Source organism: Cheilinus undulatus, linkage group 3 (genome assembly GCF_018320785.1).
Source record: "Cheilinus undulatus linkage group 3, ASM1832078v1, whole genome shotgun sequence".
Lineage (NCBI taxonomy): Eukaryota > Metazoa > Chordata > Actinopteri > Labriformes > Labridae > Cheilinus > Cheilinus undulatus.
In genome coordinates this window covers 54,066,876-54,122,078 of record NC_054867.1, presented here as the reverse complement: position 1 = coordinate 54,122,078, position 55,203 = coordinate 54,066,876, and the positions used below count along the sequence as shown (strand labels likewise).

Genomic DNA, 55,203 nt, shown 5'->3' with positions numbered 1-55,203 from the left:
TACTCAAAAACAACAAGCTTGATCCATCAATAGTTAGCAACTACAGGCCCATCTCCAACCTTCCCTTTGTTGGTAAAATCATAGAAAAAGTTGTCTGCAATAAACTACACAGTTACCTCACCGATAACAATCTGTATGATGTCTACCAATCAGGATTCAGAACCAATCACAGCACAGAAACAGCACTGGTCAAGGTTATCATTGATTTTAAACTCAACAATGATTCAAACAAACTCTCCATCTTAGTATTATTAGATTATAGCTCCGCCTTTGATACAGTTGACCATAACATCATACTTCATACACTAGAAGAAAATTCCATAGGCCTCTCAGGATCCGTCATTCACTGGTTTAAATCATATTTAAAGGAAAGAACGTTCTCAGTTTCACGCTGCAATTTCACATCAGTAAATTTCAGTCTGGACTGTGGGGTGCCACAAGGATCAGTTCTTGGTCCACTGTTGTTCAGCCTTTACATGCTCCCACTTGGTTCAGTCATTCAGAAACACAATGTCTCCTACCATTCATATTTCGATGATACACAGCTTTATGTCTCACTCTCCCCTGGCATTCCCAATCCCATAAATCACTTGGTCAAATGCATCGATGAAATACACCACTGGATGTCACAAAACTTTCTTCAGCTTAACGTAGATCAAACAGAAATCCTGATAGTCGGTCCACAAAAACAGAGACAAGAATTCATTTCGGTTTCATCTTCATTTCCTTTTCAGTACAGTGAGCACTTCCGAAATCTTGGAGTTACCACTGATACAAACTTAAACTTTCAACACCATATCCCCCTGAGACCTGATTGTAATTCAGTTTTAGTTTATCCCACTTACTTGGGATGATTAGGACCTGACAAGTTTGAAAAGCTCAGTCTTGTATTTTAACAGGAATTACTTTAGACAAAAACTGCTGTCCAGTATCAACACAAATGCCCTGAAATTACAAAGAAAATACCAACACTTCTGTGTAAAGTTCTTCATCATGTTTTTAAAATTTCTCATAACAAGTACCCCAAATGTTTTCAAGTATTCCTCAAATGTTTCAACTAAACTTTACTTGAAAGCCTAAATTTTAATTACAAAATTCCATTTAATTTCCTGAAAAATTTCCCCAAATTACTGAAGCAAATTCCCCAAAACAAATATATTCCCAAGGTTCCATGACAATGGAAAAATCCCCCAAACATGCCAACAAATTATTTTGTAAATTCCATTTTATTCTAGCAATTTCAAAGGATACCCTGACTCTCACTGGCTTCCTGTCCAATGGAATCGATTTTAAAGTGCTTCTTCTTGTTTATAAATCACTGAATGGTATGGCACCCCAGTACATTTCTGATATGCTCACTCACTATCACCCAACCAGGTCGCTCAGATCTTCAGTTATGGGCCTTCTAAATGTGCCTAAAGTAAAATGCAAATCAGGTGAAGGTGCATTTAGCCACTATGGTGCTGTTCTGTGAATAAGCTGCCAATTTTTCTGATTATTTTTAATCTTCTGTAAAGCACATTCAGTTTACACCTGTACTAAATGTGCAATACAAATAAAGTTGAATTGAACTGAATAATCCTTCTCCAGGTTGTCTTTATCAGACTTCAGTCTGGCTTGAAGGTGTGTGTAGAAGTTGAGTTTTCCTTGGTTTGAAAAGGGACAATATACATTAAACAACATTGAAAAAACAGTAAATTCAGTTAGCCTAGAGGCTAATTTTCATCTGCAGTCCCTTTGCCATTATTATAAGGCATCGTAGAATAAAATATAACATGCAGCAGTAAAACAAGTAATAATGATAATATGAACATTTACAGCATGATTCACAAAAACTATAATTACGTCACAATAGCAATGTACAGTTAATGTTAGCATGGTTAGCCACAGCATCAGTGTTGACATTGTTGGTTCTCAGTCGACCATTTCTTAACATTATGTTTAAATGAATGACAGGATGGTGACTCTATGGCTGTGTTCATTGCATGTTGTTATCATGTGAATTTATTTTAAAGCAGGTCTTTAGACCGGAGGTTCACTGAGTCCAGAGAGGATCTGGTCCTGGTCCTCTGTGGGTTTAGACAAGCTGGAAATCTGTAAAACCACAAATACAAAGACAAGAATATGTTAATGATGATTTAACTAGAGTCAGCACCACAGAGACTGATCATGTGACCATTTTGGTCTACTCTTATAGTAAAGGGGGGGGGGGGCTACCTGTTGCGCCGGTGCAGCCGTGGTGGCAGGTCCAGTATGTGGTGGAGCCTGGGCAGGCGTGAAGTGGACATATGGATGTTGCTACACAACGATACACAACATCAACAAACATCAAACAACCACACACAGAACAACCATCAGGTTTCATTTTCAGTGTTTTTTTCATGAATAAATATTCACAGCTACAGGTAGACCTACCAGGTACCTGTCAGTATGAACTCACCTGGTTGTCACAGCAGTTACAGGTAGCTCTACAGGCAAAGATAGAGACAGTGAGGGAAACAGCAAACTCCAAGACATGGAACACCAACAGGACTCCTAAAGAACCCAGATCCAGAATCTGTAACAGACAGACGGACACATCAATCAAATTAATCAGTCAGTTTTCATTTGTAAAGCAGACCTATCAGAGCCTTTCCAAAGGGGGCAGGTCTAGACCATGCCCTCTGTTCTAACCCATCAGAGATCTGTTGCTGGGCTTTTCCATTACAAGGAGCAGCTTGGCTCAACTTGGTTTGACTTGGCAGGGTAGCCCAGCATGGCAGGGGATTTGCTGTCCACCACAACTGAGCTACCCATTTGAGGACGCGTCTAGAGCTGATGACGGGGCAGTGAGCCCTCCCTAATCTCATCAACAGTCGGATCTCTACACTGTTTGATCTGATTGGTTTTACATCGTTTTAAAGCAAAAATCAAACTGAGGACTGACACCGCCGCATGCCAAACTGTTACCGTTCCCTCCCTCTCTCTCTCTCTTCTCACGATCAATACAGAAATAATAATTCACACTCATCATCAAAAAGAAAGAATTTTCCTACATGATGTTCAAGAAAATCTTCTGATAATGATGGATCTCCAGATAACATACAATGACCACAATCATAGTTTTGCAGTGGCCAATAGGAACAGCATGCTGTACTAGCACCAGTTAGTAAATAAAGACTGTTTTTATTGTGTGCTCAATGTTTCAATCATCTCCAGTATTTTTTTTATAAAAAGTCCAGCATTTATTTGTATATAAGAAGGGTTAAAGGTCAAACTTATACATGAGGAGGTACTGTATGCTCCTGACCACAGACCAACGGATCATGACCATCAACCTAACGCTGATAACCACAGGCTGAGATCTCGACCATAGTCCCTGTGATTTTGATCTTAAACCTAAAGCTCCTGACTAAAGACTCAGATATCCTGACAAAACACCCAGAGATCTTGACCATACATGTAACAATTCTGATCATAGACTTAAATTTCCTGATCATCAGTGAGACATGTCACTGCTGATGCTAAACCAATCCTCCTGATAATCTCATGTTTTATTTTAGCCTTTCATTGAACAAACTTAACCCTAACATCCAGATACTTTACCTCCTTCACAGGTTCTGACTCACTCCTCACCAGGGGGACTAATCCACTACAGACAGCAGAAAACCAGGACCTCAGACTTGGAGATGCTGATCCTGATTCACCTGTAATGATCAATATATTTTCTGACAGATCCATTTCCTGGTTGAAACCAGACTCACAAAATGGGAGAGACTCTTGTTACTCTGTTTTGTCGTTTTTTACCAAAAATGGAAAAAATAAAATAAACGAGCCATAATTCAGTTTTGTCGATTTTGACCACAAATGAGAAAATTGGAAAAACAGGTTGTTTTTCCGTTTGTTTAGTTTTGGTGAGGGGGGGGGGGGGGTCTGTTTTTTTTCCTTTGTTGGTAAAAAACTAAAGATTAGAATAACCTGTAATCCACCTCATTACCTGATGGAGGTCTAGGAAAGATTTAACAAAACCAGTTTGACCTGCAGAATCTGTTTAGATAATCAAGAGGCTGACAACAAAGCTCTGCTGAACACCTAAATGAGACTGATTAAAATGACGATGATGATGATGATGATGATGATGATAAAGTTAAATGTAGTGATGATTATGCTGTTGAAGATGAAGATGGTATAAATGTTGATATGGTTGCAGCAGCTGTTGATCTTGATGATAATTCTGGATCTTCTTGTCCTCCTCTGGTCCTCTTCCCTGCTCTCTGTCTGACTCTTCTGTTGTGTCATTGATGTTATTCCACCTTCATTTTTCTTTGTGTTGTTGTTTTATGTTAAACATCACTTTGATCAGAGGTGTGTGTGAAATTTAGAGGAACCATGCAGAGATGATAGCTGTCTTTAAAATTTTCACATTTTTTAGGTATTTCAGCTCTGATTATCCTGCAGATGTAATAAATATCATTTATATAAATTACCATGAGGTGATGTCCCCGAATTAAAATGGACCCTAATATGACATTGTGACTGTACAGGACAAGGGCGGAAACTGCTGATACCGAGGAAACCACGTTGAAACTCAAAGCAGTGTTGACCTGGGAGAGAAGAGACACATGAGAGGAAAGACAGAGCCAGACAGGTACAACAATAATATCTATATTAGAGGTCACAGACGGCTAAATGAAGGTCAGACAGCACAGGACAGGATGAGAATATCTGATTAAGAAACAGACAGAGAGACATGCCAAATACAGGCCAGAAATCAATGAAAAAAAAAAAAGTGTGTTCATATAGATGACATGAAATGAAGCTGGGAAACCTACACTGATTCTCATGATTTTAACAATCACATGACAGCAACACACACAGGAAGTAACAGGATTCTGGACAACAGGAAGTCACTCACCAGACGGTGACTGAGAGATTTCCCAGCAGCCACTGTGAGCGCACCGGAGGTGATGTACTGAGAACGGGACACAAAACAACACTGAATAAACGATGAACTTTAACACAGAATTAGTTTGACTGTTGAAAAGATGATTATTTAGACAGAATATTCCTCTGAAATATATGAATGTCAGATATGTCAGAATATAAACAAACCTCATTTTAGGTTGACAGATTTTTTTTTTTTTTTCAGAAAAATACTCTCAAACTCTTTATTGAACATTAGAAAAAGCTAAATATCAATACCTGAATTAATTTACTGCTCCCAAATTTCTGGAAAATTAAAAAAAATTAAAGAAATAAAAATGGTAATTGATTAAAATGTTTAATTATTTTTCTTGAAAAAAAAAGAAATATCTCTCTGCATCTAAATAATTATAAAATATATTTCAACATTATTTTAACTGCGTATTATCCAAAAGCTTAACCTAAACATTTTTTTTGTTAAATCATGGATAATTCGTTAACGTTTCATTAAAGATGATTTATTGTTTTATTCTTTTAATTAAAAAATATTTAATTAAATGTTTTTTATTTGCAACATATTTAAAAATCAGTTTACTTCATTTATCACATTCTCAAAAGATGTTGTTTGTAATTTAATCGAACTTTTAGTGAATGACATGTTTGAGTGATTTTTCAACTTAAGGATATTGTGTGATGCTTTTAATATTTAAACAATTTTAAAAGACAAATATTTAGTCCTGTTGTATTGAATTAGTCTGTTATATAAAAATATGATTGTTAAAGAAAAAATTATGAATACTCACAAAGCCGGCACCACACACAAAGAAACCGCTGTACACTCCAAAAGTGACCCCTTAACCAACCATGGTGATACCAGACAAGAGGACAAAGATGCCGATCATGATCTGAACCGTCTGCAGACACCACAGAAGAAGAACAAATAAACAATTCATGCTGTTTTTAAAATGTGTACCTCATAGCACAGCTGAAAACAGAAATGCTGTAAGTTATAATCTATACACTGTATACTCTATCATGTAAACTAAATACTGTATACTCTATCATGTAAACTAAATACTGTCTACTCTATCATGTAAACTAAATACTGTCTACTCTATCATGTAAACTAAATACTGTCTACTCTATCATGTAAACTAAATACTGTCTACTCTATCATGTAAACTAAATACTGTCTACTCTATCATGTAAACTAAATACTGGATCCTCTATCATGTAAACTAAATACTGGATACTATTTCTTGTGAACTAAGTACTGTTAGAAGATTTTGTTTTTCATGTTTTCACAGTTATTTGGTTTTATTTTTTGACCTCTGACTCTTGGTGCTTTGCATTCTGGGAACTTTTCCACAAGGGAGAATGTTCCAGTGTTTCTTCTTCCTGAATCAGTAGGACACACAGATAAATTGACTCCTGTTCTCACACAGCTCAGATGGCAGAGAACAAAAAAAAAAATTTCTCTCTAGAATTATTTCTTGTACATTCACGTTTTAAAGTTTTTCCAAGTTTAGACTTGCTAGAATGAGACAGTTCAAACAAATTTTCTACAGTGTTAAACATCTGATCAGACATGTCAGGTGTGTAATATCCTCCTGACTACCAGGAGAAAAAAAAATGTCCAAACACCTGTTTTCTAAAATTCCCCAGTCTTTGTACAGTAATTAGAACATTTTTTTGTAACAAAAAAGTTTTTCTTTTAAAGATATGATGTGTCCACTACAGTAGACATAAAACAGCATACATAAGTAACCGAACCTTGATGGTAGTCAGTTATTCCCAAAGAAAATACTAAACAGTCAACATAAGAATGAGTTTAACTTCCACATTACTATCCATCATCACTTTTGTTCTGTTTTGTTTTGCTTTGTTGTGCTTATTTGGTGTGATTCTTCAAAAGCAATTCCCTGAGCCTGTGATGAGGCCCTCTAAGCCTGTGATGAGGCCCTCTAAGCCTGTGATGAGGCCCTCAGAGCCTGTGATGAGGCCCTCTAAGCCTGTGATGAGGCCCTCTAAGCCTGTGATGAGGCCCTCTAAGCCTGTGATGAGGCCCTCTAAGCCTGTGATGAGGCCCTCAGAGCCTGTGATGAGGCCCTCTAAGCCTGTGATGAGGCCCTCTAAGCCTGTGATGAGGCCCTCTAAGCCTGTGATGAGGCCCTCAGAGCCTGTGATGAGGCCCTCTAAGCCTGTGATGAGGCCCTCAGAGCCTGTGATGAGGCCCTCTAAGCCTGTGATGAGGCCCTCAGAGCCTGTGATGAGGCCCTCTAAGCCTGTGATGAGGCCCTCTAAGCCTCATAAGGGTAAATCAGGTGACTTTCAAATGATCTTTGATGATGATTTTAATTAGACTTCCTGCTCCAATCAGCTGATATGACTCTAGTTATGGACATATCCATCATGTGATCGTCTACCGTAGACTCTGATCATTTCATTTTTAATGTCTCTAATGTCTAACAGAAAAATTCAAACCAAAATCAAATCAAATATAAGCAAACTCCTGAATGTCAGTTGTCACAAAAACATTAAATCTTGACAAAAACAAACAAACAAAACAAACACACACACACACACACACAAAAAAAAACAAAAAAAACACTTTTTTACAGTAAATTAACTCACCCCAACAGCCAGCGGGTATGCCAGGATGAACCTCTGCATCCTCGGACTCGCCTGTTGAACATCCTGGGGTTGGGGTTGATTAGATGGTAACACCTGGGTGACCACCACCAGGCCACCTGATGTGGTTTCAACTGCCGATGACATCGTCCAGGTGAGATCGTTGGTGACTGAGGCTCTCTGTCTCTCAGCTATGGTCTCTATCAGTATTGCTGACAGAGGAAATTGTTCTTTTCTAAGCTGGAGGTGAGGAGACTTGCCTTACTCCCTGACCGCCCCCTTCCTGTTGTCTACCCTACTTCTAGTAATGCAGCACTCAATCCAGCAGTCTTGGGCTGAATACCAACATTAAACGCATCAGTTAACAGCAGCTCTCCTCTATGAACCTTTGCTCTTGGTGAATGTGTTAGGAAATGAGTTTAGAGATTTATACAAAAAAAAAAATCCCAAGGGTCTGTTATATTTGTTGGCTAGAATAAACTATAGGAACCTTGGATGTAAACTACACTAAACTTGTGGGATCAGAGAACTTAAAGATAAAGTCAAATGTCAAAATCTTGTACAAAATCCTTAGAAATAATCCTAGCCCTCTGTGGCTGGAGAGTAAAAACAACTCTGTCCCAAACAAAAATCCACAGTTGGGAAGAATGCTTATCCACCCCAAGATGGCAGTCGTCAGGGAAACAATCCACCAGTGGTGAAAAGAGTCCTTTTCCTGCAGCACTCTCCAAACTCAGTCCCAGAAGAAAGCAGAACAGGAAAACTGTAGAGAAGTGATGCTGTACTTCACCTCGCAGTCTTGATCCTTTTCTTCTACCCCAAATGAGGCTGGGGTAGAAGAAAAATGATTTGCTCTGGTCCTCTGTCTTTGTACCATTGTTTTCTCACATAAACTTATTCAGCCTGTCAGATGTTGACGACACTCGTGGTCTGATTTGGAAAATCATGAATTCCCTGAAAAAGTCTCTAAGCTGTAACCTCCCCTTTTTCCACTCCAGTATCCTCTCTTGGCTCACAGTTGAGGGTGACTCATGTTAGGGCAGAACATCTGTTGTGGGCATGTCTCAACCAGCGATGGGTGGTGAGGTTTGTGGAGATTTTTCTGTCATTTCCTGTATCAAGTTTGTAAACAAACACATGAGGACAAAATCATTAGCCCCCCATGACAATTTCATTGATTTAAATGTATTTCTCAAGCGCTGTCAAAAAAAGCAAAGACGTTTTAACACAACTTTCCCAAACATCCTAGTTTTATTTTGGATGCTGAAATTATTTTACTTTGCACACAGAAATTAAAACATTTCACAAAAACCAAGAACTACCAGGGTCGAAATTATTAGCCCCCCTGGTGCTAACAGTCAAAAGCATCTTTTTTTTCTGGGTAACTGTTACAGCCTCTTAAAAATTATTAATTTTAACCAGGAAAAAATAAGGCTTGCATCAAAAGAGACCATAACATGTAAAAGGACACAGACAAAAGATTTGAGTTTCAAAACATCATCAAAAGGGCTGCAGCCGCCGGCCAAAAAGAACAAAAGAGGGGTGGTGGACTGGCTAACCACGCAATGGGCCATTGGACCAGCCACCACCCCTAACTAAAACTACCTAACCCAAAAGAACAAACTATTTAATCAAGAAAAGAAAACACAGGAAAACAGGACTACCGACGACTACAGCCAAACTAAAATAACAAAACCCAACAATCTAAACATGTATGGGGGAAAAGAAAGAACGGGATAACCAAAACACTAGGATAAACTGAATTAACTAATACTCAACGAAAAGAGAAGGTTAATGAAATCAAATCAAACCTCCTCACTCGCTTGTCCATGAGTGTCACGGTGCCTGGCTCAGCTCTGCTCTGCCATGTTCCTCTCCCCCTCCTCCACCCTGAGTGCTAACAGCACACAGGTGTGCTGAAGCCACACAGGTAGGGGGAGGAGGGAGATCAGAGAGAGCAGGGAGAGAGGAAACATGCAGAGCCAGGCGCACGTAACACCCCCACCCTAACATCGGAAAAACCATGCTAATGTAAAAGTTCTGATAGATGATATTGAAATAGAACGGGTTTATGAGAATAAATTCTTAGGAGTTGTCATAGACCACAAACTGTGTTGGAAACCTCAGGTTAATTGCATTAATACTGAAATATCAAAGTTAGTCGCTATATTGTATAACACCAAAGATGTTCTTAATTGAAATTCATTGCATATGTTGTATTGTTCTTTCATACTTCCATACCTTACTTACTCTGTGGAAGTTTGGGGAAGAACATATAAAACGATCACAAATCCAATTTTTTTGCTTCAAAAGAAAGCGATCAGGCTCATAAACCGAGCAGATTATCGAGAACCAACACACAAATTATTTATAAATCTGCAGGTTCTAAAATTTTGTGAAATTGTTGATTTGAGAATAGCCTCACTGATGTACAAGGCATACAATAAGATGTTACCAGATTGTATCCAGAGGCTGTTTCAGATTAGAGAGTGGGAGTATGAACTGAGGGGGAGTTGTGTGTTCACAAAAACAAAGAGCAGATCTGATGTTAAACTGAGATGTGTTTCAGTGTATGGAGTTAGTCTGTGGAATGGATTAGACACAGAAAGGACAGACTGTCGAACAGGTAGGTTTAAAAAATGATTTAAACAAAAGATGATTGTGAAGTACAGAACTGTGGTGTGAACACATAATATGCTTTGATAGACAAAGGGTCTATGTATGATGAATAAGTATTTAGTTATGTTTATCTTATTGTGTTATATAAATATAAAGGAAAGCTGAGTAAAAGATGAATTTGAAAAGGGTAGGTGAAATAAGTGAGGGCTTCAGCCTACACCTTTTCAGTCCCGTTGTCTTATTTGTTTTGTTGGTTTTATTTTTGTTGTTGTTGATTGTTTGGTGTCAGTGCAGAAATAGCAGTAACCCAACGTTAATTTTCACTTTATGTAGTGCAACTGAGTCTTCTTGACCGAACTAAACTAAACTAAACTAAACTAAAGATGGATTATGTTTGCCCAAACATACATTCCACATAAACGACACAGCGCGTCTGCCAATACGTTTTTAATGCCTTTAATGTGCTTGATCTCTAAATTAAATGACTGTAACAGAAGGGACCAGCGCATTATTCTTTGGTTAGAGTTTCTCATTTGATTTCTGAAAACAAGAGGATTGTGCTCTGTGTTCACAATAACGGGACAATTTGATGAACCGACGTATACTTCAAAGTGGTTTAAAGCCAAAACTAGGGCGAATGCCTCTCTCTCGATTGTGGAGTAAACACGCTGCTGACGGTTGAACTTTTTTGGAAAAATAGGAGACTGGGTGCTCAAATCCGTTTTCGTCATCCTGCAGGAGGACAGCACCAGCTCCTGCCTCACTTGCGTCAACAGCAAGCTTAAAAGGGCGATCACATGCAGGTGCAGCTAAGACTGGGCCATTGGATATCAGTGCTTTCACGCAGTCAAACGCACGCTGACAATCATCCGACCAGTGGAAGCGCCGTTTAGGGCTGAGGAGGTTGGTGAGCGGGGCGGCGATAGCAGAGAAGTTTTTACAGAAGCTGCGGTAGTACCCCGCCATCCCCAAAAAGCGACGAAGCTGACGCCGAGACACTTGCCCACCAAATTCACATTTCACCATGTTAAGCGTGAGATTAGCGTCACGTAGCCGTGCAAGCGCTGCCCCAAGCTGCTCAACATGATCTTCCCACGAGCTTGAATACACCACGATATCATCGAGATAAGCCTCGCAATCAGGTAACCCACGCAAAACAGCATTAACCAAACGCTGAAAGGTCGCCAGGGCGTTTCGCACGCCAAATGGCATAACTGTGTACTGTAAAAAAGGCGTCTGGAGTCACAAATGCAGAGATTTCCTTCGCTCGTGGAGTCAAAGGCACCTGCCAATAACCTTGTAGAAGATCTAGTTTGGTCACATAATTAGCACTACCGACATAATCTACATAATCTTCAATTCGAGGAAGAGGATAACAGTCAGGTTTAGTGACATTTCCTTTGTGAGATGGTTATAGTAGATCCTTTAGTTTGTGAATTTATGGTAAAACTCCGTAAAGCTCCCGCGCTGGTTCTGATTGACGTCGGAGAACTTCCTTGAGCTGATCAGCTGTTTTAAAATCAGATCACGGGTGAAAACAAATAAAGAAAACGTAGGTATATTTTAAGGTGATATAATAAAATAAAGCCTACTGATAATGACACAGAAACAGAAACATAGTGAGGAAAATACAGAAGCAAAACGGATAAGCTGCTGTGTGAGGGAAGGGGAGGGGTGCAGGGGTGTATTTGAGGGGGGCAAGATCGCTGGTTTATGCTAGTTTAATTCTGAGGGAAAAACCCCAATAAAACAGAGCTAAAAATGTGGGATTAATGTTATGATGAAAATAAGTCTTGAAAAAGTCAGAGATTAAAAATATATATTTTTTATTATTGCAAAAAGTAAACTTTAGCATTAAAGTCCTCAGCCGCAGAGGAACTAACAACGGGGCTGCAGGAGCAACCACGGGATGAGAAGGAGCAGGAGAGGCTACTGATGAACAGGTCACATTTTTATCATTAGCCATGAAGCTGTCAGCTCAATCTATGTCACTATTGTTAAGCAAGTCCTGTTTTTGTTTTTCGGACATGGCGCGGGCGACAGGACAGACAGAAAACACATCAGGAAATTTCTGCGCCAACTCGTCTGGGTGCTCTGAAATGGGAACAGCAGTGACTTCAGGATTTAGAAGGACTTTACCCCCGGCCAAATCATTGCCCAAGATAAGGGACACCCCGTCTATGAGAAACTGAGATTTAACACCCACTACTACCTTCCCCTAAACCAGATCTGACACCAGATGGATGGTCTGAAGCAGAAGCGCCACAAACCCTAAATCCCTAAACTAACGCACTGGGATTAGTCGAGGATTTTTCTGACAGCGGTAAAACTCCTTGTAAAAGGACTGACTGTGAAGCAGCGCTGTCTCTCAGGATGTTTATAGGAACTTTTGGACCCCCATCAGTCAGTGAGACCAAACCTTTCATCATGAAGGGAGCATACATTTCAAGGTCAGTTTTAACATCATTGGGGTCGATAAGAGCTGCTACATTATTCATAATTTCCATATTTGCATACTCTTCTCTATCCTTATATGGGGCTACATGTTTCCTGTTCCCCCCCCATATTCACTGTTCCATAATCCCCCCCCTGCCATGACTCAACACTATTGTCCCTACGTAATGCTGCTACTTGATTACAAACGAACACTCTGTACCTTTCCACCTCAACTGCCGTTAGGTTACTTCCACTTTTTCAGGGCAAAAATTTCCACTTTCTCCTAACAGCTTCCCCTTTTCAAACTGGCCTTACCTGCAAAGCCACAATCCTCTCGCTGAACTTCCCCTTTTTGTTACATGCAAGCACTTTTTACTACAACTTGTCACTTAAACTATATGATTTGATTGAAACGTAATACTTATGCCCTGGTTAGTAAATGCTGTGCTGCTTAAGCTGTTTTTGATTATACTTAAGGTAAGCAAGTGCTCCTCTGTTACTGCTCTGGCCTGTTATCATCCTTCCTCCGGCCTCCCTTTCTGTTACCCTGATTACCTTCAGCTCTGCCCTGCCGTCCTCTCTCCCCTCTGTGAGGCCTAAAACCCTGTCGACCCCTCCCCCTCTTTTGAGGCCCATTCTGATAACCCAATGGGGGCCCAAATCTTCTCTCTGTAAACGGTCTTGCCTGATAGAAGGGGTCTAGGGGGCTGAACTTATACCTCAAATCTGGATCCACTTGACACAGGGTAAAGTTTTCATTAAGTTAACTGCTTTTGCTGTCTTGGTTTTTTTATTCAGAGCAAAACACTGATTAATTGTGTGACCACGCTTCGTACAATAAAAGCACAGTCTTATCTTTAGCATCTGCAGCCTCCCTGTTACCGTTTTTAATCTCTGCCTGAGAGTTTTGTTTAGCTGCAAACATGAAAGGTTTAGCTGTACTAGCGCTGCGCCCAAACGAAGAAGAAAACCTTTAAAGCTGTCCCTGTGAGGTAGAATTTTCTCGTCTGCGAGCACAGCTGCGTCAGAAATGGTTGTTACTTTTCGTTCGTTTATGTAGGTGGCAATCCTGTCGGGAAGACAATTTTTGAATTCTTCTAAAAGAATCAGATTTCTCAGTTTTTCAAAATCATCTACATGCTTTGACTGACAGCAACGATCAAACAGGGATTCTTTTACACGACCAAATTCACAGCAAGTTTGATTTTCAGCTTTCTTAAACCTATGGAATTTTTGTCTATAAGCTTCCGGTACTAGTTCATAAGCGCGCAGCACAGCACATTTTACTTTTTCGTAATCAAGACAGCTGTCAGGAGACATGGAAGCGTAAGCATCTTGAGCTTTACCAGTAAATACTGACTACAATAGCAAGGTCCACACATTTTTAGGCCATTTAAGTGTTAGCAACACGGTCAAACATGACAAAAATAACGATCAACATCTTTGTCGTTAAATTGCGCGACTAAACGAATATATTTATTTAAATCAAAGTCACCACTATGAGGGTGAAGTCTTAAAAGATTGCTTTAAATCAAACTCCATTTTTCGAAACTCAAATTCAAAGTTTAATTGTTTTTCTTTAAGTTCTTTTTCATTATCTAGTTCTTTTTCTTTTAGAGCTAAGCGGCACATGTCGAGCTCTAGCTCTTTAATCCGGAGCAAATCACCAGAATCAGGCTGCAGAGCAGGTGTGCTGAAGGCTGAGACAGCCGGATCAATATTCAGCGCTCCCTTTTTAGACAAAGCGGCAATTATCTCAGATTTTAACACTTGCTTCTTACTTTGTTTTGAAATATTAACACCAAAATGATTAGCAAGAGTAAATAACTGTTCTTTTTTAAAACGGTTTTATATATCAAGGCTCAGATGAGCCACAAACTCATCAATATTAAACTCCATTTTAAGTTTAACAAGTTTTTGCAAATGAGAACAAGTTTACAACTTTCTCTACAGCCAGAGAAAATTTAGCCGCTACACAAAAAAAATCTAATGAGAGCAGAGATGGCAGAGCACACACTCAAAAATTCTGAGACAAACACGGAAGCTGTGTCCAACGATACGCGTCCAAAAAATGACTAAAAAAATACACGGAAACAAAGTTACAAAAAAGTAGGCGAAACGTGCTTAACACAAAGGTAAACAATCGAAGTATCAAAGTAACGGTTACATTAAATCTCCAGTTAAATAAAACACAAATTAACATGGAGCAAAAACTGCAACTACAAATGATACAGTTTACCAAAAAAACACGCAAAGCAACTAACAAATACTGATACTGATGATACTTAGGTGCTTAAACAAAGCCTACAAAAACGTCACAAAAATATGAAAAACACACATTTTTGGCGAGCCTTCATATATGTTACAGCCTCTTAAAAATGAATTTTAACCAGGAAAAAATACGGCTCGCACCAAAAGAGACACAGACAAAAGATTTGAGTTTCAAAACAACAATCCAAACTTTATTTAATTGGGCAACAATTAATTAATTAACTAAACATTAACTAAATCAATGAAATCAAAAGGGCTGCAGCCAAAAAGAACAAAAGAGGGGTGGTGGACTGGCTAACCACGCAATGGGCCATTGGACCAGCCACCACCCCTAACTTAAACTACCTAACCCAAAAGAACAAACTATTTAATCAAGAAAAGAAAACACAGGAAAACAGGACTACCAACGACTACAGCCAAACTAAAATAACAAAACCCAACAATCTAAACATGTATGGGGGAAAAGAAAGAACGGGATAACCAAAACACTAGGATAAACTGAATTAACTAATACTCAACGAAAAGAGAAGGTTAATGAAATCAAATCAAACCTCCTCACTCGCTTGTCCATGAGTGTCACGGTGCCTGGCTCAGCTCTGCTCTGCCATGTTCCTCTCCCCCTCCTCCACCCTGAGTGCTAACAGCACACAGGTGTGCTGAAGCCACACAGGTAGGGGGAGGAGGGAGATCAGAGAGAGCAGGGAGAGAGGAAACATGCAGAGCCAGGCGTTTCATCACGTTTTTTGTAGTTTTAGTCTCTGACAGTCTCCTGAGGAATCCCAGCACATTCTTCTTTGACCAATCTCTCCAGCTCCTCCAGATCTGATGGTCTTCTGGCATGGACTTTGGTCTTCGGTTCACCCCACAGGTTTTCAGTTGGCTTTGTGCAGGCCGTTCAGTAACGCTCACTTTGGTATTCCGAAGGTAGTTCTTCACCAGAAGTGACAAATGTTTTGTGTTGTTGTCATGTTGGAAGAAAAAGCGACAACCCAGGTTCCTTATTTCTTCATGGTTCCTTACATCTTGACAAGGTTTCCAGTTCCAGACTCACTGAAGCATCCCCACAGCAAAATCCTCCCACCACCACGTTTCACTGTGGGGACGCTGTTCTCTGGGTGATACGCCTCTCCCTTCTTTCTCCAAACATCTCCAACATCTCTGTGGTCAAAGAGCTCTAGTTTAGTTTCACCTGACTAAAGGACACACTTTCAGTCTTCATAATCCTTCTCCAGGTTGTCCCTACTAGACTTCAGCCTGAGTTGAAGGCTGTGTTTCTGTATAACCGTTAAAAATGTCCAGCAGAAAACATGCAAATTACCAGACAAGTTAATACTGAATACCTGCATATCATATGTTGTGTAACCTTGAAGATATGTTGCGAGAATGTATTAATATAAACTAAAAGTTACCTAATCTTACTACAACTACTGTCCTGGTTGTTTATCTCCTCAGAAGGTGAGCACATGGCTAATTATGTATTCACAATGACATCAAGCAAAGCTATCTCTCTGCGCGTGCTCAGTACTGCTGGAGACTATGCAGGGAAAGTGGGAAAGTTTGACCAGAGCTTTCTCTTACAGCAGAATTTTAATCTAAGTGAGGTTTTCCTGTTTAACCAAAGGTTTAATATCATCAGCAGAATGGAGGGAATTTTGTGTCATCGCTGTGAGTAATGGAGAGGCTGCTGTTAATGCTGCTGTTAATGCAGCAAAATAATGTTAAGGCAAAATTCTGGTAGTTGTTCTAAATGGCTGGAGGACTGCTGGTCTGGACTGTGGGGTGCCACAAGGATCAGTTCTTGGTCCACTGTTGTTTAGCCTGCAATAATAATGTATAATTATGTAACATTACGACACATGAAGCAAATACTCGGAACTATTTCTTGAGTAAACCACTGGGCGAAGTGACACAGTGCAGCAGCCATGTCTGGAATGTAGTTCCGGCTTTGCATTTAGCTTTAAAACATCTCCGTCTCATAATGTTCCATGATTATTTCATAGCGTGGTGAATGCACAGGTCACAACTTGTCCATGAGAGCATTTTGGAGTTGTTGGATTGTGTATTTGATGAGTTTGATGAGGGAAAGCCGGAACACCGTCTGCTTACATTGAGTTGGTACAGCAGGTCCAAACTCTGCAGCGCCGATCTAAAAATAGCTTGTACCGACAACTGAAGGTAACAACCCTATTACTAAGACGATAGGAATTATGGCAATGGACGAATTTGCCAAAATGTTGAAGTGTCCCTTTAAAGGACTCTATTTAAATTTTCACTGGTTTCATTTCTGAATTCTGTAGATCAGTTTTGTCCTCACAACGCAGAGCTTCACATTTTTTATTTTCATTTTGTTTTATTTCATTTTAATCAATTCTATTTTTTATTTTATTCTATTTTACTTCATTTTATTTCATTTTTTCACCCAGTCATTTGTTGATGGTAGCAGTTTGTGTTTCTTCTCATTTAAAAAGTGAATTAAAATAATGAAAGTTAATATAATTCATGTTATTATTTTAAATGCTGTAATAGAATGAATAATGACCTGTTCAGTATATATTTATCTGTCTATATTTATGCTGATGTTTAAATCTGTTGATATAAAACTATAAAAGTCTTTTTTACTGTCTGTTTTCCACCCTCAGATCTGCTCACTGTTGGAAAATTAATTTTTAAAAAAATGAAAACTTTATGTTTCTAGTTTGATTCATCATTTTTTGTTGGGATTCGATGTTTAAATTTAAAAACCCAATCTCTGTGACATCAGTAACAGACCAGCGTGGATTATCCTTAGATTGATAACAGAATATAAAAGTGTTGATATTCTTTCGAACCAGTAACAGGTTTTTAGTAGTCATTAAAAAAACATAAACTTCTTAAAATGTGATCACATTACAATAATCTTTATTATCATCAAAGCAGGACTGCTTAATACAAGAGGTTGGATTTTAAAATATAGAAGGATTTTAATAAGGTTTTACATTTTTATTAAAACAATAATTACTGTCATCACATAGACTGAATACCAAAGGTTTTATATTTTACTCACACACTTTAATGATCTTTAATGTCCACATTCAGTTATTGAATCTCTACATTTAACCCTTAGAGCTCAGGCACACCCCTTTGTTAATTGCTTGGTGACGTTTTAACTGTAATGCTGTGTTCCTTTTTCATCGTAACCCATATTCTGACTTGTTTTACCAACTTCCGACCCTAAGTGTCAAATTACGGTGGCATATTGCATTCACTTGAGAACAAAACAAATCCTCCTATTTTTACGACATAACTATCTAACAGAAACAGGATTTTTTTCACTTATTTTTGATTTTCCTGTTTTTATGAGATATTATCCCGTAAAAACAGGATTCGGGCAGACCTAGGGACAGAGAACTGTTACTCGGAGCATGTGCAGGGAAAGCAAAAATTCCGTCTGCTAACATAGCGTTAGCGGTGCAGCTGGTTTAACGGTCCCCCCAGATCTAGAACAGCTAGCACTGACAACAAAAGGAAACAAATCTACTACTAAGACTATAGGAATTCTGACAATGGGCTAATTTGCCAAAATGTTGAAGTATCCCTTTAACAATATGTTTAAACAAATGATAGGATGGTGACTCTCTATGGCTGTGTTCATTGCACGTTGTCATCATGTGATTTTATTTTAAAGCAGGTCTTTAGGCCGGAGGTTCATTGAGTCCAGGGAGGACCTGGTCCTTGTCCTCTGCTGGTTTAGAGGAGCTGGGAATCTGTAAAACCACAAATACAAAGAGAAGAATACATTAATGATGATTTAACTACAATCAGAACCACAGAGACTGATCATGTGACCATTGTGGTCCACTCTTATAATTATGGGGGGGTGCTACCTGTTGTGGAGGTACAGCCATGGTGGCAGGTCCAGTATGTGGTGGGGCCTGGGCAGGTGTGAAGTAGACATATGGATGTTGCTACACAACGACACACATCATCATCATCAACAAACTTTAAACAGCCACACACAGAACAACCATCAGTTTTCATTTTCAGTGTTTTCATGAATAAATATTCACAGCTACAGGTAGACCTACCAGGTACCTGTCAGTATGAACTCACCTGGTTGTCACAGCAGTTACAGGTAGCTCTACAGGCATAGATAGAGACGGTGATGGAAACAGCAAACTCCAAGACATGGAACACCAACAGGACCCCTGAAGAACCCGAAATCAGAATCTGTAACGGACAGACCAACACGGCAATTAAATTAATCAGTCAGTTTTCATTTTTAAGCAGACCTATCAGAGCCTGTCCAAAGGGGGCAGGTCTAGACCATGCCCTCTGTTCTAACCCATCAGAGATCTGTTGCTGGGCTTTTCGATTTTGCTGGGATTTGCTGTCCACCACAACTGAGCTACCCGTTTGAGGACGCATCTAGAGCTGATGACGGGGCAGTGAGCCCTCCCTAATCTCATCAACAGTCGGATCTCTACATGGATTGATCTGTCAGACCCCAGTATGGCCACATGAATCTCCAGTTTTGGTGTCGTGTCATAAACGTTTCAGTTGCACAGAGAACTCTGACATTAGACCAGCACTGTTACAGAGTGGTAGTCAGTCTGTGCAGAGGCAGGGCATAGTACCAGTGCTCATTTAATCAAGTACAACTATGAGTAAGAATGTTCAGCCACAGCCTTTATTCCCATGAGAAAGACTGGACTAACCCAAAAAAAGATATTTGATGACTAAAACTGACTAAAATTCAGTTTAATTTTCATCAAGATGACCAAAGCAAGACTAAAATGTAATTCAGTTTTTTTTATGTCTCTACCCTGAGGTCTCCTCCCTGTTTGATGTACCCTGAAGACCTCACAAGGGTGGACACCAGGAGGACCCTGATAAAACACCAGAACCACCTCAGCTGACCACTTAACATGTACAGGAGCAGATCACTAAGCTCCACTCTCTCAGAGTCTGAACCAAAACCCTCCCGAATGTAATTTCATTGACTTGTAACTATGACCTCAGTCTTTAAGTCAGGACCCTAAAATCATGACAACAGACATAAAAGCTTATGAGTACAGCCCTAATGCTCCTGACCACGGACCCAGAGATAATAACCACAAACATAATGTTCCTGACCACACACCCAAAGATCATGACCATCAACCTAATGCTGATAACCATGGACTGAGATCTTGACCATAGTCCCTAAGATTTTGAGCTTTAATCTAAAGCTCCTGACTAAAGACTCAGATATCCTGACAAAACACCCAGAGATCTTGACCATAGATGTAACAATTCTCACCATAGACTTAAATTTCCTGAGCATCAGTGAGACATGTCACTACTGATGTTTAATCAGTCCTCCAGATAATCTCGTGTTTTTTTTAGCCTTTCAGTGAACAAACTTAACCCTAACATCCAGATGCTTTACCTCCTTCACATGAGGTTCTGACTCACTCCTCACCAGGGGGACTAATCCACTACAGACAGCAGAAAACCAGGACCTCAGACTTTGAGATGCTGAACCTGATTCACCTGTAATGATCAATATATTTTCTGGTAGATCCATTTCCTGGTTGAAACCAGACTCACAAAATGGGAGAAACTCTTGTTACTCTGTTTTGTCTATTTTTTTTTTTTTTTTACCAAAAATGGAAAAAAAATAAAATAAACGAGCCATAATTCAGTTTTGTCGTTTCTCACCACAAATAAGAAAAATGGAAAAACAATTTTATTAGTTTTGGTCACAAAAATGGAAAAACAAATCACAATGTTTTAATAAACAGGGTGCAGTTTTGGTTTGTTTCAATTCCATTACTTTGTTTTCTTCATTTAATGGAATTCTGGAGGAAAATGACAACATGTAACCTCTGGGAAAGTTGAGCATTTCAAAGTAAAAGCCTCCATGTTGAAACAAGAGCCATCTATATATATATATATATATATATATATATATATATATATATATATATGTATAATGAGAAAAAAATATTTTATAAAAGGTAATAACATTACAGTCCATGAAATGGCCAAAACATTAACAATTTACAATATTAATATTGTATATAGAGCATGTTTACCTGTTTTCATACTGTAAAATTTAATGAAAGGCTCTTGTTTTGACATGGAGGCTTTTACTTTGAAAAGCTCACCTTTTACAATGGGTCACATGATTTCCTTTTCCTCAAGTATTTCATTAAATGAAGCAAACAAAATTTTTAAATGGTGATTGTTTTCTGTTTGTGATAAAAATGAAAAAATGGAAAAATGACTTGTTTTTCAGTTTTTTTTCCAGTCATGGTCAAAAACATAAAAAAAAAAAAACAAACAAAACAAACAAACAAAAAAAAGCAACAAAGGGTAATTTTTGTGTTATTTCCATTAATGGTCAAAAACAAAAAATCAGCATAACGAGACTCTCTCCAATTTTGAGTCTGGTTTCAACCAGGAAATGGATCTGCCAGAAAATATACTGACCTGTAATCCACCTCATTACCTGATGGAGGTCTAGGAAAGATTTAACAAAACCAGTTTGACCTGCAGAATCTGTTTAGATAATCAAGAAGCTGACAACAAAGCTCTGCTGAACACCTAAATGAGACTGATTAAAATGATGAAGATGATGAAGAAGATGATGATGATAAAGTTAAATGTAGTGATGATTATGCTGTTGAAGATGAAGATGGTATAAATGTTGATATGGTTGCAGCAGCTGTTGATCTTGATGATAATTCTGGATCTTCTTGTCCTCCTCTGGTCCTCTTCCCTGCTCTCTGTCTGACTCTTCTGTTGTTTCATTGATGTTATTCCTCCTCCAGTTTTCTTTGTGTTGTTGTTTTATGTTAAACATCACTTTGATCAGAGGTGTGTGTGAAATTTAGAGGAACCATGCAGAGATGATAGCTGTGTTTTACTTGTTCATGTTTTTTAGGCATTTCAGCTCAGATTATCCTGCAGATGTAATAAATATCATTTATAGAAATTACCTTGGTGTCATAACCCCGACTGAAAAGGTCCACTAATAAAACATCAGAAGTGTACAGTAAGATGGCGGAAACTGCTGCTACGGAGGAAATCACGTTGAAACCCAAAGCAGTGTTGATCTGGGAGAGAAGAGACACATGAGAGGAAAGACAGAGCCAGACAGGTACAACAATAATATCTATATTAGAGGTCACAGACGGCTAAATGAAGGTCAGACAGCACAGGACAGGATGAGAATATCTGATTAAGAATCAGACAGAGAGACATGCCAAATACAGGCCAGAAATAAATGAAAGAAGTTTGTTTATATAGATGACATGAAATAAAGCATGCTGGGAAACCTACACTGATTCTCATGATTTTAACAATAACATGACAGCAACACACACAGGAAGTAACAGGATTCTGGACAACAGGAAGTCACTCACCAGACAGGGACGGAGAGATTTCCCAGCAGCCACTGTGAGCGCGCCGGAGGTGATGTACTGAGAACGAGACACAAAACAACATTGAATAAATGATGAACTTTAACACAGAATTAGTTTGATTGTTGAAAAGATGATTATTTAGACAGAATATTCCTCTGAAATATACAAATGTCAGATATGTCAGAATATAAACAAACCTCTTTTTAGTTTAATAGATAGATGTTCAATCAGAAAAATACTCTAAAGCATGTTATTAAACATTTGAAAAAGCTAAGTATCAATATCTGAATCAATTTACTGCTCCTAAATTTATGGAACATTAAAAAAAAAAAAAAAAAAAATTTAAATAAAAATAGCACATGAATAAAATGTTTAAGAGATAGCTCCCAACATTCTCAATAATTATGAAATATCTTTTAACATTTTTTATGTTAAATATTTATCATCAACAACCTTAACCTAATTTTTGTTGTTAAAACGTGTAATTTGTGGCATTTTTTAAATCAAGACTTATTTACTATTTCAGTATATTGAACACATTAACAAATAGATTTTTTTGCAACATTTCAAAATATCAGTTAACTTCATTTATCACATTCTCAGAGAAAGTCATTTGTAATTTAATAGAACTTTTAATGACATGTTTAAATAATGATGTGTTTAGTTAACGATATTTGGTAATGTTTTTTATATTGAAAGAATTTTACAGGGCAAATATTTTGTCATCTTTTTTTGATTTATTAAGTCAATTATTATGACTTTATGATTAGTCAAGAAAAAATAAAGAATACTCACAAAGCCAGCACCCCACACAAAGAAACCGCTGAACGCTCCAAGACTGATGGCTCCCATCGCCATGACGATACCAGACAAGAGGACCAAGACACCGATCATGATCTGAACTGTCTGCAGACACCATAGAGGATGAAAAATACACAATTAATGCTGTTGTTCAAATGTGTACATCATAGCACAGCTGAAAACAGAATATACTAAATATGAAATGCTGTTACTTATAATTAATACTGTAGACTCTATCATGTAAACTAAATGCTGTATACTCTATCATGTAAACTAAATACTGTCTACTCTATCATGTAAACTAAATACTGTCTACTCTATCATGTAAACTAAATGCTGTATACTCTATCATGTAAACTAAATACTGTATACTCTATCATGTAAACTAAATGCTGTAGACTCTATCATGTAAACTAAATACTGTCTACTCTATCATGTAAACTAAATACTGTCTACTCTATCATGTAAAGTAAATACTGTCTACTCTATCATGTAAACTAAATACTGTATACTCTATCATGTAAACTAAATACTGTATACTCTATCATGTAAACTAAATGCTGTCTACTCTATCATGTAAACTAAATACTGTATACTCTGTCATGTAAACTAAATACTGTGTACTCTAACATGTTAACTAAATACTCTATACTCTATCATGTAAACTAAATGCTGTATACTCTGTCATGTAAACTAAATACTGTGTACTCTAACATGTTAACTAAATACTCTATACTCTATCATGTAAACTAAATGCTGTATACTCTGTTGTGTAAAGTAAATACTTTATACTGTCATGTAAACTGAATACTGTGATAGATAAAATGTCAGCCAACATAATTTTTAACAACAAAGAAAAAATCAGAAAAAAAAAATTCCCCCTAGAATTATTTCTTGTATGTTCACGTTTTAGAGTTTTTACAAGTTTAGACTTGCTAGAATGAGACAGCTGAAATGAATTTTCTACAGTGTTAAACATCTGATCAGACATGTCAGTTGTGTAATATTACATTAAAATTGTGTTTTATAATTTAGAACCTAAAGGTCTTTACACTCTGGGTCCGTTATTTTCTGATGCATTTTTTTTCGGATCCATAATCTGAAAAAAACGTCATGCACTCAGACCTCGCACACTGGATCCGATTCCTTTTTATCGCATTAACTGTGAAAATTTGGAGAATGTGGCAAATAGTTGCGTATTGCGAGTCTACGTCTCTGTCACTCCTTTAAAATCTCGCTGGATCCATCCTGACAGAGAGCTTCATTCAGCACCCATTCATGCCTCATAGCGCTGAGCCACGTTGGAGACAAAGAGAGAGCAACTTTACACCGCTTTCCACATTATTATTTTCAGTTCTTTACAACCTTTAAAATCTTTAAAACTCTGTTGTGTTTAATAATGTGGAACAGTGCATTTTGAGGTTTTTATTTAAAAAAAATAATAATGGTTATCATTATGAAGTTTGTTCAAAAACATTTGAATTATGCTCTAACAGCTGATGACTTGAAAAATACTCTGACTGTCATTTGCTTTAATATTTCGGAAAATAAGAGAAAAATGTCATTTGCTTCATAATGTGGAAGCGGTGTATTATTCTGTCTTTGTTATGAGCTGTGAGTCGGCTACAAACGTATGCCTTTATCTGTTATATTTCCATAGCTGATATCCACATAATACACCGGAAAACTACGGTGTTTGCAGCGAGATTTCAGGAGTGGGAGAGAGGGAGGAGTTGGACTGGGGTGAGTGAGCGAGAGAGAATAAAGCAATGGGCGCTGATCTGAATCATGAATCACCCATCTATCTGTTATAGTTCAATGGTCTATATCCACAGAATAAATGAGCAAACTTTGGTGTTTAAAGTGAGGTTAGTGCGAAAGAGAAGGAGAGAGAGAGGGAGGAGGGGTCTGGCGGGAGTGAGCAAGCGAGAAGGAAGCAGCGGGCACTGTTTTGAATCATCCATCACCCATTTAAATGACTTGGACAGATGTGAAATTTTGCATAAAATCGAACTTTCTCCAAAAAAAAAAATATGGCGGACAGAAATTTCGGCGTCAGTCTGCAAACGTCATTAGAACATGAGCTCGATTTTGTTTTTTGCCAATGTGTGAAAAATTTGGATGAAAAAAACGACGAAGTGTGCAAAGGCCTTTAAGGGAACTTTTCTAATTTATGATGGAGTAGAATGAACCGATCTAAGTTTCACGGAGAAGTAGAAACAGAAGAAGTAATGACATGTAAGGATGTAAAAGACGAAGTTCTACAGGGTTTAAGAGTATTTAGTATGAGTCTAGTTATTTAAACACTGTTACTTAAAAAATTTAAAACAGGTTTATAGGGAGAAAGAGGATCATTATTAAGGCCCGTTTATGCTCAACGTTAAATACGGATCCTGACGGAGCCATCTGTCCGTGCTCATTTCGTCCGTATTTCTGCACGTTTCCATAAAGCTTACGGATACGGGCCAAACAGAGCAGTACCACCGGAAACCGTGTGTCAGTGTTGCTGTCACTACCCAATACGTAGCTCTAGTGAGACACGAAGAAGAAATAACAACGGTGGAACTTTTTGAGGAAAAGTTGTGCGAGATGGTTAGAAACGTTGCCTCTGTTTTTGTCTTTTATTCAAGAGCTACATTATCAATACCTCCTCCACAGTCGCCATGTTTGTTTTTGAGTTTGTTGTTGTCATAAACTTTTGACTCTGGGCTGCCCCCCCCCCCCGTGGATGTAATGGTTAACATCCATGCCAACGTAAAGGACGCATGGAAGTATGTGAGCAGTGAGAGTAACATTGAAAAGGACGTATACATTTTCGTATGTAAAGGGAGTAGAAATGGGCCTTAACAAAGAGGATGGAGCTGCTCATGAAACAGACTCAAACTGTGATAGAAAACTATTTCATCTGATATTGTTGATTTCCTTAGTAAATCAGGTGACTGTCACATGATCTTTCAAGATGATTTTAATTAGACTTCCTGCTCCAATCAGCTGATATGACTCTAGTGATGAACAGATCCATCATGTGATCGTCTACCGTAGACTCTGATCATTTCATTTTTAATTCTCTAACGTCAAACAGAAAAATTCAAACCAATGTCACATAAAATATAAGCAAACTCCTGAAAGTCAGTTGTCACAAAAAAATAAAATTTTCACAAAAAAAACAAAAGAAAAAAACAATAACAACAATAAATTAACTCACCCCGACAGCCATCGGGTATGTCCGGATGAACTGCTGCGTCCTCAGACCCCCCTGCTGAACGTCCTGGGCATGGGGTTGATTAGATGGTAACACCTGGGTGACCACCACCAGGCCACCTGATGTGGTTTCAACTGCCGATGACATCGTGACTGAGGCTCTCTATCTCCCAGGTAAGACCATCAGCTAGGGTCACTATCGGTATTACTGATGCAGGGAATTGATTTTTTTGTAAGCTGGTGGCGAAGAGACTTGTCTTACTTCCCGACTGCCCCCGTCCTGTTGTCTACTCTACTTCCAGTAATGCAGCACTCAATCCAGCAGCCTTGGGCTGAATACTAACATTAGATGCATCAGTTAACAGCAGCTCTCCTCTATGAACCTTTGCTCTTGGTGAATGTGTTAGGAAACAATTTTAGAGATTTATACTAAAAAAAAAAAAGAAAATCCCAAGAGTCTCTTATATTTGTTGGCTAGAATAAACTATAGGAACCTTGGATGTAAACTACACTAAACTTGTAGGATCAGAGAACTTAAAGATAAAGTCAAATGTCACAATCTTGTACAAAATCCTTAGAAATAATCCTAGCCCTCTGTGGCTGGAGAGTAAAAACAACTCTGTCCCAAACAAAAATCCACAGTTGGAAAGAATGCTTATCCACCCCAAGATGGCAGTCCTCAGGGAAACAATCCACCAGTGGTGGTAAGAGTCCTTTTCCTGCAGCACTCTCCAAACTCAGTCCCAGAAGAAAGCAGAACAGGAAAACTGTAGAGAAGTGATCATGTACTTCTCCTCGCAGTCTTGATCCTGCTCCAAAAGAGTCCGGGGTAGAAGAAAAAGGGTTTGCTCTGGTCCTGTGTCTTTGCACCGTTGTTTTCTCACATAAACTTATTCAGCCTGTCAAATGTTGACAACACTCGTGGTCTGATTTCAGAGAATTATGAATTCCCTGGAAAAGTCTCTAAGCTGTAACTTCCCCTTTTTCCACTCCAGCATCCACCCTTGGCTCACAGTTGAGCGTGACTCATGTTAGGGCAGAACATCTGTTGTGGGCATGTCTCAACCAGCGAGGTGTGGTAAGGTTTGTGGAGATTTTTCTGTCATTTCCCGTATCAGCTTTGTAAACAAACACATGAGGACAAAATTATTAGCCCCCCATGACAATTGCATTGATTTAAATGTATGCTGTTAAAAAAAAGCAACAAATTTTCAACACAGCTTTTCAAACATTCTAGTTTTATTTTGGATGCTGACATTATTTTACGTTGCACACAGAAATGAAAATATTCAACAAAAAAACAAAAACCACAAGGGTCAAAATTACTACCCCCCCGGTGCTAACAGTCAACAGTAGTGTCCTGTTGTTGCTGGGTAACATCCTGCAGTTGTTTATTCTAGTTTTAGTGTCTGACAGTCTCCTGAGGAATCCCAGCACATTCTTCTTTGACCAATCTCTCTGGCTCCTCCAGATCTGATGGTCTTCTGGCATGGACCTTGGTCTTCAGTTCACCCCACAGGTTTTCAGTGGGATTTAAGTCAGGGCTTTGTGCAGGACACTCAATAATACTCACTTTGGTATTCCGAAGGTAGTTCTTCACCAGAAGTGACAAATGTTTTTTGTCGTTGTCGTGTTGGAAGAAAAAGCGACAACCCAGGTTCCTTCTTTCTTCATGGATCCTTCCACCTTGACAAGGTTTCCAGTTCCAGACTCACTGAAGCATCCCCACAGCATAATCCTCCCACCACCATGTTTCACTGTGGGGACGCTGTTCTCTGGGTGATACGCCTCTCCCTCCTTTCTCCAAACATCACCAACGTCTCTGTGGTCAAAGAGCTCTAGTTTAGTTTCATCTGACCAAAGGTCACGCTTCCAGTTAGAGTTTCAACAAATGATGATTTCAATCATCAATAATTCGGATGATTATTTTCTTGATTAATCGATGAATCGGATGTTTCCAAGGGGGCGGGGTCCCTTATTTAAAAATTTAACATGGATATTCCAAAGCTGTCAAAATACACAGACAGCAAGCAAGATTCTACATCATGTTGCACCATTTTTTAATATTGAAACAACATTGTTTCAATTCCATTTCAACTGTAATAAGCTGAATATCCAGGCCCTAAAAACCCTGCTTTATCTACAGCCAGGATGTGAAAAAGTGATGAAAACCTTTTAGAGTAAGCAAGAAAGGACTACAACTGACAACTTTAAAGTACATATAAGCACATTTTTATTAAAATTTAATCGCATTTAGTGACCCATTTCCAGGTGTTGGCGTCCAATCCTCCCTGCCCTGTCTGGTGCATGCCGCAGCCACTTCTGCACCTGCTGGGCAAACACGAATTGGGTGACTGTTCCGGTTCCCCCCTGCAGCATAAGAGCATCTAAATAGAAAATACAAACAAAGTGCAACGTTAAGCTTAGTTTATACTTTCGCAGCAGCAGGAAACCTAGAGTGAAAATGTGACTTGATGCAGAATCCTGTCAGTTTCTGGTTCTTACTCTCTGATTGTGTAATGGTTGCAGTCTTGCATACTGACACACCTGTTTTAAATCCAATGCAGGTGTGTCAGTATGCAAGGCTGCAACCATTACCCAATCAGAGAGTAAGAACCAGAAACTGATTGGGTAATGGTTGCAGCCTTGCATACTGACACACCTGCATTGAATTTAAAACAGAAAAAACTAAAAACTCCACAGATTTTTTTGGCTTGTTTTTTAATTTTAATTTGAAACAGAATGTCCAAAGAATGAATGGTTCAAGGATGTGTTACCAACCTTGGCCTGTGCATATTATCAAGCAAGAATACCAGATTTTGAACAATAGATAAAAGATTGTGTACTTACCTGGGTGCTTGGCTTCAGAATGAGACACAATGGATGAGTCCACCACGTGATGATCTCCCGGTCAACCATACATCATCTAATTTCTGATCATATTTCCCAGGCAACATGCATTTTCCTGGTCAACTATAAATCGATGGCTTGCTTGTCTGCTGTCTGGGTAAGGTTTGAGTTTAAATGTCTTTATTCTAAAACTAAAACAAAACATTTTTTGAGTTCTGTTAAATTAAATAATTTGAACATTCCACAGAATAAACACAAAAAATATAATAAATTATTTATAAAATAAAATGATATTTTCTATGTTATTACTTTGCCTCCCTCCTTACAAACATGCATAAACACTTTAAGATCATACTAATGACAACAGCCTGATTAGAATTATAGACTATAATAGAGGGATTCTGCTTTTATTACGTCCTCTTGCAATTATTTTATCCCAGAGAAGCCACAGGTCAGCCTCAGCCTCTTAAAGTTATTGATATCATGATAACTTATAAACATTTATCACTCTCGTATTCAACAAGCTAACGTAAGTTTGTTGATGCTTGTTGTCAGACCGACCCGTACTCACGGACGGTCACACAACCTCTCTCTGTCACACAGACACACACATCCAACAGCCATGTGTCTGCAGTTCAAGCTTTTCCTCCTCTCTCCTGTTTTAGCGAACACAAAGTAGCTGGGTTTCCATTGCAGTTTTTCACAAAATAAAAGCGATATTTCTTAAATTTCTATTCAGTACAATTGCGCTTTGAATGCATTTCCATTGAAGGGCGTTTTGGGCATAGGCCTTGCAATTCTCGTAAAATCTAGTTTCTCATGAATCCCCTGCAGAGAAGCTTGACGCTCAAAACCTGCTGCGTGTTGGTACGGTTTTGGTTAAATCTACGGCGGTTGCCTTGATAATTTTGAAGAAAAGATGAAGGCAACGGATGATAGTTCAGAGGTAAAGTCTGTATGTGTGGCAAAAGCCATGTAAAAGGGTATAAGTATGATGTTAAGAAAAGTCTTGTCTCTCCTTCTGTCCACATGTACTTTGCCATGTTGTCTCGGAGTGACTGGTCATGTGACACCATACGTCACGTCCCATGACTTGTAAATGCGTGTTTCCATTACACTTTTGCAATATATTTCTATATTGAAACGCCTGAAAAACCTCCTCATGAAAGCGTCAAAACTTTTTAGCGATGTTTTAGGGTTTTTTCGAAATTCAAGTGTTTCCATTACTAGTTTTTTATTGCACTATTTTGATGTAATGTAATGGAGACCCAGCTACTGAGGCAAATATCAGGGATTACATGAACACCTGACAGTCCAGTGCAATTGTTTTTATCCAGTCTCTTATAGTAACAGAAACTAAACTTAAGCTGCACCGGAGTTTTTACAACAGCAAGATATTTTTAGATCGGTAGAGTCTCATCTCCATCATGAGACACAGTTGATGATGAATATATCTCCTTATTTTTTCGCCGAGTGACACCATAATCTCATGACACAACAAATCGACACATAAATTAGTTGCGAACTTTTTAACTCATCGATTTTTTATTGATTTTATCGATTCGTTGTTGCAGCCCTACTTCCAGTACTCATAATCCTTCTCCAGGTTATCCTTAGCACACTTCAGTCTGGCTTGAAGGGGTCTCTTCTGCAGAAGTTGAGTTTTTCTTGGTCTGCAACCACTCAGTTCATTCCTGTGAGGAGCTCTTTTTTGTTTAATTCATTTTATTATTTGAAAAGGGACAGAGTACATTAATCAACATTCAAACAGATGTAAATTCACCCGAGTTAGCCTAGAGGCTGTTATAAGGCATTGGAGAATGAAATATAATATGCAGCAGTCAAACAAGTAATAATGATAAAAGGAAGAGTTAAAGGTCACATATTTTACCCCTTTAAGACAAGTTGATATTCTTCTCAGAGGTCCTCAAAACATGCCTGTGAAGTTTGTTGCTGAAAAAAACCTTCAGTATTGGATTTTTGACTTTTACTGCAGTTGTAATGCTAACATGGTAACCATTACACCTGTAACACTTACACCTGTAACACAAACACCTGTAGCTATAGCTGTAACACTAACACCTGTAGCTTTTGCACCTGTAGTTCTTGACCTGTAATGCTAACACCTGTAGTTCTTACAGCTGTAACACTAACACCTGTAGCCCGTAACACCTGTAGCCCTTGCACCTATTACATGAACACCTGTAACTCTATCACCTGTAACCCTTAATGCTGTAAAGCTAAAATGGTAACCATTACACCTGCGACCTTTACACCTGTAACCCTAACACCTGTAGCCCTTGCACCTGTGACCCTAACACCTGTAGCTAACATGGTAACCCCTTGCACATGCAAAGCTAACACCCATAACCTTATCACCTGTAATCCTTGCACCTATAACCCTTAATGCTGTAACACTAACATGGTAACCATTACACCTGTAACACTTACACCTGTAACCCTAGTACCTGTAGCCCCAGCACCTGTGACCCTCTCACCTGTAACAAGAACACCTGTAACCCTTAATGCTGTAACACTAACATGGTAACCATTACACCTGTAACACTTAAACCTGTACCCCTAACACCTGTAGCCCTTGCACCTTAGAGGTAAATATGTCGATTTGTGTTTGTCTGTCTTCTTCATTCAATGACTTTAAATCATTTTTATTTTTCTTTAACACTTAAAATCAATGGATATGATTTTTGATTTTTCTCGATCCCTATTTAGAAATGCAAAATCAGTTTATATTTTAGAAATCACTAATACTGAATTATTTTTACTACTTTTATTCGTATTTGACCTACATTCACCCCCTCCCCCTCCCCCAGTCTGTAAATAGAGCTGCAGCTGCCTGACTGCGTCTGCATGGTTGACCTACGGCGGCCTTTAAAGGTGCTGCAGTTCGTCTTATTTATAGACTGAGACTGAACAACACAGAAGAAAGAAAGAAACTTTTCAACATTGAATTTAAATAAATAAAAATATAAAACTATTCAGCCTGTAGAGCCTGGTTTTTATAGACCAAAAGTGAAGGAAAAAAACAATTAAAGAAAGGACAGTTTGGATGAAATTTAATAAATAAATAAAATTAAATTAATTATTATAGAAATATTCGATCATGTAAGTTCAAGTAATTAGCAAAAATGATTAATAATTTAATTCATATTACAGCAGTTTAGTCTGATAGAGAGGATTTAACAGAAAACTGATATATATATACATTAGTTTTAATGATTCAAAGATCAGCTTTAAAGTTTGAAGATTGAATTATGTCAGATTAAATCCCCTTCTACCTCCCCTCCCTCCCCCCTCTCTCTCTCCCCTCCCTCCCCCTCTCTCTCTCCTCTACACTGTAAAACCCTAACCCTGTAGGTCAAGTTAATTCTGTCTCCCCCTGTGGAGGCTGCAGCCATAATAACTCTCTTTGTTTCAGTGCATCTCTACACCCTGAAGAAGGCATGCCAGTGTATTTTTTATGTTTGTCACCCTGTGAATTAAAGGCCTTTTACATTTTCTTTAAACCATCTTTAGTGGCTGGACCTGAGTGACTTTTTGCAGGTGTTTTGGACATTAGTTTTCCATCCTTTCCAGAAAACTTTGTTTAAAAAACTTAAATAATTTCAAAGTCACTAACAGTAGGTTTTACAGTGTAATCTCTCTCTCTCACCCCTCACTTCACCAGTTATCTCCCCTCCCCAACTCTCTCACCACTTCAGCTGTCCCCCCCATCCTCCCGTCCTCCCCCTCTCTGCTCAGGTTTAGCCTCAGCTGTCTCCCTGCGTCTCTCTGTGTCTCTCCTCTCTGCAGCTTGGTGTCTCTCCTCTTTTCTCCTCCTTATTTCAGTTTGAATCTGTTCTGATCTCGTTGGCGCCACAATGGCTGATAAAAGTCATTCTGGAAGAAGGAAGGAGAGGAAAGAGAAGGAGTCAGCCGAAGTGACTAAGGAGACTAAGAATCAAGGAGAAAAGGAGAAAGGAGAAAAGGAGAGAGGAGAGAAGGAGAAAGGAGACGAGGCTGCAAAAGAATCTGAACAGAATGGAGAGCCTCAGGTAGAACCCATGGAACTGCCTCCATTTGAAATCATTGCTGGGTGAGTTAACATCAATATTTGATCAATACTTTAAAGGCCGATATGATGAGTCAAGATCAATTATTAATCAACAATTAGGGGTCGAAATCTTGTTTGTGTCATAGTCCTTCTGTACCTTGTGTTTGTATGTTCTTCCTGTGTACTCTGGTTCCTTGTGTTTGTATGTTCCTCCCATGTTCTCTGGTTTCCTTGTGTTTGTATGTTCCTCCTGTGTACTCTGGTTCCTTGTGTTTGTATGTTTCTGATGTGTTCTCTGGTTCCTTGTGTTTGTATGTTCCTCCCGTGTTCTCTTGTTCCTTGTGTGTGCATGTTCCTGCTGTATCCTCTGGTTCCTTGTGTTTGTATGTTCCTCCTGTGTTCTCTGGTTTCCTTGTGTTTGTATGTTCCTCCCATGTTCTCTGTTTCCTTGTGTTTGTATGTTCCTCCTGTGTTCTCCGGTTCCTTGTGTTTGTATGTTCCTCCTGTGTTCTCTGGTTTCCTTGGGTTTGTATGTTCCTCCTGTGTTCTCTGGTTCCTTGTGTTTGTATGTTCCTCCTGTGTTCTCTGGTTCCTTGTGTTTGTATGTTCCTCCTGTGTTCTCTGGTTCCTTGTGTTTGTATGTTCCTCCTGTGTTCTCTGGTTTCCTTGTGTTTGTATGTTCCTCCCATGTTCTCTGTTTCCTTGTGTTTGTATGTTCCTCCTGTGTTCTCCGGTTCCTTGTGTTTGTATGTTCCTCCTGTGTTCTCTGGTTTCCTTGTGTTTGTATGTTCCTGCTGTGTTCTCTGGTTCCTTGTGTTTGTATGTTCCTCCTGTGTTCTCTGGTTCCTTGTGTTTGTATGTTCCTGCTGTGTTCTCTGGTTCCTTGTGTTTGTATGTTCCTGCTGTGTTCTCTGGTTCCTTGTGTTTGTATGTTCCTGCTGTGTTCTCTGGTTCCTTGTGTTTGTATGTTCCTGCTGTGTTCTCTGGTTCCTTGTGTTTGTATGTTCCTCCTGTGTTCTCTGGTTCCTTGTGTTTGTATGTTCCTCCTGTGTTCTCTGGTTTCCTTGTGTTTGTATGTTCCTCCTGTGTTCTCTGGTTCCTTGTGTTTGTATGTTCCTCCTGTGTTCTCTGGTTCCTTGTGTTTGTATGTTCCTCCTGTGTTCTCTGGTTTCCTTGTGTTTGTATGTTCCTCCCGTGTTCTCTGTTTCCTTGTGTTTGTATGTTCCTCCTGTGTTCTCTGGTTCCTTGTGTTTGTATGTTCCTCCTGTGTTCTCTGGTTTCCTTGTGTTTGTATGTTCCTGCTGTGTTCTCTGGTTCCTTGTGTTTGTATGTTCCTCCTGTGTTCTCTGGTTCCTTGTGTTTGTATGTTCCTGCTGTGTTCTCTGGTTCCTTGTGTTTGTATGTTCCTGCTGTGTTCTCTGGTTCCTTGTGTTTGTATGTTCCTGCTGTGTTCTCTGGTTCCTTGTGTTTGTATGTTCCTGCTGTGTTCTCTGGTTCCTTGTGTTTGTATGTTCCTCCTGTGTTCTCTGGTTCCTTGTGTTTGTATGTTCCTCCTGTGTTCTCTGGTTTCCTTGTGTTTGTATGTTCCTCCCATGTTCTCTGTTTCCTTGTGTTTGTATGTTCCTCCTGTGTTCTCCGGTTCCTTGTGTTTGTATGTTCCTCCTGTGTTCTCTGGTTCCTTGTGTTTGTATGTTCCTCCTGTGTTCTCTGGTTCCTTGTGTTTGTATGTTCCTCCTGTGTTCTCTGGTTTCCTTGTGTTTGTATGTTCCTGCTGTGTTCTCTGGTTCCTTGTGTTTGTATGTTCCTGCTGTGTTCTCTGGTTCCTTGTGTTTGTATGTTCCTCCTGTGTTCTCTGGTTCCTTGTGTTTGTATGTTCCTCCTGTGTTCTCTGGTTCCTTGTGTTTGTATGTTCCTCCTGTGTTCTCTGGTTCCTTGTGTTTGTATGTTCCTGCTGTGTTCTCTGGTTCCTTGTGTTTGTATGTTCCTGCTGTGTTCTCTGGTTCCTTGTGTTTGTATGTTCCTGCTGTGTTCTCTGGTTCCTTGTGTTTGTATGTTCCTCCTGTGTTCTCTGGTTCCTTGTGTTTGTATGTTCCTCCTGTGTTCTCTGGTTTCCTTGTGTTTGTATGTTCCTCCCATGTTCTCTGTTTCCTTGTGTTTGTATGTTCCTCCTGTGTTCTCTGGTTCCTTGTGTTTGTATGTTCCTCCTGTGTTCTCTGGTTTCCTTGTGTTTGTATGTTCCTCCCATGTTCTCTGTTTCCTTGTGTTTGTATGTTCCTCCTGTGTTCTCCGGTTCCTTGTGTTTGTATGTTCCTCCTGTGTTCTCTGGTTTCCTTGTGTTTGTATGTTCCTCCTGTGTTCTCTGGTTCCTTGTGTTTGTATGTTCCTCCTGTGTTCTCTGGTTCCTTGTGTTTGTATGTTCCTCCTGTGTTCTCTGGTTCCTTGTGTTTGTATGTTCCTCCTGTGTTCTCTGGTTTCCTTGTGTTTGTATGTTCATCCGTTGTTCTCTGTTTCCTTGTGTTTGTATGTTCCTCCTGTGTTCTCTGGTTCCTTGTGTTTGTATGTTCCTCCTGTGTTCTCTGGTTTCCTTGTGTTTGTATGTTCCTGCTGTGTTCTCTGGTTCCTTGTGTTTGTATGTTCCTCCTGTGTTCTCTGGTTCCTTGTGTTTGTATGTTCCTGCTGTGTTCTCTGGTTCCTTGTGTTTGTATGTTCCTGCTGTGTTCTCTGGTTCCTTGTGTTTGTATGTTCCTGCTGTGTTCTCTGGTTCCTTGTGTTTGTATGTTCCTGCTGTGTTCTCTGGTTCCTTGTGTTTGTATGTTCCTCCTGTGTTCTCTGGTTCCTTGTGTTTGTATGTTCCTCCTGTGTTCTCTGGTTTCCTTGTGTTTGTATGTTCCTCCTGTGTTCTCTGGTTCCTTGTGTTTGTATGTTCCTCCTGTGTTCTCTGGTTCCTTGTGTTTGTATGTTCCTCCTGTGTTCTCTGGTTTCCTTGTGTTTGTATGTTCCTCCCATGTTCTCTGTTTCCTTGTGTTTGTATGTTCCTCCTGTGTTCTCTGGTTCCTTGTGTTTGTATGTTCCTCCTGTGTTCTCTGGTTTCCTTGTGTTTGTATGTTCCTGCTGTGTTCTCTGGTTCCTTGTGTTTGTATGTTCCTCCTGTGTTCTCTGGTTCCTTGTGTTTGTATGTTCCTGCTGTGTTCTCTGGTTCCTTGTGTTTGTATGTTCCTGCTGTGTTCTCTGGTTCCTTGTGTTTGTATGTTCCTGCTGTGTTCTCTGGTTCCTTGTGTTTGTATGTTCCTGCTGTGTTCTCTGGTTCCTTGTGTTTGTATGTTCCTCCTGTGTTCTCTGGTTCCTTGTGTTTGTATGTTCCTCCTGTGTTCTCTGGTTTCCTTGTGTTTGTATGTTCATCCTGTGATCTCTGGTTCCTTGTGTTTGTATGTTCCTCCTGTGTTCTCCGGTTCCTTGTGTTTGTATGTTCCTCCTGTGTTCTCTGGTTCCTTGTGTTTGTATGTTCCTCCTGTGTTCTCTGGTTCCTTGTGTTTGTATGTTCCTCCTGTGTTCTCTGGTTCCTTGTGTTTGTATGTTCCTCCTGTGTTCTCTGGTTTCCTTGTGTTTGTATGTTCCTGCTGTGTTCTCTGGTTCCTTGTGTTTGTATGTTCCTGCTGTGTTCTCTGGTTCCTTGTGTTTGTATGTTCCTCCTGTGTTCTCTGGTTCCTTGTGTTTGTATGTTCCTGCTGTGTTCTCTGGTTCCTTGTGTTTGTATGTTCCTCCTGTGTTCTCTGGTTCCTTGTGTTTGTATGTTCCTCCTGTGTTCTCTGGTTCCTTGTGTTTGTATGTTCCTCCTGTGTTCTCTGGTTCCTTGTGTTTGTATGTTCCTGCTGTGTTCTCTGGTTCCTTGTGTTTGTATGTTCCTCCTGTGTTCTCTGGTTCCTTGTGTTTGTATGTTCCTCCTGTGTTCTCTGGTTCCTTGTGTTTGTATGTTCCTCCTGTGTTCTCTGGTTTCCTTGTGTTTGTATGTTCCTCCCATGTTCTCTGTTTCCTTGTGTTTGTATGTTCCTCCTGTGTTCTCCGGTTCCTTGTGTTTGTATGTTCCTCCTGTGTTCTCTGGTTTCCTTGTGTTTGTATGTTCCTCCTGTGTTCTCTGGTTCCTTGTGTTTGTATGTTCCTCCTGTGTTCTCTGGTTTCCTTGTGTTTGTATGTATCTCCCATGTTCTCTGTTTCCTTGTGTTTGTATGTTCCTCCTGTGTTCTCTGGTTCCTTGTGTTTGTATGTTCCTCCTGTGTTCTCTGGTTCCTTGTGTTTGTATGTTCCTCCTGTGTTCTCTGGTTCCTTGTGTTTGTATGTTCCTCCTGTGTTCTCTGGTTTCCTTGTGTTTGTATGTTCCTCCCATGTTCTCTGTTTCCTTGTGTTTGTATGTTCCTCCTGTGTTCTCTGGTTCCTTGTGTTTGTATGTTCCTCCTGTGTTCTCTGGTTCCTTGTGTTTGTATGTTCCTCCTGTGTTCTCTGGTTTCCTTGTGTTTGTATGTTCCTCCCATGTTCTCTGTTTCCTTGTGTTTGTATGTTCCTCCTGTGTTCTCTGGTTTCCTTGTGTTTGTATGTTCCTCCCATGTTCTCTGTTTCCTTGTGTTTGTATGTTCCTCCTGTGTTCTCTGGTTCCTTGTGTTTGTATGTTCCTCCTGTGTTCTCTGGTTCCTTGTGTTTGTATGTTCCTCCTGTGTTCTCTGGTTTCCTTGTGTTTGTATGTTCCTCCCGTGTTCTCTGGTTCCTTGTGTTTGTATGTTCCTCCTGTGTTCTCTGGTTCCTTGTGTTTGTATGTTCCTCCTGTGTTCTCTGGTTCCTTGTGTTTGTATGTTCCTCCTGTGTTCTCTGGTTTCCTTGTGTTTGTATGTTCCTCCCGTGTTCTCTGTTTCCTTGTGTTTGTATGTTCCTCCTGTGTTCTCCGGTTCCTTGTGTTTGTATGTTCCTCCTGTGTTCTCTGGTTTCCTTGTGTTTGTATGTTCCTCCTGTGTTCTCTGGTTCCTTGTGTTTGTATGTTCCTCCTGTGTTCTCTGGTTCCTTGTGTTTGTATGTTCCTCCTGTGTTCTCCGGTTCCTTGTGTTTGTATGTTCCTCCTGTGTTCTCTGGTTTCCTTGTGTTTGTATGTTCCTCCTGTGTTCTCTGGTTCCTTGTGTTTGTATGTTCCTCCTGTGTTCTCTGGTTCCTTGTGTTTGTATGTTCCTCCTGTGTTCTCTGGTTCCTTGTGTTTGTATGTTCCTCCTGTGTTCTCTGTTTCCTTGTGTTTGTATGTTCCTCCTGTGTTCACCGGTTCCTTGTGTTTGTATGTTCCTCCTGTGTTGTCTGGTTTCCTTGTGTTTGTATGTTCCTCCTATGTTCTCTGGTTTCTTTTTGTTTGTTGTTCCTCCTGTTCTCTTTGGTTCCTAGCGTTTGTATGTCCTCGTGTTTTCTCTGGTTCCTTGTGTTTGTATGTTCTTGCTGTGTTCTCTGGTTCCATGTGTATTTATCTTTTTTATTACCATTACTTTTTCATAATAATAGCCCAAATTATAACGATAACTAATATCCTGTCTTCTCCACAGAGACCGGATCGACCCATTTGTTTTTAAGTTCCAGTATAAGAATGTGGAGTACTCGTCAGGTCGTAATAAGACTTTCCTGTGTTACCTGGTGGACCGAGGGAACATAGTCAATAGCCTGCTGAGAGGATACCTGGAGGATGAACACACCGGGGCCCATGTGGAGGAGGCCTTCTTCACCCAGTGCCTGCCAGACTACGACCCTGCCCTAAAATACACCATCACATGGTACTGAGCTGTTCTACACTAGATGTAAGCCTACTGTGTGTCTAAATACAGTCTTACTGTAGGTCTATTGTAAGTCTAAATACAGTCCTACTGCAGGTCTATTGTAGGTCTAGATACAGTCCTACTGCAGGTCTATTGTAGGTCTAGATACAGTCCTACTGTAGGTCTATTGTAGGTCTAAATACAGTCCTACTGCAGGTCTATTGTAGGTCTAGATACAGTCCTACTGTAGGTCTATTGTACGTCTAGATACAGTCCTACTGTAGGTCTATTGTAGGTCTAAATACAGTCCTACTGCAGGTCTATTTTAGTTCTAAATACAGTCTTACTGTAGGTCAATTGTAGGTCTAAATACAGTCCTACTGTAGGTCTATTGTAGTTCTAAATACAGTCTTACTGTAGGTCAATTCTAGGTCAACTGTAGGTCTAAACACAGTTGTCTCTACTGCAGCACTACTGTAGGTGTAAATACAGGTCTACTGTAGGACTACCATAGGACTACTGTAGGTATAAATACAGGTCTACTTTAGGTCCACATATAGGTCTACTGTAGGTGTAAATACAGGTCTAGTTTAGGTCCACATGTAGCTCTACTGTAGGTGTAAATATAGGTCCATTGTTGGTCCACACATAGCTCTTCTGTAGATTTAGATACAGGTCTACTGAAGGACTACCTTAGGTGTAAATACAGGTCTACTGGAGTACTACTGTAGGTGTAAATACAGGTCTACTGTAGTATTACTTTAGGTGTAAATACTGGTTTACTGTAGGACTACTGTAGGTGTAAATACAGGTCTACTATAGGTTCACATATAGCTCTACTGTAGGCATAAATACAGGTCTACTGTAGGACTACTGTAGGTGTAAATACAGGTCTACTCTAGGACTACTGTAGGTGTAAATACAGGTCTACTGTAGGACTACTGTAGGTGTAAATACAGGTCTACTCTAGGACTACTGTAGGTGTAAATACAGGTCTACTGTAGGACTACTGTAGGTGTAAATACAGGTCTACTGTAGTACTACTGTAGGTGTAAATACAGGTCTACTGTAGTATTACTTTTGGTGTAACTACAGATCTACTCTAGTACTACTGTAGGTGTAAATACAGGTCTACTGTAGGACTACTGTAGGTGTAAATACAGGTCTACTGTAGGACTACTGTAGGTGTAAATACAGGTCTACTGTAGGTGTAAGTATAGGTCTACTGTAGGACTACTGTAGGTGTAAATACAGGTCTACTGTAGCACTACTGTAGGTGTAAATACAGGTCTACTGTAGGACTACTGTAGGTGTAAATACAGGTCTACTGTAGGACTACTGTAGGTGTAAATACAGGTCTACTTTATCCTCTGTTGAACTGACATCTCTAGCTCTACATGAGTATTTTTCCATTCAGGTGACCAACACAACCATTTCTTTCTGTTCCTGCAGGTATGTGTCATCCAGTCCCTGCTCCGCCTGTGCAGCAAAGATCGCTGAATTCTTGAAGGGGAAGAAAAACATCAAACTCACCATCTTTTCTGCTCGTCTGTTTGAGTGGGAGGAATTGGAAATACAGGACGGACTGAAGATGCTGAACGCTGCCGGCTGTAAGCTGAGGGTGATGAAACCGTTGGACTTCTCCTACATGTGGGACACGTTTGTGGAGAACGAAGACCAACCTCTGAACCTGTGGGAGGACTGTAAAGAAAACTACGAGTATTATCAAGAGAGGCTGGCTGACATTTTACAGTGAAAATGGTGAGAAATACAGGAATCTACTAAATATATAAATCAAGCTAACTTTTAGTTTGAGGATGTAGAGTTTTATTATTTAAAGAACAGCTGACATTGAAAAGGTTGACAAGAGTTTTACCATAAACCGTCCTCTGGTGAGTAGCTGCAGGTTGACCCCCGTTAACAACCTTGATAATGGCCTACGACCCTGTTTCTGGGTTTATTTTGTGCCTTGCAGATTGACTTCTGTAGGTCTTCAGCTTCTCAGGTGTGGACTTGGTTCCTGCTGGGCCTTGGCCTGGTTGGCATGGGGGTAATCCACATTGGTATACTAGATCGGAGTCAGCCTGGTCCCCTCAGGTGTCTTAGAGTTACCCTGCAGAGGTTATATACTGGGGTGGAGAGATAGTCTCTTCACTTAGAGATCCAGTGTCACAAAGGAACCCCATGACCCTTGACCTCATCTGAACCAGGATTAGGTTCATATCTGGGACACTCATGTCCGACTAAACTAGTAGATCCCAGACTGGTGTGCCTTGAGGAAGACCGAGGTGTGCCCAGGGAGTTTTTACAACCAAACACTATTCCTACAAACCTACAAAACTCTGATTACTCTGACAGAGTTGTAGAGGAGATTTATCAACAGATTCAAACATGGAGGTAAAAACAGTTTTGAAAATCAGTGACATAAAGAGACTCGCTGATATTAATGTTGGCTCACCATGGGAGACTCACTAACCTCTCTCTCTCTCTCTCTCTCTCTCTCTCTCTCTTTCAGGATTGGACCGTCAGTCGTCACATTGCGTCTTCGAAGAGGACTCTTAGTTATTTATTAAAAAATTATTAGGATATTCAAATGAGTATTATTGAAATTAAAACCAGAGAAAAGAGCTTAGTGATGATCGCTTAAAGGACTTTATTTAAATTTTCACTGGTTTTATTTCTGAATTCTGTAAATCAGTTTTGTCCTCACAACACAGAGCTTCACGTTTTTTATTTTCATTTTGTTTAATTTTATTTCATTTTAATCAATTTTAGTTTTTTATTTTATTTTATTCTATTTTACTTCATTTTATTTCATTTTTTCACCCAGTCATTTGTTGATGGTAGCAGTTTGTGTTTCTTCTCATTTAAAAAGTGAATTAAAATAAAGAAAGTTAATATAATTCATGTTATTATTATTTTAAATGCCATAATAGAATGAATAATGACCTGTTCAGTATATATTTATCTGTCTATATTTATGCTGACGTTTAAATCTGTTGATATAAAATGATAAGTCTTTTTTACTGTCTGTTTTCCACCCTCAGATCTGCTCACTGTTGGAAAATTAATTTAAAAAAATGAAAACTTTATGTTTCTAGTTTGATTCATCATTTTTTGTTGGGATTCGCTGTTTAAATTTAAAAACCTTATCTCTGTGACATCAGTAACAGACCAGCGTGGATTATCCTTAGATTGATAGCAGAATATGAAAGTGTACATATTCATCCTAACCAATGACAGAAGGTTTTTAGTAATCATTAAAAAAACGTAAACTTCTTAAAATGTGATCACATAACAATAATCTTTATTATCATCAAAGCAGGACTGCTTAATACAAGAGGTTTGATTTTAAAATATAGAAGGATTTTAATAAGGTTTTACATTTTTATTAAAACAATTATCTGTCATCAAATCGAGACTGTTTAAAACCAGAGGTCTGATGTTTTATGTTTCTGCAATGGTTAATACACCAATATGTAGAAGCTCTTTGACCCAAATGATATTTTTATGCTAAAATAGAATTATTTTTGTTATCCATGATTTTCAAATTTACTGATTTACAAAAAACTGAAAAAATAGTAAAGCTCATTAATATTTCTTGATTAGTATGTCAAATTATAGTTATTTACTGTCATTCCTGAACAGAAAAATGAGTTTTAGTGGTTGAATGTTATGCTTGATTCGTTTCTGACTTCTCAGAGAAGCCCAGTGAGCCGGCTCAAATTTGGGTATAAAAAGGTGAATTCAGTTTGAAATCCCTCATTCCTGTTCAAAATGGTAAAACGTGGAGAGCTGACTGAAGATGAAAGAGTCCGCATTAAAGCACTTCATGATGCTGGATGGTTTCTGAGACAAATATGACATATCTAATACATTTGTTAAGCACTGTATATATATATATATATATATATATATAAAAATATATATATATATATATATACATGTATATTAATAAGGTTTTACATTTTTATTGAAACAATAATCTTACTGTCATCACATACAGTCTGTTTAAAACCAGGGGTCTGATATTTTACTCAGACACTTTAAGATCTTTAATGTCCACATTCAGTCATTGAATCTCTACATTTAACCCTGAGCTCAGGCACACCCCTTTGTAAATTGCTTGGTGACATTTGAACCGTGAGTTGTAAACACTAACTTGTTTTTTCCAGTGAAAGCTCTGTGTTTCACCTTTCTACATATGTTCTTCATGCATTTGTAGCTCTTACAGAACATTTTCCAGTGAGCCTGAAACTCGGCTGACTTCCCTGTGTTTCTGAGGACAGCATTGTGATATAAAACAAGAAGTGACACAGTTTAGAAAAACGTTTATTACTTTTGAACCATAAGTCACAGACACTCTTTTTTCCCCTGAAAGCTGACATTTTTTCGTTCGTATGATACCGTCATGTCTCTGTAGCTCTTAAGGACATCGTTCTAACAAGCCCAGACTTTGGCTTTTCAGGGTCTATAAGGATTAATCCACAGTGTTAGATCAGATAATACGCATCTTTTGTTCATTTTTAATCCATTTTCGATCATTTGCTTTGACTTTCTTCGGTGGGTAGTGCCATATTTGTGCAGGGCAATGTTTACATGCAATGCATTGTGGGAGGGGCTGTCCTCCAGTTGCACGGTGTTGCTTCTCTACTGCTCAAAGGAATGGCAAAAATGAATTTAACTGCAAAAAAGCGCATGGACTTCTATGTATATATGTAGATATTTTAAAAACTGTTAGTCTCAGAATATTTATTTTTCACTGTTGTGTCCCAAAGAGATGGAGAACAAGTCTGTGCAAAGAAAAAGCTTAGTCACTAATGTTTACTGTGTTTCCAACAGTGAGTTTCAAATTCTGATTTTTTTTCTTGTCTTTAGAGTCCTACAACTTTTTAAAAATTCAAGTGACATTACTGTAGTAGATATATTCTTAAAGCCCAGGTTGTCCTGAAGAAAAAGATGTATAGAGCTTGGCTGTGCACCACAGGGTTGATGTTTTACAATGTTTTTAATACAAAAAGTCCAGAGGAGACATGATGGTGGAAACATAGCAGTGAGCTCTAAGGGTTAAAGAAAACACCAATCATGTAGAACATCTGAGGCTTTACAGTGAAAACAGTGCAGCCCTCATGCTGTTACATACAGTATGTATGTGATGTCATTACAACCAACCGCCACTGAGGGGCGCTGTCTGTCTATTTGACCCTCCCTGTGAACATAAAGATGATAAATACAGCCACCACTGAGGGGCGCTGTGCAGCCACGTAATCATCAAGATGACTTTTAACCTTTGAGAAAACTTAAATTTATTCTGAGAAAATAAAACCTTCAGAAAACCTCGTCTCGGCTTGTGAAAATAACAAAACAGTTTCAGGTGAAATTAAATTAAATATATAGTTTGTTTCTTAATCATTAGAATGTTATATTGAGTTTTATTATATCAGTCATTTAGTTTTATTTTATTAGATTTTCTTATACTGAATTTTTCAATTTTATAAGTCATTTAGTGATATTTAAGTAGATTTTATTTTATTGACAAGATTTTATTGCATCTATCATTTAATGTTTTTTATTTTATCTTATTGAATTTTTTTATCCTTGAGATTTTCCTAATTACATTAGTCTAAAAATATCAGAGTACTCTTCATGAATCTGAATATTTTAATCCTTAAACAAGCAAACTTGTAAATATGTTTTAATAAATTCCTACTCCCTAATTCGTTAAGGCTCAAAAACATAATCAGATCATTTTTTTGTGTTTCCCCAAAGATGTTATTTATCAACTCATTTATGGATTTTTTTTTTCTATCAGGATTCCTGGATCCTGAGAGAAAATTAAAGTTGACCAAGTCAAGCTTTAATTTTAATGATGAATCAGTAAGAGACATGTAGGTGGAAATACAGAGGAATCGATACACTTACCTTTAAAATGTTGCTTATCCACAGAATCTGATTGCAAAGAACATGACTTTAGATGACTGTGAACGTCTCTGTTTAACACTTCAGACACTAAAACACATCAGATTTCCATGAAGGTTTGTGTCCACAAGAGTGGAGAATTGCTCAAATTATTCCAATTCCTAAAAATGGTAAATTACCTTTCTCTGGACCAAAGAGTTGTCCAGTTAGTTTGTTACCTATACTGAGTAAAATAATGGCTGTATGAACAAGTTAGAAACTACTGTTGTAATTTAATCACTGATATTCAACATGCGTACAGAGAGGGACACTCAGACGATTGGCTGAGAGTCATTGAAGAGAGGAAAATTGTCGGCACAGTCTGGCTAGACTTCACAGCAGCGTTCGATATCATTCTTAAAAATGTTAATCCCTTTTGTTAAAAAAAAAAGGTTAAAAATGTCAAAATGGAGTAATAATGGCCAAAAAATGTTGAAAAAGGTGGTGAAATGGATATTCAAAGTAGCAAAAATGGGTTAGAAGTGGCAAAAAAAATAAAAAAGTCCTCACATTTTAGTCAAAAAAAAGTGGCCAAACAAAGGCAGAGTGAGTGAAAATTAGAAAGAAGGTGGCAAAAAATGGGTTTAAAGTGTCAAAAAGGTGACAAAATAGGTTACAAGTGGCAGACAAGTGGCAGAAAAGGGTTAAAGTTTCTAAAACGTGTAAAAAGTGGTGAAAAAATTAGCAAAAAATGTCCAAATAATAGCAAAAGTAGGCAAAGACCATCAAACAGGTAGCAAGAATGGGTTAAAGTGGCAAAAAGTTCCAAAAAAACTAGCAAAAAAATGGTTCAAAAGTATTTTTAGAATTTTTAGAATTGATTACTGAAATGCACTTTATGTTGGTGTCTCCCAGTCCTCTCTCAGTCGCCTCCAGCTGGTGCAGAACGCTGCAGCACGTTTTTTAACAAACACCTCCAGACGTCGGCACATCGCCCCTGTCCTTTACTCTCTCCACTGGCTTCCAGTTTCTTTTGGGATTGATTTTAAAATTTTAATTTTTGTTTTTAAAGCTCTTAATGGCCTTGCTCCTTCATAACTGTGTGAACTTTTGTCCGTTCACAACCCAAACAGGGCCTTAAGGTCAGCCGACCAGCTCTTGCTGGAAGTGCCCAGAGCCAGATATAAACACTGGGGAGACCGGGCCTAACCGACTTGGCCTTTTTAAATCCAGACTTAAAACCTATTTTTTCAAACTGGCTTTTAACATTCAGTCATGACACATTACTTGTATTTGTTTTATTGTAGTTTTTATTGGTTTTATATTGTTTTATATTGTTTTAGTATTCCTACTGTTTTGATTTTGTTGAAAAAGCACATTGGTCACTTTATGTGTTGTAAAGGGCTCTACAAATAAAAGTTGATTGATTGATTGATTTTTAAAAAGTTGCAAAATTGAAAAAAAAAAAACAGCAAAAATGATTTAAGTTGACAAAATTAGTGGCAGAAACATTAGAAACATTGGTTAACTTGGTTAAAAGTAGCATGAATAATGATAATTTCAACACCAATTTCAGTTCAATCATAGCTTGCCAAATGAGGTAACAGTTAGCCAGGATGTTAGCACCAATGCTATTGATCCAACACACACTCATCACTAAATCACAACTGGGGAGGGTCCAGTCTCTGGGATTCTGACTTGTCTCAAGGGACACTAGTGTACCTTGCCACACCATCTGAGAACCACTGACCCAGACTAAAACTAAAAAGGATAGAAATGAATAAAATGTGACTAAAACTAAAATACATTTAATTTAAAGACTAAAACTAAAGTAAAAAAGAATAGCTGCCAAAATAACACTGATGGAAAATTGATATGAAATGGCAATAAAGGGTTAACTGAGAAAGAAAAAGTAGACAGATATTCACAGAAACTGGTTAAACTACCAAAATTGGGCATATCAAATGGTGAAATGTGGTTAAAATGGGAAAACATTGGACATAAAAAAGGTTTAGTAGTGGCAGTACTGGGTCAACAGAGGTAAATGGTTTAGAACTGGCAAAAACAGGCAGAAGAAAAGTGGTGGAAAGAGTTCAAAGGTGACAAAAATAGGCTTTGAATGACAAAAATGTGTTTAAAATGTTAAAAAAAAAAAAAAAAAAAAAAATGAAACGGGGTAAAAAAAAAAGATAAAATTAGTGTAAAGTGGCAACAATGTAATTTTTAAAATATTCTGTTTTTTTTTTTTTTTTTTTTTTAAGGGCATCTGGAGACCCCTTCTCAGTGTGTCATGACCCCAATAGGTCCCGACCCCAAGGTTGAGAGCCACTGCATTAATGTACACATTTTTCACTTATGATCTGCCTTTAGTTCTAAAAATGGCAGACGGCCATGTTTGCTGATGATTGTACCGTATATAAGTCTGCATTAGCACAGAGAGAGTTAAAGGAAGAATCAAATCCTAATTTAAAATCAGTGCTTAAGTGGATTGAGCAAAATAAATTAGTTTTGAATATCGCTAAAACAAAGAGTATGGTTGTGGGTTCAACTCACACTCTCTCCACTCAAACTGAACTGAGTCTGCGTATAAATGACACAGCTATCAACCGAGCACAGGAGGCAAAGCTCTGAGGTGTTATCTTAGACTGTAAACTGTCATGGAAAAGTCACTTGGATAAGATAGCAGTGGAAATGGGTTACAGTGTTTCAGTTATTAAGAGATGTGCAAAGTTCTTAACACCAGAATCAAGAGGACTAGTAATCAAAGCTTTTATACCGTCACATCTGGATTATTGTCCAGCAGTGTGGTCCAGTGTTACAGTGGATAAACCTGAAGAACTACAGTTAGTATAAACACGGCAGCACGGACTATACTTTACTGTGGGCTCAGAGCAAATGTTGTTTCTATGCATCATCGTTTATCTTGGTTATTGGTGAAAAACAGGTTAATATGCTCATTACTGGCCTTCCTTAGAAATATAACTGTAACTAGAAATCCAACTAGATTGTTTAAAAAATATATATTTTTAGTTAATTCTTTTATAGCCCAGTGAAGCTTGTCTTTGACTGTTGGAAAAAAACGGATCTAACCCTGAGAACATCAGAGAACGTCTAGAGTCCTTCACTCTGACTCTGCAAATAAAAAAACACATGGTCAGGTTTAACCCAAACCATGCCAATAAAACACAGAGTTAGGGCTAGGTTTAACCCAAACCATGCCAATAAAACACAGAGTTAGGGCTAGGTTTAACCCAAACCATGCCAATAAAACACAGAGTTAGGGCTAGGTTTAACCCAAACCATGCCAATAAAACACAGAGTTAGGGCTAGGTTTAACCCAATCATTCCTTTAAACACAGAGTTAGGGCTAGGTTTAACCCAAACCATGCCAATAAAACACAGAGTTAGGGCTAGGTTTAACCCAAACCATGCCAATAAAACACAGAGTTAGGGCTAGGTTTAACCCAATCATTCCTTTAAACACAGAGTTAGGGCTAGGTTTAACCCAAACCATGCCAATAAAACACAGAGTTAGGGCTAGGTTTAACCCAATCATTCCTTTAAACACAGAGTTAGGGCTAGGTTTAACCCAATCATTTCACTGAAAAACAAGGTTAGGGCTAGGTTTAATGAAACCACAGTGTTAGGTTTAGGGTCAAACCTTCCCTAGGTTTTTAACACAGGTTTAGATTTAATCCATGCCAGACCCTTATCTTCAGAAAGACACAATCCAGGAACTTGTAGTGTTAGGTGACAGCAGGAACAACTGCGACACTATACAGTTAGAATATCAATCATCCAATCAATAAACCAACCAACCAACCAATCAATCAACAAAATCAATAATAATCAAACAACAACACAGGGATGACAGTCAGTGTTTTTATTGTTTTGATTTTAGACCAACATATATTTTTATTCGTCCTAACCCCAACCCTTTAATAAAACCATCCTGCTGTAAATAGATTAGTCATCAGAGTGCTGAAATTAAAACCAAACACTAAACACCAGACTCTCTACCAGAAAAACCAGTTTAACTAGTTAAACACCCCCATCCCCAGTCTGGAAATAGATGATAGTTTACTTTTGTCTCTGACTGCTTCGGGAACAAAACAGACGTTCGTACAGTTCAAATTAACTATGAACAACAGTCAGACTTCCTCTATCAATGATTACATAATCAATACTAATGATTAGCAGAAATCCATGCTGGTGATTAAATCAAAATTACTAAAAATTAAATAATCAACACTGATGATGTGTTTTTAGTCCTCTAACTGTTGTCGGTAAAGTTGTCAGTCAGCGTTTAAACCGGTCTATTGTTTAAACCGGTCCAGCGTTTAAACCGGTCCGTCCATTGTTCCCTGCAGTAAAGCGACACTTGAATCCCTAGTTGTCCTCCCATAATGCCTCCATTGTGTTAATGTGACGGCTCAGGTCCCTCAGATGAGCTGTAATGGAGTTTGTTAGACACAAAATGATGTAATGGACAGGAAGGAATGCTTTTGTCTTTAGACCATTGTTCTGTGCTGAAGGCTTCAGTTTCTGTCTGTGCGTCTGTGTCTGAGAGACGAAGATCTAAACTCATCCTTCACCGAGAAATCCCTCTGAATATCACTATGACCCATGACCAATAATCAACCCATTACATAATAATCAATGATGACCATATAGAGACTTAAATAATATTTAGAACTAATAGTGGAAAATCATTAATAAATTCCTCTGAATATCACTATGACCCCTGATCAATACACAACCCGTTACATAATAATCAATGATGATCATATAGACCTTAAGAAAAATTAGAACCATTGGTGGAAAAATCATCAGTAAAGGTGTAACAGGTGTTACAGAGCTGTTATTAACGGGTGAGGGTTCAGGTGTAACAGCACTGTTATTCATGGGTGAGTGTTCAGGTGTAACTACTGTTATTAGTGGGTGAGGGTTCAGGTGTAACAGCACTGTTATTCATGGGTGAGGGTTCAGGTGTAACAGCACTGTTATTCATGGGTGAGTGTTCAGGTGTAACTACTGTTATTAGTGGGTGAGGGTTCAGGTGTAACAGCACTGTTATTCATGGGTGAGTGTTCAGGTGTAACTACTGTTATTAGTGGGTGAGGGTTCAGGTGTAACAGTACTGTTATTCATGGGTGAGTGTTCAGGTGCAACTACTGTTATTAGTGGGTGAGGGTTCAGGTGTAACAGTACTGTTATTCATGGGTGAGTGTTCAGGTGTAACTACTGTTATTAGTGGGTGAGGGTTCAGGTGTAACAGTACTGTTATTCATGGGTGAGTGTTCAGGTGTAACAGTACTGTTATTAGTGGGTGAGGGTTCAGGTGTAACAGCACTGTTATTCATGGGTGAGTGTTCAGGTGTAACTACTGTTATTAGTGGGTGAGGGTTCAGGTGTAACAGTACTGTTATTCATGGGTGAGTGTTCAGGTGTAACTACTGTTATTAGTGGGTGAGGGTTCAGGTGTAACAGCACTGTTATTCATGGGTGAGGGTTCAGGTGTAACAGCACTGTTATTCATGGGTGAGGGTTCAGGTGTAGCAGTACTGTTATTCATGGGTGAGGGTTCAGGTGTAACAGCACTGTTATTCATGGGTGAGTGTTCAGGTGTAACTACTGTTATTAGTGGGTGAGGGTTCAGGTGTAACAGCACTGTTATTCATGGGTGAGGGTTCAGGTGTAACAGCACTGTTATTCATGGGTGAGTGTTCAGGTGTAACTACTGTTATTAGTGGGTGAGGGTTCAGGTGTAACAGCACTGTTATTCATGGGTGAGTGTTCAGGTGTAACTACTGTTATTAGTGGGTGAGGGTTCAGGTGTAACAGTACTGTTATTCATGGGTGAGTGTTCAGGTGCAACTACTGTTATTAGTGGGTGAGGGTTCAGGTGTAACAGTACTGTTATTCATGGGTGAGTGTTCAGGTGTAACTACTGTTATTAGTGGGTGAGGGTTCAGGTGTAACAGTACTGTTATTCATGGGTGAGTGTTCAGGTGTAACTACTGTTATTAGTGGGTGAGGGTTCAGGTGTAACAGCACTGTTATTCATGGGTGAGTGTTCAGGTGTAACTACTGTTATTAGTGGGTGAGGGTGAGGGTGTAACAGCACTGTTATTCATGGGTGAGGGTTCAGGTGTAACAGCACTGTTATTCATGGGTGAGTGTTCAGGTGTAACAGCACTGTTATTCATGGGTGAGGGTTCAGGTGTAGCAGTACTGTTCTTCATGGGTGAGGTTCAGGTGTAACAGCACTGTTATTCATGGGTGAGGGTTCAGGTGTAACAGCACTGTTCTTCATGGGTGAGGGTTCAGGTGTAACAGTACTGTTATTAGTGGGTGAGGGTTCAGGTGTAACAGCACTGTTCATCATGGGTGAGGGTTCAGGTGTAACAGTACTGTTATTAGTGGGTGAGGGTTCAGGTGTAGCAGTACTGTTATTCATGGGTGAGGGTTCAGGTGTAACAGCACTGTTCTTCATGGGTGAGGGTGAGGGTGTAACAGTACTGTTATTAGTGGGTGAGGGTTCAGGTGTAACAGTACTGTTATTCATGGGTGAGTGTTCAGGTGTAACAGCACTGTTATTAGTGGGTGAGGGTTCAGGTGTAACTACTGTTATTAGTGGGTGAGGGTTCAGGTGTAACAGTACTGTTATTCATGGGTGAGTGTTCAGGTGTAACTACTGTTATTAGTGGGTGAGGGTTCAGGTGTAACAGCACTGTTATTCATGGGTGAGTGTTCAGGTGTAACTACTGTTATTAGTGGGTGAGGGTTCAGGTGTAACAGCACTGTTATTCATGGGTGAGGGTTCAGGTGTAACAGCACTGTTATTCATGGGTGAGGGTTCAGGTGTAGCAGTACTGTTATTCATGGGTGAGGGTTCAGGTGTAACAGCACTGTTATTCATGGGTGAGTGTTCAGGTGTAACAGCACTGTTATTCATGGGTGAGGGTTCAGGTGTAACAGCACTGTTATTCATGGGTGAGGGTTCAGGTGTAACAGCACTGTTATTCATGGGTGAGGGTTCAGGTGTAGCAGTACTGTTCTTCATGGGTGAGGGTTCAGGTGTAACAGCACTGTTATTCATGGGTGAGGGTTCAGGTGTAACAGCACTGTTCTTCATGGGTGAGGGTTCAGGTGTAACAGTACTGTTATTCATGGGTGAGTGTTCAGGTGTAACAGCACTGTTCTTCATGGGTGAGGGTTCAGGTGTAACAGCACTGTTCTTCATGGGTGAGGGTTCAGGTGTAACAGCACTGTTATTCATGGGTGAGGGTTCAGGTGTAACAGCACTGTTCTTCATGGGTGAGGGTTCAGGTGTAACAGCACTGTTATTCATGGGTGAGGGTTCAGGTGTAACAGCACTGTTCTTCATGGGTGAGGGTTCAGGTGTAACAGCACTGTTATTCATGGGTGAGTGTTCAGGTGTAACAGCACTGTTCTTCATGGGTGAGGGTTCAGGTGTAGCAGTACTGTTATTCATGGGTGAGGGTTCAGGTGTAACAGCACTGTTCTTCATGGGTGAGGGTGAGGGTGTAACAGTACTGTTATTAGTGGGTGAGGGTTCAGGTGTAACAGCACTGTTCTTCATGGGTGAGGGTTCAGGTGTAACAGCACTGTTATTCATGGGTGAGTGTTCAGGTGTAACAGCACTGTTCTTCATGGGTGAGGGTTCAGGTGTAGCAGTACTGTTCTTCATGGGTGAGGGTTCAGGTGTAACAGCACTGTTATTCATGGGTGAGGGTTCAGGTGTAACAGCACTGTTCTTCATGGGTGAGGGTGAGGGTGTAACAGTACTGTTATTAGTGGGTGAGGGTTCAGGTGTAACAGCACTGTTCTTCATGGGTGAGGGTTCAGGTGTAACAGTACTGTTATTAGTGGGTGAGGGTTCAGGTGTAGCAGTACTGTTATTCATGGGTGAGGGTTCAGGTGTAACAGCACTGTTCTTCATGGGTGAGGGTTCAGGTGTAACAGTACTGTTATTAGTGGGTGAGGGTTCAGGTGTAACAGTACTGTTATTAGTGGGTGAGGGTTCAGGTGTAACTACTGTTATTAGTGGGTGAGGGTTCAGGTGTAACAGTACTGTTATTCATGGGTGAGTGTTCAGGTGTAACTACTGTTATTAGTGGATGAGGGTTCAGGTGTAACAGCACTGTTATTCATGGGTGAGTGTTCAGGTGTAACTACTGTTATTCATGGGTGAGGGTTCAGGTGTAACAGCACTGTTATTCATGGGTGAGGGTTCAGGTGTAGCAGTACTGTTATTCATGGGTGAGGGTTCAGGTGTAACAGCACTGTTATTCATGGGTGAGTGTTCAGGTGTAACAGCACTGTTATTCATGGGTGAGGGTTCAGGTGTAACAGCACTGTTATTCATGGGTGAGGGTTCAGGTGTAACAGCACTGTTATTCATGGGTGAGGGTTCAGGTGTAGCAGTACTGTTCTTCATGGGTGAGGGTTCAGGTGTAACAGCACTGTTATTCATGGGTGAGTGTTCAGGTGTAACTACTGTTATTAGTGGGTGAGGGTTCAGGTGTAACAGTACTGTTATTCATGGGTGAGTGTTCAGGTGTAACTACTGTTATTAGTGGGTGAGGGTTCAGGTGTAACAGCACTGTTATTCATGGGTGAGTGTTCAGGTGTAACTACTGTTATTAGTGGGTGAGTGTTCAGGTGTAACTACTGTTATTAGTGGGTGAGGGTTCAGGTGTAACAGCACTGTTATTCATGGGTGAGGGTTCAGGTGTAACAGCACTGTTATTCATGGGTGAGGGTTCAGGTGTAACAGTACTGTTATTCATGGGTGAGTGTTCAGGTGTAACTACTGTTATTAGTGGGTGAGGGTTCAGGTGTAACAGCACTGTTATTCATGGGTGAGGGTTCAGGTGTAACAGCACTGTTATTCATGGGTGAGGGTTCAGGTGTAGCAGTACTGTTATTCATGGGTGAGGGTTCAGGTGTAACAGCACTGTTATTCATGGGTGAGTGTTCAGGTGTAACTACTGTTATTAGTGGGTGAGGGTTCAGGTGTAACAGCACTGTTATTCATGGGTGAGGGTTCAGGTGTAACAGCACTGTTATTCATCAATGATGATCATATAGACCTTAAGAAAAATTAGAACCATTGGTGGAAAAATCATCAGTAAAGGTGTAACAGGTGTTACAGAGCTGTTATTAACGGGTGAGGGTTCAGGTGTAACAGCACTGTTATTCATGGGTGAGTGTTCAGGTGTAACTACTGTTATTAGTGGGTGAGGGTTCAGGTGTAACAGCACTGTTATTCATGGGTGAGGGTTCAGGTGTAACAGCACTGTTATTCATGGGTGAGTGTTCAGGTGTAACTACTGTTATTAGTGGGTGAGGGTTCAGGTGTAACAGCACTGTTATTCATGGGTGAGTGTTCAGGTGTAACTACTGTTATTAGTGGGTGAGGGTTCAGGTGTAACAGTACTGTTATTCATGGGTGAGTGTTCAGGTGCAACTACTGTTATTAGTGGGTGAGGGTTCAGGTGTAACAGTACTGTTATTCATGGGTGAGTGTTCAGGTGTAACTACTGTTATTAGTGGGTGAGGGTTCAGGTGTAACAGTACTGTTATTCATGGGTGAGTGTTCAGGTGTAACTACTGTTATTAGTGGGTGAGGATTCAGGTGTAACAGCACTGTTATTCATGGGTGAGTGTTCAGGTGTAACTACTGTTATTAGTGGGTGAGGGTGAGGGTGTAACAGCACTGTTATTCATGGGTGAGGGTTCAGGTGTAACAGCACTGTTATTCATGGGTGAGTGTTCAGGTGTAACAGCACTGTTATTCATGGGTGAGGGTTCAGGTGTAGCAGTACTGTTCTTCATGGGTGAGGGTTCAGGTGTAACAGCACTGTTATTCATGGGTGAGGGTTCAGGTGTAACAGCACTGTTCTTCATGGGTGAGGGTTCAGGTGTAACAGTACTGTTATTAGTGGGTGAGGGTTCAGGTGTAACAGCACTGTTCATCATGGGTGAGGGTTCAGGTGTAACAGTACTGTTATTAGTGGGTGAGGGTTCAGGTGTAGCAGTACTGTTATTCATGGGTGAGGGTTCAGGTGTAACAGCACTGTTCTTCATGGGTGAGGGTGAGGGTGTAACAGTACTGTTATTAGTGGGTGAGGGTTCAGGTGTAACAGTACTGTTATTCATGGGTGAGTGTTCAGGTGTAACAGCACTGTTATTAGTGGGTGAGGGTTCAGGTGTAACTACTGTTATTAGTGGGTGAGGGTTCAGGTGTAACAGTACTGTTATTCATGGGTGAGTGTTCAGGTGTAACTACTGTTATTAGTGGGTGAGGGTTCAGGTGTAACAGCACTGTTATTCATGGGTGAGTGTTCAGGTG

The 55,203-nt window shown here is 39.3% G+C and overlaps 3 protein-coding genes across 4 annotated transcripts; 1 reads left to right on the top strand and 2 right to left on the bottom strand.

The window, feature by feature from the left end:
* Positions 1-924: 924 nt before the first annotated feature.
* LOC121507343 lies at positions 925-11,364 on the bottom strand. The gene is made up of 9 exons (XM_041783626.1): positions 10,917-11,364; positions 7,537-7,587; positions 5,706-5,816; positions 4,895-4,951; positions 4,467-4,583; positions 3,586-3,686; positions 2,441-2,557; positions 2,218-2,298; positions 925-2,094 (listed from the first exon to the last, which is right to left on the bottom strand). The coding sequence occupies exons 1-9, from the start codon at positions 11,362-11,364 to the stop codon at positions 2,023-2,025; spliced, it is 1,155 nt and encodes a 384-aa protein (XP_041639560.1). The 3' UTR covers positions 925-2,022.
* A 6,371-nt stretch (positions 11,365-17,735) lies between these two features.
* LOC121528947 (membrane-spanning 4-domains subfamily A member 18-like) lies at positions 17,736-27,243 on the bottom strand. Of its 2 annotated transcripts, XM_041816629.1 has the most exons (7): positions 26,254-27,239; positions 23,043-23,153; positions 22,248-22,304; positions 21,822-21,938; positions 18,949-19,065; positions 18,723-18,803; positions 17,736-18,602 (listed from the first exon to the last, which is right to left on the bottom strand). In XM_041816629.1, the coding sequence occupies exons 1-7, from the start codon at positions 26,395-26,397 to the stop codon at positions 18,531-18,533; spliced, it is 699 nt and encodes a 232-aa protein (XP_041672563.1). In that variant the 5' UTR covers positions 26,398-27,239; the 3' UTR covers positions 17,736-18,530. The 2 variants fall into 2 exon arrangements, with proteins under 2 accessions (XP_041672563.1, XP_041672565.1); XM_041816631.1 differs by lacking the exon at positions 21,822-21,938 and having other exon boundaries at positions 26,254-27,243.
* A 5,641-nt stretch (positions 27,244-32,884) lies between these two features.
* Positions 32,885-42,430, top strand: apobec2a (apolipoprotein B mRNA editing enzyme, catalytic polypeptide-like 2a). The gene is made up of 4 exons (XM_041783516.1): positions 32,885-33,192; positions 38,718-38,942; positions 40,377-40,685; positions 41,440-42,430. The coding sequence occupies exons 1-3, from the start codon at positions 32,978-32,980 to the stop codon at positions 40,678-40,680; spliced, it is 744 nt and encodes a 247-aa protein (XP_041639450.1). The 5' UTR covers positions 32,885-32,977; the 3' UTR covers positions 40,681-40,685; positions 41,440-42,430.
* Positions 42,431-55,203: the final 12,773 nt, after the last annotated feature.

What these genes read in the sequence shown, in the direction of transcription:
- LOC121507343 (XM_041783626.1), bottom strand. Translation starts at nt 11,364, where the DNA reads ATGCCATTTGGCGTGCGAAACGCCCTGGCGACCTTTCAGCGTTTGGTT. An exon ending in AGTCAGAACCTGTGAAGGAG is followed by an intron (nt 2,558 to 3,585) that starts GTAAAGTATCTG and finishes TGTCTGTTACAG; the next exon opens with ATTCTGGATCTGGGTTCTTT. An exon ending in GTAACTGCTGTGACAACCAG is followed by an intron (nt 2,299 to 2,440) that starts GTGAGTTCATAC and finishes ATCGTTGTGTAG; the next exon opens with CAACATCCATATGTCCACTT.
- LOC121528947 (XM_041816629.1), bottom strand. Translation starts at nt 26,397, where the DNA reads ATGTCATCGGCAGTTGAAACCACATCAGGTGGCCTGGTGGTGGTCACC. An exon ending in TTGTGTGGGGTGCTGGCTTT is followed by an intron (nt 22,305 to 23,042) that starts GTGAGTATTCTT and finishes TCTCGTTCTCAG; the next exon opens with TACATCACCTCCGGCGCGCT. An exon ending in GTCGGGGTTATGACACCAAG is followed by an intron (nt 19,066 to 21,821) that starts GTAATTTCTATA and finishes TGTCCGTTACAG; the next exon opens with ATTCTGATTTCGGGTTCTTC.
- apobec2a (XM_041783516.1), top strand. Translation starts at nt 32,978, where the DNA reads ATGGCTGATAAAAGTCATTCTGGAAGAAGGAAGGAGAGGAAAGAGAAG. An exon ending in CCATTTGAAATCATTGCTGG is followed by an intron (nt 33,193 to 38,717) that starts GTGAGTTAACAT and finishes TCTTCTCCACAG; the next exon opens with AGACCGGATCGACCCATTTG. An exon ending in CTAAAATACACCATCACATG is followed by an intron (nt 38,943 to 40,376) that starts GTACTGAGCTGT and finishes CTGTTCCTGCAG; the next exon opens with GTATGTGTCATCCAGTCCCT.